Below are 72,089 nucleotides of genomic sequence, written 5' to 3'. Positions count from 1 at the left end.
TGGTATTTATCTATAATTCTAGTTTCAAATTATAAATACTAGTGTATCAATAAGCACTAACATGCTAACTACTTCATTCTTTTTATTATTAAATGTGTATAAAAATAAATAAAAGTAAAATTAGTTAGGATGACAAATTATTTATAATTTAATTTAGATGTTTTAAGTTCAAGTTTTAAAAATAAAAAATATTTTTTATAAATTATATATAATAAATAGTATTTTAAGAATGAAAGTATTCATTAACTTTTTTTAATTTTTATATTTTCATTATATTTTTAGTATAATTAACAATGCTTAATAATATTTATTTTAGTATGAATATTTTTGCCCCAATTTTTAAAATTTTCTGGGTTCGTCAACTGAGATCACCCAATACATCCATATATTTGAATTATTTTACTTTCATATTAAAATTAATTTTCATATCATAGTATCCGATAAAAGATCATTTACCCTTGAGTAATAATAACCAAGTAAAATTACATTGTTCTTTTTTATACGACTAAAGTGCTTTATGGCCCTGTCCCTTAAGGCACATATAAAGTTAGTTACAAAGTATTTTTTTATATGCCATTGTTGTTCCTTAAACCTGCCTAAGTTAACTTGAATTCTAATCATAACCATAAACATGGCAAGGCCTCTTCTTCTTGCCTCTTCTATGCCCAAAACAACACCCTTCCTTGTTCTGCTTTCAATCTTTTCTATATTCTCTGTTATAACTTTTCTATGTGGCACTAGAAAGATGAAGAAGTTCAAGGCAAGAGCATTGGAATCAGCCAGCTCAAAGAAGAACAAGCTTGTTACAAAGATAAATAGCAATCTCAGCAATAGAGCAGTTTCTTCCATGGCCAAGATGCTTTCATGGAGGAAAGTGCAAGCGACGGAAGAAGAAGAAGAAGAACAAGAAGAGATTTTTTACAGTAGTGATGATCATGATCAGCACCAAAAAGATGATGAAGCTATTTGGAAGAAGAACATCTTGATGGGAGAACGGTGTCGTCCCGTCGATTTTTCCGGCAAGATTATCTACGATGCACACGGAAACTTGGTCCGTGATTTGTCTCGCGACTAATATTATATTAGTCGTGAGACAAATCAAAATCGGTAACATCTTAAGAAAATTGTGATGACACTAGTTCAGAACTCTGACCAAATTTTGCTATGTAAGATAAATAATAATCTTAGCAACTTTTTTGATCTCATATTTGGAAATGGAATGAAGGACTTTTCTGTTGATTTTGCATTGGGTTGTGGACTTTAATTTACATATAATTTAGCACTTAAATTTTTTCATGTTTGGGTTAAGGAAGACTTATCATTAATTATTGCTGATAGATTTACTTAATTCCTATGTTTCCAAAATCTTGAACTTCTAAATTAAGAAGGGGATTGTATTGTGTGCGAGTAAACTATGAAGGTGAAAAACTTCTGTTTTTTTTTTCCCTTTGATTTTCATTGTCTCACTATGTTGATGGTTGGATAATTTCTTCAAATTATTGATTCTGTAGCCATTGTTGAGGGTCTTTTGTGATCCTTGGTGAGGTCGATAGGGTGGTTTGCTGTCTTCGAATTTGGTCTCTTAGTGTGCTCTTTCTGAAAGTTTTAGTAAATAAATACTTTTATAAAGATATTTACTGATGAAATTAATTTTCATATAGGTTGTGTATACATATCTAATTAGAATTTTATTTTGATGTTTTACATAGTTATTAGATTATAGTTAATTTTTAAATAGTGAATTTAAAAATTAATTATTTTTATTAAAAGATATTATATGCACATTAAAAATTAACTATCAAATCAGTTATCATATATTTATATATATATTTATTATCTAAGATATTTTTAATATGTATTTTTATGTTAATTTATACTCTATGTAAATGTAAATTTGCTAGCAATTTTTAAAATATATGTAGGATGGTTGTTTTTTTTCTTTCTAAAATTAGGAATAAGACTCAAATATGCAACCTCTAGATGAGTATGGAAGAGTATGCTATAATTAATTATTTTTTTAATATTAATAGTGTATCAAATTAAATTCATCTAATTAATTGAATATTTGCAGGCGGATATTCTAGAATAACTCGTGTAATATTCATTTAAACTTTTCATCCTTGTTACCTACATGGCTAAATGGGACTTGGAATTAAGTTAAAGTGAGGGATGAGTCCCTGTAACATTTTTTTTTTTGGTATTAAAACGGACCACTGAGTCCCTCTAACATTAATCCCATACTTTTCAACTAAATAAAACGGTAGCTCGTAGTCCGGGTTTTTTTTTTTTTACTAAATATAGAAGACTCGAACCCACAACTTCTTAATTGAGTATGGAGAGACTATGTCGTTTGAGTTATAACTCATGGGCGCTTGTAGTCCTGGTTAGCTATAATATAAAAGAAGAATGTTACTATCCCAAGACTTTTTATTAATATTTAGTTAATATTTTATTTTTATATTATTAGGATTTATATTTTAAAATTTTAAATTTAGAATTTATTTCTTAAGATTTAGAGTATTGGCCAAAATTTTGTCAGTAATGTAATATTGCTTTAATAAAAATAAAAATAAGAATAAAGTATTATTTTAGTTCTTAATATTTAGGTCAAATCTTAATTTAGTTCTTTAACATTTTAAATATTTTATTTTAGTCCTAAAAAATTTTAAATAGATTTAATATTGTCCTACCTTAAAATTGTTAGGTACCAGAGTTTAAAGATAAAATAACGCAACTAAAATTTGCAGACGAGAAATAAATGGAACTAAATAAGAATATAGACAATAGTAAAAATAATATGACAAAATGGTAAAATTACAATCTCTCAGAATACATGAAAAAAGTCTATAATACTCTCGTACATATTATGAAAATTTATGCAAAGGGATTACACATATGAAAAACTTTCCTACTTTTTTCTCTAAATTTCACATGTTAACATACTATGAAAATTTATGCAAAGGGATTACACATATGAAAAACTTTCCTACTTTTTTCTCTAAATTTCACTTGTTAATTCTATGCAAAACATGACATCCATTAGCAAGTTTCACCCGCTAATTCTAACCATCTACATATAGTATTTTGTGGAAGTGTATTTAGTTTAAAGTTGATCAAATTGTGCACAAATTGCACATTATGAACTACTTGCACAAATTGCACAAGTGTGTAGAGTCTTCTTCCATATTTATCTTTATCAAGTTGTATGATAAGTTGATAAATATCAACTTATGTAACAATTCATTTTTTGACTAAGTCAAAGATTGAAACTAAACTAGCTTATCTTCAAGTTGTAATTTTTAACTAGAACTTTAACTATGCAAGCTGAAAACTTGCAAAGCTTTATAAGTTTTTCAACTTGATAAGAACATACTTGATTTTAGACCAAATTTAAGTTCTGTAATGTTATTTAATTTTCTTGAAATTTCATCATGTTTCACTTGTATCACTTGTAACTTCTAGTCATTTTTGTTGACTTCAAACTAAAAAGAAGATTTTTGCTTATTCTTTTCACAATCTCCCACTCAAAATTATTCTTTTGGTGTATTCATTCTGCTCATATTTTTAATAAGCAAAGAGAAGATCTGCACCAATCAAATTTATCTATATTTATTCATGATATCTGCAAGATTGTCGTTGGTGTGGATTTTCTGCATATCTACTTTTCCTTCCTCCACTACTTCACGAACAAAATGATATTGAACGCATATTTTTTTCGTTCTTAAGTGAAAGGTTGGATTCCTTGCGATATGCAAGGCATTCTGACTGTCACAAACATATCTTGATTGTGCCCGAGTTTCGCTATTAACCTTTGCAACCAAATTGCTCCCTTACAAGATTGTGTAGCTGCTATATATTCAGCTTCTGTAGTTGATGATGCTACAATTACTTGTACTTTTGATAATCAGCTTATTGCACTTCCTGCAAGTGTAAATACATAGATTATAATGGACTTTCTTTTGTCAAGATCTCCTGCGAAATCAGAGTCAACATAACTTTTGATAGTAAATTCAAATCCTCCAAAACATAAAGCAACATTAGAGGTTCCTTTGATATATCTCAAGATTCTCTTCATAGTACTCTAGTGCTCTTTTTCTGGATTTGCCATGAACCTACTGACCATCCCAACAGATTGAGCAAAATCTGGTTTGCTGCAAATCATGACGTACATAAGGCTTCCCACTGCCGATGCATATGGTACTCGAGACATTTCTATCTTCTCTACTTCACAGCTATGACACATTTCAGAAGATAATTTAAAATTGATAGGAAGTAGGGTAGATATTGGCTTACACTTTTGCATGTTGAAGCACCGTAAGACATTCCTCAAGTAATTTTTTTTTGGGATAGCCAAATCTTTTTAATTTTTCTTTCTTCGCAAATTTGCATCCCTAAAATCTTGTTTGCTGGTCCCAAATCTTTCAATCAAACTTCCTAGTCAATTGAAACTTTAATTCTTGGACACGATCTTTGTTGGGGCCTATCACCAATATGTCATCTACGTACAACAAAAGAATGATGAGATCACCATTACTAGATCTATTGTAATAAGTACAATAGTTTAACTGAAGTCTGTTGTAATTAAGGTTAATAATGAAGGAATCAAATCTCTTGTACTAACATCTCGGCACATGCTTTAAGCCGCGCAAAAATTTGGTTACTCTATAAACCAAGTTTTCTTTTTCTGGTTCTTCAAAGCCTTCTGGTTAGAGCATATATATATCTTCTTCAAGTTCACCATGAAAAAAAGCAGTCTTTGTATCTAATTGCTCTAGATGTAAATCATATACAATACATATAGCAAGAACTATTCTTATTGTAGAAATTCTAACTACTAAAAAAATATTTATTGAAATCAATACCTTCTTTCTGAGCAAATCCCTTCACCACCAATCTCGCACGATAACATTTTATCTGGTTGTGATTGTCATGCTTGATTTTGTAGACCCATTTGTTATCAATGGCTTTTCTTCCATTCGGAAGTGGGACAAACTCCCACGTCTTGTTTCTGCGTAGTGCTTCTATTTCTTCTTGCACGGCTGTCATCCATAAAGAAGAATCTGGACTTTCAATGCAATCTCGAAAGGTTGATGGTTCTCCATCTTCAGTAACAAAACAATATGCATCATGGTAAGTCATGACGTAGTCATCATTCTATGATGGTCTTCTTAGTTCATGTGTTGTTCTGCGAACTTCAGCTGGTTCTTGTACAACTTGCTTAGGTTCTGCTTCAGAAGAATCTTTTTCTCTACTTATTATCCATGTATATTGTAGTAGTTTCTTCAGTGCTATTATTATTTTCTTGCTTTCTTTACAATTCATTTTCAGTAAATATAACATCTCTACTGATAATAACTTTGTGGACAGTGGAGTCCCACAAACGATATCCCTTTACATTGTCAGCATAGCCCAAGAAGATACACTTTCTTGATTTATGATCAAATTTTATTCTTTCTTGGGTATTGAACATCACATAAGTAGGACATCCAAATATATGTAGAGAAGAATAATCGGGTGGCTTACCTTGCCACATCTCCATTAGTGTTTTCAATCCAATTGCTGTTGATGGTGATCTGTTAATCACGTGGTAGGTTGTTTTGACTGCTTCTGTCCAGAAAGACTTGGCTAATCTTACAATCTGCAACATTGCTCGAGTTTTTCTAGAAGAGTTATGTTCATCCACTCTGTAATACCATTTTGCTGATATATATATATATATATATATATATATATATATATATATATATGCAACTGTGAATTATCTCTGAACACCCTCGTGCTGTAAAATGCAATGAAATCACCATCAGTGTATTCTCTTCCATTATCTGTCCTCAAGCACTTTATTTTTTTTCCAATTCCAAGCACTATTTGTGCTTTAAACTCCTTAAATACTGAAAACACAGCTGACTTCTTCTTGATGGTGAATACTCACACTCTTCGTGAGTAATAATCTATGAAAGAGACAAAATATTTTGCTCCTCCTAGTGATATTTCTGGTGATCTTCACACATCCTAATGAATTAAGTCTAGTATGTACTTGCTTCTAGCGGTTGATCTTTCAAAGTTCAATCTATACTGTTTGCTTGTTACGCAATGCTCACAGAAAGGTAGATTTACCGTTTTGAGCCCTGGAAGGAGATTACGTTATGCAAGAACCTGTAAACCACGTTCTAATATGTAGCCTAATTTGCGATGTCATAACATCGTTGTGTCTGCTTGGTCTGCAGATGCAACTGATGCTTCTGCGTCTCGAATTGTATCTCAGGAAAGCAAGTAGAGATTGGTTATTATGCTATTTTGCTTTCATGATCACACGAGCACCATTAGTCACCTTCAATAATCCACTTTCATATTAATCTTATACCCTTGAGAATCCAACAACCCAAGATTAACAAGTAAAGTTCTTCTTTCGAGACTCTGATCTACCACGACTTTGACTCCCATTAGAGCCACCTTCTGTTGATCTACCTCTCATCACTAACAAAGTTTTTACTTGCTTAGAACTTTTCATTTGATCATCTTTATTTTTGTGCCTGCTTTCTTCTTCAAGAATAGCAGCAGCAACATCATCACCATCAAATCGGAGTTGATTAGCAATATTGTTATTTGTGATGTTAATGATGAGTTGATCATACGAGTCTGGTAAACTTTGAAAAATAAGTTCAACACGTTCATTCTCTTCAATCTGACACTTCATAGCTATCAGTTATGAAAATACAGTATTAAGATTGTTGATATGATCCGTCACTGATGTGGATTCACTCATACGAAGAGTAAAGAGCCTCCTTTTTATGAATATCCTGTTGTGAAGTGACTTTGTCACATACAACTTATTGAGTGCCTCCCAAATCTCTTTTGCTATCTGTTTCTCCGAAATGCTTGATAATACGAAATCTACTGTAGTCAAGTGTAAATTGGCAATGGTATTTTCATCCATCTCTTTCCACTTGTCATCAGGAGTGTCGGTAGGCCTGTTTTCTATTTCTTCTAAGCAATTCTCCTTTTTCAAAATTGTCTTGATCTTCAGTTTCCAAAAGAAAAAGTTATTCTAATGAAATTTCTCGATTTTTTAAATTTTGTTGTCATGGTTTTGACACTAACTTGTCCCTTTGCAGCGAAAGATTAAGAATCTAGAGCTCTGATACCACTATTAGGTACCAAAGTTAATAGGGGCAAAATAACGCAACTAAAATTTGCGGACGAGAAATAGATGGAACTAAACAAAAATATAAACAATAGTAAAAATAATATGACAAAGTGGTGAAATTACAATCTGTCACAATACATAGAAAAGTCTATAATACTACCTTACATATTATAAAAGGAGAAAGTTTAGGGCCAGCACTTTTATTAAAATTTGGCCAGTACTTAACCAGCAAAAGAAAAGTGAGTAATCCCACACCATTGGATGAAATCTCACACCATTAAAAATACCAATGATGGCTAATTGATGGCTACAAATCACAAAACTTGCTGCCCCCTAGCGCTCCTCTATAATTCATGCAAAAATATTACACATATGAGAAACCTTATTACATTTCTCTCTAAGTTTCACTCACTAATTCTATGCAAAACATGACATCCATTAGTAAATACCCTAACCACCTATATGTAATATTTTGGGGAGGTGGATTTGGTTTACAAGTTGATCAAGTTGTGCACAAATTGCATATTATGAACCACTTGCACAAATTGCACAAGTGTGTACTAGAGTCCACTTCCACATTCATCTTTATCAAGTTGTATGACAAGTTGATAAATATTAACTTAAATAACAACTCATTATTTGACTAAGTCAAAGATTGCAACTAAGTTTAGCTTATCTTCAAGTTACAATTTTTTACTAGAACTTTGACTATGCAAGTTGGACAACTTGCAAAGCTTCATGTGTTTTCCAACTTGATAAAAACATACTTGATTCTAGACCAAGTTTAAGTTTTTTTTTTTTTTGAAAGGAAGAGCTCAACACATCACGTGGAGCACAAGACAACAGATGTCAAACAGTAAAAGCAAACTCAAATAACATTAATAGATATCCCCTGTCACCTCCGGCATTGCCATCAGCAGCAGAAGGGATTCACACCTAGCCACTCCTTATAATTCATGAAGACTTGCTGGATAACCTCTTCAACACCTTTCCCTACATTCTGAAAGATCCTTCTATTCCTCTCTAGCCAAATATTCCAGAAAATCGCACAGAAGCATACCATCCACCTCTTGCGCTCCTGCTTCCTAGATGACAGCTCAGTCCAACTTAGGAAATGTTCCTTTAGTGTCTCTGGACATGACCATTGGCTCCCCACAAAGGATAGCCAACTACACCAAACCTGCCATGAAAACTTACAACCAAGAAACAAGTGGTCACCATATTCAACACCTTGGTTACAAAGCACACATGTCACATCTTCCTGATTAACCAAGTTTAAGTTATATAATGTTCTTTAATTTTCTTGAAACCTCATCATGTTCCACTTGTACTATTGGTAACCTCTAGTCATTTTTGTTGACTTCAAACCAAAAAAAAAAGAATTTTACTTTTTTTTTTCACAAAAATTTGATATGAATATAATGGAGCGACCGAGCGAGTGACGTGAACGCTAATAGCATAATCAAAACTTTCTTCTAAGACTTTCTCTTTCGTATAAAAATTTAAACACTAGCACTCCAAAATATAAGGAAAATCATTTATATCCGTAATTGTTGGAGGGTTGATTTCTCTTATATTGAAATCGAACGTTATTACCTCTTCAATATGTTAATTATTCGTATCAAATTTAATAGTTGAACAACATTAAATCCGTTTAACATTTTCTAAAACTAAAATAAGACGTTTGAAACTAAATTAAATTTTAATCTAAATATTAAAGACTAAAATAATATTTTATCCGAAAAATAAAAATAATAAAAGATATAATTATCAATATGAGAAAATGAAATTTAAATACTTATCACTGGTAATATAAATTTTATTAGGTTGAAAATGTAACCAAACTATTGTTTTGGAGCTTTACAATCTTCTAAAATTTGAATCCCATATTTATTGATAATATTTACTTATGAGGATTTTTTGAATTTTTTATTTTTGGGTAAGGTTTGTGATTTTGTGGGGTCAAAAATAGCATCCCAATTATTATGTTTTTCTTTTTTTGTCACCAATCATCTACTAATAAAGATAAAGAAGAGGATACAGAAATGTATGTACCGAAAATGCGCGAGGAAGGGGACGATGGAATCGCTGCCTTGTGAGCTGTGTCCGGGTCGGTTGGGTTCGAGTCTGTCTGATTGAGTGTGGTCTAGATCTCCTTGCAAGCCCCAGATGTAGACCCAAAAAACCACCTTTGAACATTTTGATTAAGAAACGTATGAATCATCAAACCACGTTTACGTGGTTCTTATTTCATGAATTTTATTGCCTTTTTTGTCTACCATACCTTTTTGTCCTACTTTGAACTTTTTTGGCGACTCGTACAAAAACTTTATAATTGCGGGCTTATGGCCCAATAATAACATGATGGTGGTTAGCTTGCCACTTACAACTTTGGTCCAATTATTCATTGTCTTTACTTATCAAATACCACAAAAGTGTGGTCGAGGCCCTAGCACAATGGCAACTTATTTGCTAAGTAATCGCATCTGAGGAGGCCGTATCATAATTACTTTTGATTTAGAATTAAATGCGAATAAAATTAGAAATATTATTTTTATTTAGATTTTAGGGTTTAATGTGTGTGTTAAGCTCAAATATAAATAGTAATTTTAGAATTTCGGTCTTCAATACATCAAAACCGTCTCCATAACTCTTTTTCCATCAGAAAAGTTACAAAGCCATCTCCGTAACTCTTTTTTCCATCAGAAGAGTTACAATTCAACCCTATCAGATATATAGAAGGTTTTGATTGAAGAAGACTAAGATAATTCTTCAATTAGACAATCATTTTTATGAGTATAAGTACACTTTTGCATTATGATATAAATTTTTGGTAATTTAATATGGATGATATGAATTATTAAATTATTTGTTCTAACATAACTGTTCTCGTGCGGATGAGCTATAACGATCAACTCTGAGCTTTTCGTCCTCTCTCCGAACTTATTGTTTGGATGACCGAATTATTCGTCGAAAGAGAATGCCTTGTCGTAAGAAGAACAAAGGGAGAGAGTACCTGCAAAAGATACTCCGATACTTAACTCAGTTCAATGTGTATTTCATGAATTCTGAAGATAGAATGTCTTACCTTTTATATGTGAGATTAGGCACCAACAGTTATTTTTTTTGCAATTGTTTTCATTGAAGAGTAATAATATTATATAAAAACGCATGGTGTACGTTTTTTGTGCAAAACCAATTTATAGCATTTGAATGAATTGTAATGCCTCGGACCGAGTTATAATGCGCAAAGCCGATTTATAGCTGTTTTGATTAGGTTGTAAGGGACATGTCAATAACAATGTTTCAAAACCCACATTTAGAGCCAAACCCATTTATTTTCTATCCTCATTTGTTCTTTCTATTGAATCTAAATTCCCACCATTTGCAATAAAGCACCATAGTTTTACTCTGAATTTGGTGAGAGAGGGTGGAGATCCAGAGAATACAAAGAATTAGGTGATTAGGTTATTTAACCAATCAAGAGGAGATACGGAGAATACAAAGAGAGTGCACTATTTTCAAAATAATTATGTATATTTTGTAAATGTTTGATCCAAATATAATAATATGTAAATATGAATTGCTAACTAGAAAATCAAATGTATTGCTACCAAATTACCAGTAACATTGAGGTACAAATTCGAACAAGAGATTAACCTTCTAAACCACTATATACATACCCCTTTTTTTTTGGTTTTAAATTCATCCATATAAATGCTCTCACATAGTGATCCAAGTCACTACAGATCCTAGAACAAAATTAACATGCTTTTTCATAAGCATTGCCATGTATATATTTTAACTACAAGAGAAGGAAAAAATATTGCTATTCAAGCTATAAATACTATTGTAAAGTAGTTTCCTCTCCATTAATAATTTCTTCATTTTGGATTGGACTAAAACTCACTCGTTTCTGCAAAATACAAGATTCAAGGAAGAAAATTAGCATAATTACTATAAATAATTAACATTATTAAAATATTTGATAGTTAAATGTGAATGCAAGTATTTGATCAAAAAAGAAAAAAGAATTGTTAAGTGTGACTTATTAATTAGAAAATGAAATGTATCGCTACCAAACTACAAGTAGCATTGATTTTTTCTTTCCTTTGATATTTTCATCTCTTTGTTTTCGGGATATCTTGAATTTTGAATACATCCAAAGTCAAAGTCTCCAAAAACACATTATTTAATTTTATAGGTGTCTTGAGAAGTAAACGAGGAACAAGTGCACATGCAATGTTATACAAATTGGGAACTTGTTCTCCAAATTAAATCAAATGCATTCACATAAATTTATCAAATAAAATGGAATCATTGCCCTAATGTCATGTGGTACACATAAGCCAATATTTTGCTTTATACATATCCAAGTAGACACCATATATAACAAAAAGATATAATAATTGGACACCAAACATGTAAGATGTCATAATGGTTATTGATCAACCTTGGTTTATTAATTATATTTTTTGGGCAGAAAATAAGCAAGGATATGATATGGTTCAACCTAAAATTAATGAGATCTATCAATTGACTTCCATTTCGGTCATTCTTAAATTAATGTTTTAAACATCTTTTCCATTTTAGGGCGAGGCGTTAACAATTTAAGAAACCTCCTAATTCACCTAATTAAGAATTTAAAAAATGTGTACACCAAAGTACACAACCTACCAACCATTTCTCATAACTCACCGTTTTTTTAATGATATATCAATTTCAAGAGTTTGTTTTTCTTATCACAAAATTGTTTACATAAATGTCCTGTTTGTTATAGACTTATAGGTAAATCGTAATTGATACTTGCTTTTTACTAGATATAAAATAAATCGTATTGAAGAAATATTTTTTTTATCAAAAAGATAGAAATATTTTTTTTTTAATTGAATATGGGGAGATTATGTCATTTGAGCTATAATTTATTGACTCATATTACAGATACCTTATTTAACACATTTTTAAAAAATGAATAAAGCGCAAAAAATTTAAAAGAAGAAATAGAATCTATATATTTGCATGTAAATCACACACATTTGTTTTTATTCAAGTTTTCCTTTTAAATTTGATTTATTTACTTTTTAAAACGTATTAAATAAGGTATTTTCAATGCAATTTACCTTATATTTAATAAATAATATGTATCTATTGCAATTTATATATAAAAAACAGATGATAGGAGAAACACATTATTAATTTCTCTTTAGTTTAAATTGAAAAAAAAAAAAAAACCATTTGAAACCCTTCCAATCGAATGGAATCTCAACTAATTCACATTTGTTTGCGCTAGGAAATTTCATCCCTTCTTCACACTAAGCGATAAACATCTTTCATTATTTAAAAAGAAAAATGCACACAATAGTCAAAACAAAAAATCTAATAATCTAAAAATATTAGTAATAATTCTGTTTTCCTTTCACGTTACCATCAGCAAGGTTAATTAATCCCGCTTTACTTCAAAATATTGATGAATTATTTTATTCATTAATTTATTTATTATTATAATTAGATATAGATTATGTTAATAAACATAGAAACAGAGAGAAAATCAAAGCACATAAATTCAGCAGCAAGAAAAGGATGGTATCTAAGCAAGCACATGGCATTCCCAAATGTCACATCAGCATCAAGCAGCGCCTAAATTAACGCTCATGATTTTCAAAAGAAAAAGTGCCAAACAGATAACGCGCAAATTCAAATGATTTTCAAAGATTCCAGAATGTGTGATTATCAATATCAATATTATCCAATATTATTTTATTAAATTATGATTTATGAATATTCTTCCTTCTTTTTTTTTTTTTTTTTTTCATTTACGTGAGAATGAATTTAGTATGGATTCATGAATGAATATTTTGAAAAGTTTTTCATGGGGCGATGAATGGTACTTCAGATATTCATATTATAGTGTTTGACTTTGATTATTACTATATTAGAAAAATCTTATGTAGTAAGACATGACCTAATAATTAATGATAATATTAATTTTTCGATAAACTATATTTAGGCAGTATCATGGACAACATATTTTTATTTAACCTCTTATAAAATGAGTGTAATTAACCTAATTTTCTTATCATCTCTAGATCTGTTAAAAATAATCTCACAAATATATTCACCGTTTAAATGTATAATCTAAAATTATATGCGTATATTATATGATCTATAGTTTCATTTTCATCCAATTAGTGTCACCATCATTGTTAAAATTCATATTAACGTTACCCTAAAAATTAAATAAAGAAAAGAATACATACCCCGCGTGGCTTGTTATTATTATTATGTTGATGTTGTGCCACCTTCACACCACCGTCCTCTGCGGCGGCACCGGCCATATACATATTCATGATCTTCTCTGCCACCTCAGCACCGTCGTTGTTACTCTCCTCAATCAACTTCTCAAGTTGGGCCTTGGGCAACCGCATCCGGACCCTAGTGGGCCCACCATTGATCCCCGCTTCAGGTCTCACGAGCGTGAGATCCGAAGCGGAGCGTTTGGAGAGCGCAAGAAGCTCAAGCCTTTCTTTTGCGTTGATGCCACGCACGCCACTCGAGCGTACCCGTCTAGGAAGCCCGTCGGACTCTACTTCGGGCTTAACCTTGGGTAATTCAACCAAGAAGTAGATCTTCTTGGGCTTTAACGACTGGTCGGGGTCAAGAGGCTTGGCACGTAGGCCGAAGTGCTTAACGGCTTGGGAATCAAGAAGAACGTGACCTGGGTAGTCCTTTACGACGTCGTTTGCTACTGCCGGTGTTTTCAACTTAAAAGTCTCGCCATCTATCTTCATAACCTTCGCCTTCTTACTCCTTATTCCTATTGTGTTTCCCATCTTTAATTTAATTTAAATAAATTTGGTTTGGTTTTGCAAATTCTTGTATTTGGGGTTTTGGTGGGAGGGAAAAAGGGATTTGGTGTGTTTGTTTATATAGTGGGAATACGGTAACACGGTGGACGAAATCAAACTTGAATAATTACAGGGTTTGCACGTGTGAATTGGTGGAAATAGTTTGTTAATTGCTGTGGAGGTTCCGTTGTGAAAACAAATCATGAAGGGTATCTCTCTTTTTTTACATGAAAATTCACTCACATTTATTTTTACATAAAAAAATTTAAAAATTTAGAAAAGAATAATGAGAGTTATTTTTTTTAACAAACCTATTTTTTAATTAATTAATTAAAATTGATTTTATTTTTAATTAATTTTCTAGTAAAACTACATGTAAAATTAATTGTAAAAAATAATTAAATTATAATTTAATTAAATTTATTAAATTATTTAATAATTTTCAACTAGTTACGTTATATAAAGACATGTGTAGGGGAGTATTTACTTTTTGTATTTAGATATAGATATGAATATGTTAAACTGTTAAAAGACTAAAGAGTTGGTGTGGGAAAGTTTTGATTATTATGGCATGGGGACAATTTTACTTTAGTTGTGGGGTTAACTAAACTAAAGTTGTCGGGTAGTAATTAAGATAAACTAATTGGGGTCCTCTTAAATATATTGAGAAAAGAAGAGAAAGGTGTGGGCTAGCCTTATATTCTTTTCATATGTTTGTCTACGTGTACAAGAAAATGATGTTTGCGGATGAGATGATGATGATGATAAACATCTGTGAAAAGTAAATAATAAAAGCCTAGGAATGTTTTTATTCAATTTTTATGACTATCAGTGTGAAACTCATCTTTAATTAATTTAAAGATAAAGTGTGTTACAATCAAATAATGGATCTACTTCAATTTATATTTGTAATTTATAGCAACTTGCAATTATCCAAATTCCAAAGTATAATTCAACTATCATCAAGCTAAGCACCCTAGCCAGTCTTCGTAATATTTTCTACTTGTTCATGTAACTAATTATTAATGAATTACATTAATTTTTTTCGCAAAATTTTAATAAAATAAAGTACGACTATATCCATGTCATTTGTCAACAAGCTATAATTCAAATAACACAATCTCTTCGTACTTACCTAAAAATAAATTAAGCATTTAAGTCTCCCTCCTAATAAAAAAAAAAAGTACTATATCAATTTTGGGGGCTTCCCATAGACTTCTAGAGATTAAGCACGCCATGAACATTATATTGAACAAGATGGAGGACAACTCTATAAATTGGATAAATTAAAGCTACTTTAACTTTTTCAACTTTTATAACCTCTTTTTTTCTTTTTTTAAACGATAGGTCATTCATATTCATAGGTGCGTGCCACTGTCGGATATATCATATTAGCTTATGTCACTTAATTCTATCCCCCACACCCCTTTTTCTTTCAGAATTTGAGATAATGTTTTTTGTTTCCATAGTTTCTTTTCTTTAATTTTAAGGCTTATTATTATGTGTTTTAATTCTTAGGCGCAAAATTGAATGTGTGGAGTTAATATTTAAAATGGTCTATAATTATATATAAATCAATTTAGTTTTTAAATTTTTAAATTTATTTTTAAAAATATTAATATGAATGAACTTGATTCTTTCGTCAATTTTTTGTGCTGACATGTTAATTTGTCACGTACATAGTATTTAATTGTGGTATATTAGTAAAACGTAATAAATTAAAATAATTAATTTGAATCTTATTGATATTTTTTTACAGAATAAATTAAAATACTGAGTATTTCAGAAAGTAAATAATTGACTCGCATGTAACTTTTTAAGAATTAATTTAAGCATTAATATTATATATGCAATTTCGGTATTCTATTGAAAAATAATGAGTAATAGATAAGATATGTAGTTGCTGCACCCAATATTAGTTGTATTAACAATATATATATAACAAAATGGCATTGACCCTTGCTCAATTGGAAGCGAAGTCCTCTCTAGCTAGACATCTAACTACAGGGATATGTTTAAATTATGGTTAAATTACTCTAATGATTTTTATATTTCACTATTTTAAATTTTTATACGTTTTTTTTAATTAGATTCTTACTTTTAATTTTGTAATTATATTTTTTATCAAAAATAATAAAATTAATAGAATATTTTTTTCAAAAAATATATAATCAAATATTTAATTAAGTTTTTAATTGTGAATATATTTAATTTATAAAAAATATTTATTTAATTTTAATATTTTTTATATTAAAAAAATCTAATTACAAAATTAAAATTAATATAAAGACTCAATTAATAAAACAAAAAAAATAAAAAAATTAATTATAAATTTAATAAAATTATAAAGACCAACAACATAATTAAATTTTAAATTAATTAATGTCCCAAATATATAACTAGCAATTAACTAATTAAAAAAACCGTACTGTATATGAAAGTATGTATGTGGTTGTCAAAATGCTACTACTACTTTAGCTGCATGGTCAAAATGACTCTGCCGCATGAAACAAAATGTTTAAATACTAAGAATCTAAGATGTTTGAATAATAATTCATGGAAATGATGATATGAAAAGTCACAATATTTTATCGTACGTAACTTTTTAAGCCTAGTTAATTGGCAAATTAAAAAGATCGTATCTTTCAATTGTTTTAACTTTTAAGTCAAAAAGTAACTACTTATTATCATCAAACACAAAGATATAAAATTTGGTTAATTAATATAAGGGGCTGCTATAGCTAGAGAATAAAGCTTTAATTATTTCCTAAAGTTTTTGGAATTGAAAACTTTGTAGAAGTAGTTTTCATATCTAGAAGAGGCATTAATTATCGATTGCTTTAATTTGTTTGAACTTTGAAGATTTGAAAGATCTATGTATCTACCAACTAAGCTCACCTTATTAATAAAGAGGGTTTGTGATTCATAGATGTTTGTTATTATCAGTTGTATCATTAATGGAGCTATATATCCCAACCTAATTATAACTAATCTTTGGGTCATTCAATTCCATTTGCAAAACGTGGCAAAGAAGAACATTATTATTATTATTATTATTATTATTATTATTATTATAAAAGAATGATAATGATAGATGGCAATTATAATAAAGTGAACTACAAATTAAAGGAGACATGACTAAACTTTATAAAGAGCATAGCAAGAGAAAAATTAAGGAAGGACCGCAACAATAGAAGGGAGTGATCCTCTCATATAATCATATTGATTTGTTTCATATTAATCTATAATTAATATATATGTGTGTGTGTGTGATCATTGATCATTTATTTAAAAGACAAGGCTAATTAAACGAATAAATTAAACATGTGTTAATTAGAGATAAATAATAATAAAATCATATAAAAATGATGCATGTGAGAAACCTAGAGTTCCCAAATAAATGGAGTGATCATAGAGATGTTGAGTAGTTAGGAAAAAGCTAAAAGTATAACCATCATTAAATACTATAATCTGGTAAATAATCTTAAAGATCAGATTTGTGGGTCTTAAATATATACTTTATTTTATTTTTAAGTGTTAAAATTTTTGAAAGAAAGTATTATCAAGTTGTTGGCTTTTAAATTAAATAAATTAAAAAATAACAAATTATCATATTTTCTCATCTATTCAACATTATTAACATACATATATGTCCTATTTTTTAGTGCAAATTAGGTATTTAAAAAAAATCAATTCTTAATACGATTTCTGTGTATATTCATAAATTACTCTATATATATATATCACTGTAATTTATCTATAAATAATAATATATATCATAATAATATTGAATCAGGATAATAGAATAATGAGGCGATTTATTTTTTTTATTTAAGTAAAAAACCCTTAATTAGTTGTGACAAAATCATTTATCCTTTTTGTTATTGGATTGCAGCGTGGACTGTAGCAACTGCTATTATTATGTCAACAAGCTAAATAGTCCAAATATTCAGGAAACGAAAACGGTGCATAGAGATGAGATTAGTCAAAAATGAAGTGCAACTCCAAATTAAAGTGTGGGTCCACACTCCATAGATAATCTATAAAACCTACTGAATTATTCATAACATGTTACAAATAGGATTAATATTATATTTTAATATAAAATAATCACATCCTGTATGTCGTGTAAATTTTAATACATTGAATTATATTGATTTAATAGATGTGTAAAATTAATATATCCCAATGCATGTCAATAAAATTTGAAAATAGTTTATGACTGATGGATACAATTTTTGTGCTTGATACTAATTTAAAATGATGAAATTAAATTGAATTGAGTAGAAATTCAAAAAAGTGTCAATTTTCCAATTAAGAAGGTGATAAATTCATTTGATTTTCTTGCACCTTGTTTGAAGTTTGAAGTTTGATCTTTGAATAAATTAGGGAGTCAACAAATTTTCATGATAGAAAAATGAATGGCATATGAAGGCGGCAACATAGGCTAACCGTTTGTCTTGGTCCAACGTAATAACTGTAATTGTCACAAAGAACGTTCTTAATTGCTACTAATTGCTTGTTATATATTCAGTTGAATCCTTCTCATGCATACTAAAGTTGCGTAGTAATTCATCTCAAGTTGTCATTGATAGTGATTCTATCTTATCTTATTCCTATCAATTGGGTCCCAAAAAGGTTCTACTAACTTATTGCATGAATGTCTATTTTTGAATTCAATTTCACAGAGAGCATATGAACTATCCGAGACTCAGTTCTTGTGCCATTTATTATTATTATTATTATTATTATTATTATTATTATTATTATTATTATTATTATTATTATTATTATTATTCAAACACATATAACTCGAAAATCTAGCTTTCGCTGTCTCTGTCGTGAGGACCACAATATATACAAAATTTCATATCATACATACTTAAAAATTATAACATCCTCCTTTTATATATGAGTTCATTCGGTCCATCAATATTGGAGAGCAAAATTTATCCATTCTCTTCATAAACTCCTTGAAATGATTTAAAAGTGAACTTATAAAGTTTGGTTACGTTGGCTATGTTATATATATATATATTTGAAACGCTATATCAGAATGTTTTAATATTTATTTTAATTAAAATTTTATTAATTATTAATATTTTGTTTTTTTTTATTGTACATAAATTTATTTAATAATTAAAAAATGAAATATATACACAAAAGAAATTTTAGTATAAATTTTATTTTTGTACTTTTACTGCAAAAGCAAATCCTATTTTAGCCAAAAAATATAACTCTTTGAATGGTTGCATATTTAGTTTAGAAGTAATCACTACAACATTTTCAGGTTGAGGCAACACTTTTGAACCTAAGGCAACGTTTTTGGTCGGCGTTGCATATGCAGCCGTTGCCTTAGATCAAGGCAACACTTTTTTGTTTCAAAAGCAACGCTTTTAAGAGCAACACTTGGTAAGTGTTGCCTTTGGTTGAAAAACAACAACACTTTAAAGGTGTGTTTGAGACAATACTTTTGCAGTGTTGTTTCTTCTCTCATATTTTGGTCACCACTAAAAAATATTGCCTATTTGCAATAAAATGCAATTCTTTTACGTGTTGCTTATAAGTTGGAATTTGCAATCCTTTGAAGTGTTGTCTATTTGCAATAAAATACAACTCTTTTACGTGTTGCTTATAAGTTGGAATTTGCAATCCTTTGAAGTGTTGCCTATTAGTTTTGAATATGCAACCCTTTAAAGTATTGCTTTTTCTTTTGGATATGCAACCTATACAAGTGTTGTTTTTTCTTTTGGATATACAACCATACAAGTGTTGTCTAATATTCAAAATATGCAACTAATAAAAGGGTTGCCTTTTTTATAAAAATAAAAATTATTTTTGTTATAAAAATATAAAAAAATAAAATTTACAATAAAATTTTTTGTTCATACATGTGTAATTATTTTAATTAATAAATAAATTTGTGCATAATAGAAAATAATTATAAAAGAGACAAAATAACTAATAATAAAATTCTAATTAAAATAGTTATTAAAAAGTTCAATTAGTATTTCAAATACACATTCATCAATAATTCTCAATAAAATAATAAAATTCTTGTCTAACAATAATTGTCATAACAAAATAGTAATTAATATTGATCAAAAAGATGTCAATCTACTTGCATATTTTATATCTATGCTTGACTTTGTTGGAACAATCTGATAGTGTGTGGATCCAAAATCAGTGCCAAATGAAAGCTTTTCGGTAACATCAGAGTAATGGTATGATAAACTCAAAATCCTCTTGCCTCCACTGAGTCCAATAACTACTGCAATAGCCATTGTTATACTCCCCTAATAACTATGTGCGAGTAACATCAAACTTCCCTATTAAGGTAATAATTCTTAACCTGTGTCAGCTGAAAATACAGGTGTCAGAAAACTCCCAAATTGTTCTAAGTTCTAACCATATAATTATCCATAAAATAGCAAAACAACACTAATAGAATAAAATCAAAGGAACAAAATAATTCAGGATCCATATACTTCAATTTTTTAGTGTAGAATCCATTGAAACAACTTATAAAGTTACAGCATATAAAAGCGGAAGTTCCCAAATGAAAAATAAACACATAAATGAATTGGGGTTTAGTTAAAGTTGCATTTAAAAAAAATTGAAACATAAAAGGTGCAATAACGGAAAATGATGCATGGTATGTGTTTGATGAAGTACCTGAGGAAACTGAGAAAGAGAAATGCAATTCAGAGAATGATGATTGCTCCAAAAAAAAGTATTAGCTTTGTAGTTCTTATTTAGAATCATAGAATCAGAAGGAACAAGCTCACAAGAAGAGACTTCACTCACATAACTGTTTGGTGTGGAAGGAAATAACGTTGCTGCTATATTAGATTTTTCTCTTTTATTTTTTAATGATTATTCTTTTATTATCACTATCATATAAAATTAATTAATTTATGTTTGAGAGAAAGCAACAGAGAAATAAATGACTGAAACATAAATTTGAAGGGAAAAAATGAAAAGATAAAGATATGAAACAACTCCCTTGACAATTTCTGCTATTCCTGCGAATGAAACAGCAGTTACTAGAGTCTGTTGCAGTGACAACACGCATCACTCCCCAACATAGCCACATTATTTCAGCAATGAGAAAAAAATTTTCTTCCTTACAGTAGCACAACGCTACAAAAATAAGTAATTAAAAAGGAAAAAGAAAAAAAGATGATTAATTAAAAATAGCAAGAGTGTATTGTAGAAGCCACCATGAAGTAAGATGGCAGAAGACAGAGAAAGCAAAGGCCAAAAATGTTGATAGTCCATTTCCAATAAATGATAAATCACAAAAGTTACTGCAAATTTTTTTGTTATACCTGGTCATCATTTTGGATCACGAGTTGATGAGGAAGGACGATCGTTGCCATTCGGACATTGCTTACTATTTATATCATGTGTTGATTCCTTGGCTCGTAATAAAGACTGTGCTTCATCAATATTTGTGCCAAGAGAACTCTGTTGCAAGAGAAGCTTCACAAGATCCTCCAAACTTTGGACTCTGTCTTTTGTCTCATGAAGTTCAGTTTTCATTGAACTTATAGTCTCTGCATGTTGTTGCTTAATTTTAGCAATTTTCCGTTCTTTCTGCAGAGATGTTTTTGTGATTATCCTCCCATAACATCGAGCTCTTCCTGGTTGTTCTTTGCCAAATACTGCAGTAAATACTTTCTCGGGAGTATCTCCAGCTTCTTGGTGGCTCTTAAGTTTATCCTATTAAAAGAAAACATAACAATTTTAGCTTGTTCCACTCACTGATTCTCATGCTTCTTTCCAAACACAGCCTAAAAATAAAGGTGTTATGTCATGGCTATTTCCTCGGTTCAAGAAGAAGCATAGCAAGAATGTGATGATGAGTTCCCCAAACAGAACTGAATCTGAGGAAGTTTCTCAAGTTCTTAAGGACATGTCACTACAAGAAAAATACCCATTCAGCCACACTTTTTTTAAGCTACATTTGAAAAGCGTAGCCTATTCATAGAATAGGCTACGCTTTTCTCAGTGTTGCCTGTTTTTTAGAGAAAAGGAAACACAATTCTGGCATCATTTAAAAAGTGTAGCCTTAGATATTATAGAAATCACTTATAAAGCGTAGCCGTATGTTAATATCTATGGGTACACTTTTATATCAAAGAGAGCGCTTTTTAAGAGTAGCCTATTTATTAAGTTTTGGTTGCACTTCAAAAGTGTTGCCTAATATATCTAAGTGAAATGTCCAATAACACTTAGTAAATTTTTTGAATTCCCCAAATGATACATGCGTACAAACACTTAGCCAAATCAGAAAACATAACCCTTAGCCACTGAAAACATAACACCCCCAAATCAGAGAAAGGGATCGCCATCACCAGTCAACACTCACCACTCACCACTCACCATCTCCACCAGTCACTCATATTCGTCACTCACCACTCACCACGCCATCACTAGTCTTTATCGTCGCTTCTGTTCGCTGCGCTCTCACATTAGGTAAATTTTTCCCCCTTTTCGTATCCATTCAGCCTCACTCACGCACTCTCATCCTCCCTCAACTCACACACACGAAAGAGAAGAAATCAGAAAAGGGGAGCACAGGAAGAAGAAGAGAAGAAGAGAGGAGAGGGGAAGGAAGGAAAGAAACGACGACGCCGCATATGGCTCCACCGCTGTCGAGCGCCGGTGAAAGAGAGCTCGAGGGAGAGAGAAAACGCGATGGAGGAGAGAAGAAAGGGGTGCTTGGTCGCCGCTGAAACTCCACCGCCATTGCTAGGGCTTCTTCCACCGCTATCATCTCCTCAAGATTCAGATTCCCTTCTTCTCTTGCATCAATTTCTCGTTCCACGCTATCATCTCCTCTCTCCCCGCTTTTCAGATCCTCATTCAATTTCTCATCATCTCGTTCTTCTCGCCATCATATCGTGGTCAAAGCCACCGATGACTCTTCCAACCTATCCGGTGATGATCCTTTTCGATCTTTCCCGTGGTTCCAATCCGACTCTGGTAATCTTTCCTTCTTTTTCCTGAAATTTCATTCAAGTAGCTGGATTTTCCTTTCACTGATTGTTGTAATTGAAGTTCATTTCAATTGCGGAATTTGATTCTGCAGCGCTAGTTGTGATTGTGCAAGTTGTGAAACATATTTTTGTATATATAATATTCAAATGTGTGTGTTTTTTTAGAATATTTGAGCTGAAATCTTGAAAATTAAAATTAGTTTTTGTTGAAATGAAATGGTGGAGCTTTTGCTTCTTCTTTTCGATGTTTATGTGCTCTAAGTTATGGTTATTTTGTTTCTTCAAGGCCTAGTGATTTTGCTGCTTTAGTTGAGTTAGGTATTCTTCAAGTATAATTTATAAACTTTCAGAGGATTTTTAGGTTATTGAAGGGTGCAGTGCTTTTTGGATTCATGGCATTTGGTACTTTTTAAATTTTAATTGATCGATAACTGAGATTGCCTTCATCAGAGTCTGCATTTTGGAAAATGATATACTGCTCTTTTATGCTGATGAGATTTATTTGCTAAGTAAAATGATATGCTGATGATATACTGCTCTTTTGGACTGGTGCAGATTGGAGGCTCCATCACCCCTCGCCATGTTAGCTCTTCAGATGTATGATTTTATTATGCAATTTCATTAATTTTTTCTATAATAATTTATTTAGGTAAAAAAGGTGACCCTGTCAGTGCCGTTTCGGTTCTGTTAACCATGCTTGTTGGTGTTGGGGTTTTAACTTTTTAGGATTTATATTGGATTTATCTTGGCTTTAAAGAGAGAAGACCTAATACAAAATTTACGAAATCGCTTAGGAGTTATTTGATTTGGTTATGACTTATGAAAACACTTTGTTGTTGAATAGCTTAATATAAACTGGTTTTCTTTTGTGGTATAGGTAGTACCGAAGACTATTGGAAAAGATAGGATGCTGCTCAAGTAATGGATCAGGTTGAGGACTTGTGTTTTCTTCACTTTGCATCGATCTGTAGAATTTTTCTTCTACAAAATTCCTCAGCTGATTAAGAATATATAGTTATTTTGTTTACTGACATGATGGTGTTTGTGTTGTTGTAGTTAGTATGGGAAGGACTTGGACTCGGAGGAGGGACAGATGTCCGAAACTGGGGCAGGTAGAATGATAAAACCGATTGTGCTCTTTTGTGTCTAATGAATTTCCATATGAACTGCTTCTTTCCTTGTTTTGCAGCCTGGTTTATCAGGCTATTTCAATAGCAAATAATGCATGCTGGGCTATTGGAGAACTTGCAGTTAAGGTATGTTAATGTTATGTGCTACATTCTGATTAAATTTTGTAGAATTGTATTGTGGCTGGAATCTAATTGGCTTAGTCAGAGTTATGTGCATAATGTAGTTTTAAACTGTTAGTTTCAAAAGCCAATTAGGACAAATGGTTCTGCTCTTTGTGATTGCTATTTGACTGTTATCTTTTAATTTTCCACTTATATATTTTTGTCTTATGAAATTTTTTTGTCTAAAACAACACTTGTTGGCACAATTGACAATAAATGTATGAATTTAACTAAATTTAACTAAATGTACCCACCGTATATTCACCTGTTGGCACAATTGACAATAAATGTATAAATTTAACTAAATTTCATAAACAGAAAGTTTAACTTGTTTCTTAAAAATACTTATTTGTAAATGTTTTACTATTCTATTCTATTTGTGTTTTGAGGGAACTTTTTTAAGTTGGGATTGGGTTTTGGAGTGTGGACGGGAATTTCCAAAGGAGGAAAAGAAAAGGCTGAAAAAGCAAAACCTTAGCTTATGAGCATGTGAGGGAGAGGACGACTTTCTCACTTGATAACTCAAAACCGATCATATAATCTTAATCATGAGTCACACAACATGGCACTTGGCAAAGAGATGCTCATTCACCACATGTGACACCTTTTCTTGTTTATTGCTTCTGTCCCACGAATGGTTTCTGATTCATTCAAATATGTATTACATAAGGATAACCAAGAAAAAAAAAGGGAATTTCACTTACCATGAAAAAAAAAAGATAGAATTAAAGCTCAATCTATTAATTCTGGAAGAAAGCTCACTTGATTTAATGCTTGTTGCTTCTTTCCCTCAGATTATGTTATGCTAGTGTATAAGAGAGAATATTAATTTCTCAAAGTATGACAAATTAGTTGGCAATGCTTGACTTTTTTGCAGATGATCACGAGATTTCTGAGCACAAGGAATGTGTAGCAGCTGTAATTTTTGTGTGTAGAAGTAGAACCCACTACACTAGCCACTAATATCGGATTGCCAAGAAGCTCTAAAGAACAATCGTAATTAGGAATGTGCCTTAATAATACTATTATGAAAATCTCACTTCCTGTTATTAATTAGTCACAGGTACAGTATAGTACTTAATTACTTATTTCACATTTCCAATGGATATATATGTGTGTATATATATTAATGTAAAGTTGAGCGTACATATTAGGAGGTTAATAAAAAGAGTAGTAGGTTTGGTAAGCTTTCACTGCTATATCTTTATGCCTTTTAGGATGGCTGTGAATGCTATAAACAATGCTTGTAAGAGATATTGGCATTTGGGATTTGATGAGTTATAGGTTATTCTTTTATTGATGGGGTGATTCTTTTGTTGTTGCCTGTCAAAGTTGCTGCCTTTAGGCTTTATAAGTTAAAAAAGAATTCACTTGGTTGCTGGAATTGATTGCAGATTTGAGTTATCTTCTGTGGTCACCACATTTTAAAGCAACAGCTCAAAGAAAAAGCGACAACTTTAAAAGATGAACTTGGAGACATGAAGGCCAAACAGTAGCAACAAGAGGAAGAGATTCATGGATTGTGGAATATGGTTTAGTTATTAGAAAATACTTATGTAAGATATAATATTTTAGTTTTTCGTAGAGTATTAGTAGTAAATTTTAAGTGGTCTCTTGCTTATTTTGATATGACTATGCTTAATTTGGTGTGAGATGTATGAATATTCAAAATTAATTTCATTTTAATACTTTTGGTTCTTTATAAATATATTTTGTTTACAGATAATTTTTATTATTTAAATAAATTTAGTATAATTTTATATTTATTTTTATTTTATTTTATTTAATTCATTTAATTAAAAATACAAAATTATATATGTAATTATATTATTAAATATTATATTGTACAAAAAATTATTGAAATATTATATATATATATATATATATATATATATATTAAAAATTAAAAAAAATAATGAGGGACCTAAGGCTACACTTATATAAAGTAGCTATAAGTATGCTATTTGTTACGTTTATAAAGTGATGCAATAGCCTTGAAAAGTGTAGCCTATTCTTTTGAATTCTGGTAACCATTAGTGCTGAAAAGCGTAGCCTTTGGTCCTGGACAGCATCACTTGAAAAGCGTAGCCTATTCCCAAACGCCAAAAGCGTAGCCCTTGGTGCAGGAAAGCGTAGCCTTTGAGAATAGGCAACGGCTGAATAGGAATCACCCCAAAAAGCGTAGCCGTAGCCCAAAAAGCGTAGCCGTAGCCTAAGGCATCATTTTTTTTCACTTTTGGCTACACTTTTCAAGTGTACCTGAATGGGTATTTTTCTTGTAGTGTGTGAATAGTTTCAATTGAGACACTCAAGAGGGAGTTAATGGAAGCAAATGAGAGTAGGGATGCAGCATTAATGGAAGTTTCTTTTATGTTTCAATTTTTGACCCCATCATGTATAGCCCTTGACAAATTCAAAGCATATTAAATCACTATAAATAGACTCTCTTTGACCCCAAAGAAAGTTGCAACATTTTGCACAAGGACATAGAATTTCCTCTCCTTGAGGATTTCCAACGGAGTAAGCATAGTCCAAGAATCTATTGACGCCGTCTCTAAACTCTTGGCTATGTCTTGGTAAACTCATCCAGTTCTTGGATGAATCCTGGGAAAACCTAATTGTTCATAGTGATATTACTATTAAACTAAAATTGATTATGGTCTTAAACACCAGCTAAAAACAATTTTCTTTTATCAAAATGGAATCTGAAACTTACTATATATGAACGGTTGCTCAATATAAAATATATAAAAAGAAATATTAAAAAAATGCTTTTATATTTTAAAAGAAATATTAATAATTCTTTTATTATTCTAAAAAGCTAACTAAATACAAACTAATCATAATTCTTTTATTATTCTAAAAGAAATATTAATAATTACTTTTGAAAAGATATATTTTAAAATAAAAATGCTTTTATATTTTAATTTTTTTAATTAAACAATCAGTATTTTCTTACATAAAAAAGTGCAAAAAAATAACATAAACATATAAAAGCAAATAAGTATAAGATAGAAATATCTTACGAAGTCATGCCGCAACAATTTGCTATATATGCACAATTTGCACTTAGTGTTCATCAAAGATCCGTAAATATTTTTTTATCAATCTCCTTCAAGAAAAAAAAATCAGAGATTAGTGTAACAGAAATAAATAAAAAAACACACAATAAAATGACCACAACGACTTTTATATATATTCTCTCTTTGATGGTTGAGAAAATTATTAGAAGCATATATGTGTCAAACACTTTATGCTCGCCAGAGAGTTTAATTTCATGTCACATGGATGGGATTTGAAGATAGCATTCATTCATTCATATCTTTTCAAAATTATATTAAACCTTAGCTTGTTAATAAACATTAGAGTAATTTCAAAATTATATCTCATGTCTGTATCATGGATGAGAGAAAAAGAAGACAGCGACCACTATTTCTGGCTTGAAGAAGGTACCTACCTACCTAATTATCCCATCACTTACTCAATTTCAACCTACCTATTCCTATAATTCATTTTATTACTCCTCCTCTTCGCCTAAATCAAATCAGATATATATATACATGCATCACTGTTAATTGTTTTACCGAAATTGGAAACAAAGAGAACCAAACTGCACTAAAAATTTTAATCAATATAGCTGCTTGTTCATTTGGAAGCAAGATCATAAAATATACTTGATCCTGTTATCTTAAGCTCTCAGCATTGAACGATTCTAAATCTTTTACTATACTATACGAGATCTTAGTTGTTTTATATAATCATTGATTACTTTTCCTTTACCGATTACATTGTTTATTAGATGTATATATAGTTGATTAAAACTCACAAATTCAAATTAAGTGACATCATTAAAATTTAAAATTCCATATTCTGGATCTTCACAAGCATCAAAGCGGCGGGTCTTGCTATTTTCAAGAAAAGGTCAGTTGCAGAAATGTTTATTAACAAGCTAAGGTTTAATACCAACTTCTGCATTAGAAACAAAGCCAGCATTATACTGAGAAAAATGATTTAATAAGTTAAATTCTTCACTTTCTATTGAGAATCACATGAACATACTATATCAGCTCCAGAAAAAGAGGGGAGGAAGAAAAACAGACAGAAAAAATTACAGCACAGTGTATAGATTCACATAATTTAGAAAAACACGTTTCAAAAACTAGTCCAATAAGTACATGATGAAGATTGATCCATCCATTTCAAGATAACCTCCATTATGACCATTACCTTAATTAATTCAGAAGCTCATAATCTTAAGCCAAAGATATTCACTATTCTCACCTTGTAGTGATGTGTTTCTTGGGAATGATCGATGATTTTTAGTTGTTTTGTAAGCCTCCGAGAGAGTTGCCACTGTAGCTTGTGCAGCAGAATATGCAACCTCTGATCCAACCAAAGCTAACAAAAAAGCAGCCTGCAAATTTGAATAAGACATGTTACATAGTTAAATAGAGATTCTAAAGAAATTATTTTGTGAATCACATAGGCGATTCAATAGTGGCAGAAAAGTAGTAAATGTTATTTAAGTTAATCATCATCCCCCCCCTTCACAAGCTCCCTCCCCTGGCCATAACCCTCCATATACTCCAATAGTCCCACCAAAAACTCCATTACCACCGTATGTTACTCCCACACCACCACAAGCTCCTTCCCCTGGCTATACTCCAATTATTCCACCATATGTTACTCCAACTCCACCGCAAGCTGCTCCTTCCCTTGGCCATAACCCTCCATACACTCCAATAGTTCCACCAAAAACCGCTCCTTCCCCCGGCCATAACAATCATCATCCTAACCATCCATACACTCCAATTGTTCCATCAGGAACACCAAGATCATCACCTTCTCCATATGTACCAACACCAATTTCTCAACCACCTTATCATACTCCAACTCCACCACAGGCTCCTTCCCCTGCTCATAACAACCATCACCTAATCCTCCATATGTTCCATCACCAACTTCTCAAGCTCCTTCGCTTGCTACCCACAACAACCATCACCCAAACCTTCCAAAAATACCATCACCACCCAAACCCTCCAAAGTAACAACAGGAATGCTATTTGCGTGACCTAAACTTGTCAATAGGAAGGATATGTAAACAGGTGCTAAAATAGAGCAGAAAAAAAAACGGTAGAATCATCAATACCTGCAGAAGAATGCCAAAAACGAGAATCTCACCAAAACCACGAGCAGTGATAATCGAACAGCGACTGGCGGTGATGAACGCGAGCAGAGAGGATTGAAGCTCGACAAAAAGAGAAGTAGAGGATTGAAGCTCAACAAGCAGATGATCGAATCTCAACGAGTAGAGAATCGAAGCTCAACGAGGAGAGGAGCAGAGGATCGAAGCACATTGACGAGCAGAGAAGATCGAAGCACATTCACGAGAAGAAAAAATCGAAGCTCATTAGCGAGCAGAGATTGAGATCGAAGCTCAATAAAGAAATGCGCGTCATCATCGAATGGATTGAAGAACAACAGAGGAACGAAACATTTGGAATGGATTGAGGATTTTGTGATTTTATTAATTGAAATATTTTAGAAATTTTGTTAGGGTTGTGGTTTTAGGAACGAAACATTTTGGAATGGATTGGGGTTTTCTTCTCCCTCTTTTTCTCTTTCTCTGTACAATATAGTTTATTTTTGTTTTTTAAAAAATATTAAAAAATTTTAAACAACACTTTGAAACGTGAAGTTTAAAATAAATCTAAAGGCAACTTTTAAAAAAAATAATATATTATTTTTATAATATTTGTTTTTGTATGTTTAATATAGCAACATTTGATAAGTGTAATATATAAATATTATAAATGCTGTTTGTTTAATTTATTAAAGCAACGTTTTTTATATGTTTTTTAAATTGATAAAAAAAACACTTATTAACAAGGTGTTGTATTAGCTTTATTTTTTTGCAATAAATTTTAAGTGATGCTTTTAACCACTTTAGACAACACTTTTTAAGAGTTATTTATCGCACATGTTGCAATAGCTCAAAAATGTTGTAGTGAATACTTTAATAGATTGCATATTTTAAATAATAGGCAACACTTATATATAAGGATTGCATATTCAAAAGACTAGACAATGTTTTAAAGAGTTATATATTCAAACTATTAGGTAACACCTCAAAAAGTTGCACTTTTAAACAAATAGGCAATGCTTTAACGAGTTGTATTTTCATAAGAAAAGACAATACTTTCTAATAGTGGCTGAAACATGATAGCAAAAACAACAGGTTGAAAGCGTTGTCTTAAACATAGCTCTGAAACGTTATTCATTTTTAAGAAAAGACAACGCTTTTTAGAGATTGTCTTCAAAACCTTTGCTTTTGAAGCAAAAAAATATTGCCTCTAACTTAAGGCAACGACTGCATCTGCAAGACTTCAAAAATATTGTCTCGGGTTCAAATGTGTTACTATTAATAAAAAACAACTTTTTATTAATTTTTAGACAATACTTTTTAAATGTTGACTCAGATAAAATAATATCATAATAAAAATTGAAAATTACTGTAATTTAATTAAGTAGATTACTTAAATATACTTGTTGATTAGATTAATTAGTAGCGAAAGGAAACACTAAACATATTACAACAACTTATAAGTAGTAAAGACTAGCTTCGAATAAAAAAAATTAAGAATTCTGCTAGGGAACCAACTCATCAATATCTGCCAATTACCAGCCAATTCAATTGGGCTGACTCCAAAGCCCAAATGACCAAAAAATCATCTACCCAAATATCTAACGTTTACCCTAATTACCATGAAGAATTCAACCGCGGCTCTCTTCTCTCCAGCTCTATACTATCGTCGAGCTTCTTCCCTATGGCGGTGCATTCTGGGTCTCGCCCCCTAATTGTCTTCTCTTCCACCACTAACCCCAATTAGCGCTGTCCAGTACTCCAACAAAGAAGCCGCTGCCATCGCATGCAAGGAAGCCATCCCCGTCGACCGTGACTCTACTTACTGCCGCCTCTGCATCGAAGCTAGTCGAATACACCATCGCGGACTCGTCTTCTCCGGTAGGTGCATCAACAACGTCCACTGCCTTTGGCATTCATCACACAGTTGTGAGGGCCGGCGTTGTCGTCAGGACGCCCCTGGTTTCCGTCTCTGTCGCACGCTGCTTCACATGAACCACCTCATTTGAAGCTGACAGGTCAGTGCATGTTAGGGTTTCATTGGAAATTGGATGTTGCTAATCTATACTAGAGTTCAGGAACTGCGGTTGTTGTCAATTTATGTTTAATTTTGCTGAATTCACCAAGATGTTCTCCATTTGGGTAGTATATTGTTAGGGGTTTAAGTAATAGAAGATGCTTTTGTTCTGTTTCTGGTTTTAGAAGAATGTATATTGGTTCCTGTGTGAAGATATTCTGATTTTTTGTAGATTGATAAATGGATTTGTCTCTGATTTTAATTGTTGGATGTTTCTAATCATGCGAATTAGATATTTATTTTTGTTGAGTATGCATATGATTTAATTACAATGTATTGGATATTGCTTTTTGTTGTGAATGGATGGTTCTTACTGAATGATCATGGATGTTGTTTTTACCATAAGATTGTTGTTTTTTTTAAAAGATTAGTTCTGATTTAACTTAATTTTGATTTATTCGAAGTTCGGTGTGAATTTAATCATATGAAATTGATGCAAGAAATTTAACAACAAAAATGATATTTATGAACGAAAATGCAAGTGTTTTGTTAGTTTGTGATATGTTAGCTTCTTTAAATTTGCTATAGAACTGTTTTTTCTGTTCAATGGGTGGACGCTGCTAATATTTATACTATTAGTTTAATGATCCTTGTTTTGATTGATAATGCGTGCACATGTTGCACTAGGTTCTTTTTAATGTGGTTTGTGAGTTTGGGATAAAAATTAGACTAGAGTTAGTCTAATTTTGTTAGATTTAAAGTTCGGTTTGAGTTTGGACATTTAAAAATTATGCAAAGAGTGGAATCCATTATAATGTATACATGTGATGATGTTACCGTTTGAGACACTTTTGATATATTTTGAGACTTTTCTTTGTTACATTTGTGGATTTTTATAATACTTGAAGAATCAGATGTATTTTATTTTGGACCTATTTAGTATCTTTCTTCTTGTAGGCAACTTGAATGTTTATGCAAAAATTTTTGTCGCATATTTCTTATGTTAAACTAATAGAGGTATCTTTTTTATACTAAATAGATGATTCTTTTAAAAAAATAATCATTTAAGAAGGGAATTAAATTTGAAGTAAACTAACCTATATTGTACTTATTGATTCAATTGTTGTGACTTATGAACATTTTTATAGTTAATATATAATAGACATAGATGGCTATTCATTTGTTGCATACACCTTGATCATAATTGCTTTGTTTTGCTTTCACTTTTCAGGGCCATCCTGAAGAGCCGAGCGCAATATGCAAAAATCTACCTCAGATGTTTCTTTTGTTAAAGAAATGAATGTTTCTTTTTATACTAAATGGATGATTATCTGAAATGAATCATCAGTTAAGATGGAAATTAACTTTGAAGTAATTGAACGCATATTGTACTTATTGATTCAATTGTTGTGACTTATAAGCATTTTTATAGTTAATATATAATAGACATAGATGGCTATTCATTTGTTGCATACACCTTAACAACTTGATAATAAATTTAATTATGGAAGTAACACTAGATCATAAGTTCATCGTTAAGTAGTACTAAGTAGTATGTTGTGTATGTGGACTCAGTTTTAATTTGATAAAAATTGTAACTCCAAAATTCAAGTGTAATAACTGCAAAAAGCAAACAGTGGATAAAAAGAAAACTGTCAAAACACTTTGATTGCTTTTGAAAAAGTAAATAACTAGATATTGTTGTTCTTTTCCTTATCCTTTTTTTTTCTTCTTTAAATTTTGTTAAACAAGCAACAAAACAAATACAAAACTTTTTTCCTTCTTTTGTGATACTTGTATTCACTATCAATTGAATCATCTCTGCAGTAAAGAATAAATATAAGTAACTTCTGTTAGGTAACTAATTATTTTTACAAAGATGTAAGTGGATGTTACTTCTAGCAAGCATTAGGATGTTCCTTTTTCATATTAAATAGATGTTACTTTAACAGAAGTCATGTGAATGAAAAATAAAAAAAGCTTATCCTACATAAGTAAATATAAATTTGTCATCATGCTAAAATACAATGAAAAGAATCATGATATTCATTCAACTTATCCATACAATTTGCAATACTGTCGATACAGGAATTCATCACGACCAAAAGTAATACAGAAAGAATCATCCATTTAGTGTAAAAAAATATCTATTTATTTAACAAAAGAAACATCTGACATAAACTTTATATTTTGTTAGAGGGGGTGAAGCTACATCGTTTAGAAAACGGGTATATCATTACTATACAACTAGCTAAACAAAGAATAACTTTCTAGTTGCTACACTTGGATCACGTCTCTTTCACTTCATCTAATTTATCAACTGTTTCAAATTCCTCTTCGATCAGTTCAAATTTATCAATTATTTTAAAGTAGACTTTCTGCAATCATCCATCTGCAACCACAAGCAAAGACACATACGCAGTCATAAGCAAAGAAATATCTATCTAAAAAATAAAGAAACAGCCATCTAATGACAATTATAAAAACCAGTGCTGTAGAAGAGTTCAATAGGCTTGCCTACAAGGTTTGTTGCAATCAAAGAGGTCCAGTTTTGTCAAGAAAATCCATAAATTGGGCAGCCATCATTCTGAACCGCATGGGGAAGCCGAAGATAAGGCCATTAGCTCCATTGGGCATCTCAGGTTCAATGATTGGTACATCACTCTTTGGTGGTGCATTCAACTTATAAAGCACTCTATTTGGTAGTGTCTCAGGTACCTGCTCATATTAATATCATTTTTTTCAAATAAAAAAGTTTGACTCAAATGGATATTTTGGATATATATACTGGAAATGGAAATCCATATGGTTAGGAATGATATCATATATTTATATGGTAAGTCAAAAATATTAGTTAATTAATTAATACATGTTTGCCATAGTTTGGTCTCAACACCTTGTACAGATTCTACACCTCTCTTTATTTGTCTTGTTAGTTGCTCCACATACTTATACATCCAGTAGTAATGGTCAAAATAAAAGAAATAATGTTGTTCTTTTTTGTAAATAAAGCTGTAAAACTAAAAAAGAAAGGGAAAAACTGATTTTATCACTCATTGTAAATTAATCTTGTATTGAAAAAGAAAGTTTCATTTCATCAATCTTGTCTTACACAGTTATGGGTGAAAATATGTAAAGTATAAGATCAAAACTGACTTCACTTTCTTATAAACAGTGCAGAATCAAGTTTGGCAATATAAGATAGCTTAAAAGAAGATGAAAGTTACATGATCACAAATCACAAAATGACATCAACCCCTTTAATGGAAAATACTTAATTCTTGAAATTTTTATATATCAATTTCATATGTAAAAGCATATATTCTAATGGCAAAAGCAGTAATCTAACACAAGCAAGCACATAAAATCTTCATCTCTAAATATCTTGATTATGCTTCCAATTCAAATCAAAACATTCATTAGTCAAATTTAGAAGAATGAATTATACTAAATTGAATCCTGATTACTAAAACCTAATAAAGAAGGCACGGAGAACCTTAAGCAGAAAAGAAATAAACTGTATAAAGAAAGAGTAACACTAAAAAGAAACTACTAATTATCTCAAAAAGAAATATCCAACACTATAAGAGTTTAATTCTCATAACAATATTGAGTAAGAACATCCAAAAGAAACATTCATAATAAAAAAACACAAGTTAAACTAAAACTCAGATGGGAAGAAAAAAAAACCCAGATTGCTGGAGAGGAGACGCGGTTGTCAATCGAGGTACACGTCAAGGCGGAGGTTGCTGCGTCGTCGGTGGTTGCTGCGGCAGTGGAGGAAGCCGTGATGGCAACAGTGTACGGAGGTGGCTGCGACGCGAGAGGACGAGGCAACGGAGCTGTTTCTGATTTCCTTTGTAACGGAAGAGAGGCGGCTGTGGGGTGTCGCCTAACAGCGCGGCTCTGGGTGTCGCAGTGGCTGTGCGAATTGGAGAGGAGTGTGGACAACGTGATAGGAGTGGGAGAGAAAAAGAAGGGGCCGGGGAAGGGTTTCTCTGTACGCGGCTATAGAAATTAGAGAAAAGGAAGAGTTTTTACTTTTTACAGTTTTTAATTAAGATTTATTTAATCAGCTATTAATTATTTAAATTTAAATTTAAAAGTTTAAAATTAATTATTAAATAGAGTTGTTTAAAAAATTGGCTGATTATAGTTGGCTCCATATACTTTTCCAAAAATTAATTATAGTAACTTTTAATTTAGTAAAAAACGTTTTCAAACAAAAAACAAAAAATTTTGCACAAATTTTATCTTGCATGCGTGGGTGTGTCTAGTAGAAATGACGAAAAATGAAAAGAAAAGGCAGTTAGTGTGTAACTAGATTGATTATTAGGTTGTTATCATTATGGTTAAGGCATTGTTACTAGTTACTACTAGTTAGGTAGGTATTAGGTAGTATTAACTGTCCTAGTAAGAGATAAAGATGGTATATAATAGTGGATAATATCATGAAAATATTATCATTGTTTTCATGTAAAGATGTATCTTTTTTGTCATTGGATGATAAATTATAGGATTTGATTTGATATGCTATAAAAGTGTTACTTTTTTTTTAAAGTATGGCCAAACAAACAAAACATATTTTTAACACAAAACTCTTCATAAGAAGATTAACATCTTCATTTGAGTAAGTGCCTACTATATATATATATATGTACAGTTGTGCTAGTGAGAGATATAAATGGGAATATGGGATTATCACTCACAAATAGCTAAGAGAATATACAATACTATTCATCAACTTTACCTTTGAGTTTTTCATATGTTCATCTCTCTCTCTTCGTTTCTCAACCTCAAGTGCCGTATAGCAACTCATACCCACCATCACCAAGTGCATCCTTCGATCAACCAAAAACTTATGACTGACATTGCCTGCTGGTATCTAGACTCATATGCCAAACATCAGGAGCTAAACAAGTTTTTGTTGATGCTAACGGTCAAAGCACATCATGCATCATTCATCTATTCTTTCATAAATACCAAAATATATGCTTTCAATTCAATAATCTTTTGCATGTACCTTGATAGGAGTTATGGTGTGATCAGCATAAGCGTGCAAGACTTGATTGGTTCTATTATTCTGTTAAGATCTGATGATGAGTCAGCACAAGTCACTCTTCTCTTTTTTGTTATTCAGTTAGTTAGAAGCTAATAGTAAGTTTTAGAAAGTTCAATTCTCTTAGTCATTCTATATATAAGTAGCAAATCACTCCTTGTATTAGATGATTCTGGTCATTTTTTTTACTAGTTTAATAAAATTACTTTCCACTCTTCTCTTCTTCATCCTCTCTTCTATCCGTCTTCTTCTTCAATTTCACCCTCTGATATTTGATATCTTCATGATATCAGAACTTATGGTACCACAGCTTCCGAAGTTCTAAGTTACAAGAGTTCACAAGTAGATCAAAGCTAAGTCACAATGGCTCAAGAATTCGTAGCAACATCAATTTCAATGAAGCTAGATGAGGATAATTTTCTACAATAAAAAGACCAAGTAATCTCAACAATGGAAAGAAATGATATGCTGAGTCATGTTATAGGAAAAGAAATTCATCAACAGTATACAGTTATAGAAGGTGAAACAAATGCAGCATTGAATCCACAGTATCAACAATAAAAAAGACAAGATGCTCTCCTCAAGTCATGACTCTTGGCCTCGATGAGCAAGCCTTTCACCACAGCTGCGTTTACACGCATCAAGTCTGGAAGAGGTTGGAAGATTACTTCGCCTCTTAGATCAAAGCAAAGGTAATGCAACTGAAACACAAACTCAGTACTCTTTAGATTGGAACTTCTGTGACTGAGTATGTACTTTCAATCAAAGGCACAATTGATGCACTAGCTTATGTAGGAGAGTCAATAAATGAGAGTGATCATGTAAATGTAATTTTGCATGGCCTAATTGAAGAGTATTTCTCAGTTTATACTTTTGTGTTAGCAAGATCTCAAAGTATAACAGTTCCTGAGTTAGAAGCACTGCTGCTTGCACATGAGAGCATGCTTGCAAGATTCAAGAAACTAGAAGTGTCTGTGTAAGCAAACATAGATCAATTTGCTAGAGGAGGCTTCAGAGGTGGATTTCGAGGAAAAGGAGGAAGAATGTTTAGAGAAGACAAAGGGTTCTTCAATGGAGGCAGGTCAATACAATATCAGATGGTGCAAGATCAAACAAGTGATGGACAATTTGCAAACGGAAGGGGACAGTATGGTAGAGGAGGCAGGATGAACAACATGAGAGACTATATATATGAGAAACCACAGTGCCAGGTGTGCAATAAAATAGGACATACAACAAGAACTTGTTTGGTATAGGTACAGTGAAGACTCATATGAAGATGATTATGGAGGAGAAGGATACAACAGTGAAAGCAACCAGGTCTCTCAACAGATCTCTCAACAGGTCTCTCAGCCTAAAGCTAATTTCTGTAATATTTCAGCAACACAAGCAACATTTTAGGATCCGATTTGGTATCTTGATTCAGAAGTTACACATCATATGACTCACAATTAGCAAAATTTGTTAGAAAAAGAGGAGTACTATGGAGATGAGCAAGTCATAGTTGGTAATGGAACAGATTTGCAAATTTTCTTTGTTGGTTATTTGTGCATTAAATTTGATTTGGGCTTTAGATTATTGTTCCTTAAAAAATTACTATGTGTGCCTGAAATTACAAAGAACTTGACGAGTGTATATCAGTTCTGCTGTGACAATTATGTCTTCTTTGAATTCCATGATGATAGGTGCTGTATAAGATCTAAAGAAACAAAAGAGATTGTTGTTTAAGGCATTATTGACAAAAGTCTTTATAAATTTGCAACTCTTCAAAGCATATAAACACCAGAAGCTTACATCACTTCAGTAGAGAATAAGGATGATTTGCTGATTTGGCATGCTAGATTAGGCCATCCAAAGCATAGTATTGTATCAAAAGTTCTAAAAACTTGTCAAATTTTATTTCTTGTAACCAAAATTAACTGTTCAGCTTGCTGTGTTGGAAAATTCCACCATTTACCTTTTTCTACTTCACAAATTATATACAAACATTCTTTAGAGTTTGTATATTCAGACATTTGGGGACCAGCATCCATTTATGACAATAATAGAAATTGGTACTTTGTAAACTTCATTGATGCATTCTTAAAATTCACATAGCTATATGTAATCAAGAGCTCAATTAAAATTAGTATTTAATCACCTCCAACAAATGGTTGAGTTGCAGTTACATACAAAATTAAAGATGTTACAAAGTGATAATGCTGTTGAATATGTGAGTTTATCAAAACTGTTACATAATAGAAGAGTTATTACACTACAACATTTTAGGTCTATGGTCAGGATTTTTTTGGTCACAGTAAAAAATCGTGACCATAAAAGGGTCTATGGTCACGATTTACAGGGGTGACCTAAAGGGGTCTATGGTCACGGTTTTTTAGGGTGACTAAAAAGGGTTTATGGTCACAGTTTTTTTAAAAAATGGTGACCTAAAGAGGTCTATGGTCACGAGGTCTATGGTCATTTTTTTAGGGTGATCTAAAAGGGTCTATGGTCACTTTTGGGGGGGGGGAGGGAGGTGATCTTGAATGGTCTATGGTTACGGTTTTTCAAAAAAGGATGACCTAAAAGGATCTATGATCACGGTTTTGGAGAGTGACCTAAAGGGGTCTATGGTCACGGTTTTGGGGGTGACTTAAAATGGTCTATGGTCACAATTTTTCACCGTGACCAAAAGACATCTATGGTCACGGTTTTGAGGAGTGACCTAAAAGAGTCTATGGTCACGATTTTACAAAAGAGTGACTAAAGGGGTCTATGGTCACAGTTTTTTAGGGTGACCGAAAGGGGTCTATGGTCACAATTTTTAAAAAAAGGGTGACTTAAAAGGGTTTATGATCACGGTTTTGGGGCTTGACCTAAAGGGGTCTATGGTCATAGTTTTGGGGGTGACCTAAAATGATTTATGGTCACGGTTTTGAGGGGTGACCTAAAAGGGTCTATGGTCATGGTTTTGGAGAATGACCTAAAGGTATCTATAGTCACGATTTTAAGGGGTGACCTAACGAGGTCTATGGTCACGGTGTTTCGAAAAAAGGTGACCATAGAGTACCTATGGTCACGGTTTTGGGGGGTGACCATAAAGTACAATTTTTCAATTTTTTTTTTGAAATCCCTCACTCGTCGTTCTTCCCTTAGGAGAAAAGGGTGAAGATAACCCTTGGTGCGAAAATCCTCATTCCTTCTCTCCAACCACGCACCTTCCTCCCCGTCATGCACAGTGCCAGCTCTGGTCGTGTTCTAGCCCCTCTCATCATTCGTAAGTCACCAGCTTCTTCCTCGTGATCGTCAAAGCGTCGTCTGTCACCAGCCCCTCTCCTCTTCGCATCAGTCACTAGCATGGTTCTGAAAATCGGACTGGACCGGCCAGTCGGATCGGTCCAACCGTGAACCGATAAGTTTTATGGTTCGATTCTTTAAGTAAAACCGTTGATTCAAAAATTGGATGCAAACCGTTAAACTGGCTGGTCAGACCGAATTGGAACCCGGCCGGTTCAAATGAAACGACGCCATATCGCTTAGAGAACATTTAGAAAGCATGCCAGTGCCCCCCAGTCCTAGAGCCTCCTTTCTTCCTTCGATCTCCTTCCTTCTCCCCAGTCCCCAAAGAAAAAAATAGAAGCCCTAGCCTCTACCATCGCCGCGTCTGTCGTGTTCAACCCTAGCCGATTTTGTCAAAAACCAATGAACCGGCAGTTTTTAATAACCGGCGGTTTTGCTGGTTAAAAATTAAAAAAAAAAAGTGAAAAACCTTAATCTAACCCAGAGTCCCAAAGTTCCCCCTACCTTACTCTCTCTCAATCTCACTCAGCCTCCACTAGAGAGTCCAGACTCCAGAGACAATGAAGAACTCTCTCACATTCAGAAAGAAACCACCGACCACTGCCACTTCCACCGCATGGTTGTTGCCACGATTGCTGACTCATCCCCCTCCCCAACCCACACTCTCACTCTCTCTCATTGAAAGTCTGAAACGGGCAAAGGAGAGAACGCGGCGCCTCAACCTTCTCCCTCTCACCGCACGGTCGCCGTCTCGTCGCCGGCTTGTCTGCGTTGTCTGTAGCTCCATGCACGTCTGCTGCCTCCATTCGCGTTGCGTATTCTCTGCGCTGTCACTACGTCTGCCATCTCCCGTGCCTTCACTGCAACCGGATCCAGAATCGACTCCAACAAGAAGATGGCCAAGCAAGCAGAAACGAAGAGGAGCATGAAGGAGATGGTGATGAGGCTAAAAGTACAGAGCATGATGAAAACCTTGTTGGATCTGTAAGCGACAATAAGGATAAGTCTATTTCTGTGACTATCATTGACCCTGATGTCCTCAATTGCTGCATTTGCTATGAATCCTTGACTTTTCCTATTTTCCAGGTTAGTTTCCCCCTTCAATATTCAATTCGGGCTTAAGGAATGATCAAAATTGTTATGTTAGAAAGGAATCATCATAATCAAAACTATTTGAGACTGGAGAATAAATAATTTTAAGGTTTGAAAACTTAATTTGTTTCTTTGTTTATTATGAGGTTATTACTAACTGCAATGTTCTTTGACTGTTTTAATTTGTTGACTCATGATTTCGATTTTGTTTTTCTTTTTATGATTGTGGTTGTTTTTTCATGATTGTTATTGTTTAGGGTTGATTGATGCTGTTTAAAATTGATTTATTTTATGTAGTTGTTATTTTGTACCTTGTGAAAATATTGATTATTGATTGATTCTATTTTGATTATTGATTAAAATATGCATATAGATTTTTTTAGAAAAGTGAGTCCTTTTTTCTTTTTCCAAAATGAATATTGATATTTACGTTAATATGCTAATCCTATGAAGTTTGATTAAAATGCAGATGTGATACGGCTGTAGTGGCAAAAGTAATGAATGCCACACTTGTTCTTCCTTCCCTTGATTATAGATAATGTTATTTTTATTATGTCAAAATAAGATATTATTGTAGTAGTATTAACTAATTTTATATCTATCTTTGTATTAGTTATCTTTAGAATTTAAGATTTGGTTATTCTTGAAATGTTAGTGAAGATATATATTTTAAAATTTTTAAGTTTTTTATTATTTTTTATTTTTTATTTATATAAAACCGGCTTTATCGGTTCAACTGATGATTTATTGGTTGAACTAATAAACCAATAAACTAGTAATCTGACTGATTTAATCACTGGTTTGATTCTTACAACTATGGTCTAATATGATTTTGTTTTGCATGTTAATAAAGCGGGTGCTAAGCTTTCATATGATAAAGTGGCTGAAACAAAAGTTCTCGAGCATTGAGAAGGAAGAATAGCAATACCAAAAATAATCTATCCTGGCAGAGTCTAAATTGTATTACTCTCACACCTATGGAACAACTCTGTTAATAGTGTCTACTTAGTATTAGTGTATATATCACCGTATAAAACTGAGATTGAGACAAGTGTATTCACTCAACTATATTCATATGTTAGTTGGTTACTTTAATCACAACTTATCTTAATTGTTGAATAAAAAAAAATAAATTTTTAGTTTATTTATCAGTTTACAATAATAATAATCATAATGAGTTAGAATTTGACATAATTATATTCCAAATGTTATTAAAAAGATAGAAAGAATTATATTTTATTTTTTTCTAATTCTCATTAATATATATATATATATATATATATATATATATATATATATATATATATATATATATATATATATATATATAGAGTCGTTGAGAAGTATTAATAGATGACAATTTAAAATAAGATAAAGTAAAATTTAAAAATTTATAATTTGACATTGTATTAGTAAAAAAAAGACACATGATTATGTTCATTCTCACTCTATACACTACAAAAGACATGGAGCATGGCGACAAAATAAGTATACAGAAGAATTAGTCCTTTGTGTGCTACAACATCAGCGGCCACTGCATTAAGAAATGCCGCTAAATTGGACTTTTATCATAATTCAATTTTTTTATTCCCGCCCCTTTTTATTTTATAACCATTAATTAATTTCTCCCAATTTTGCAGAAATCCGAGAAGTGAGATTGGTAGCGCACGAAATATTGCCGTTGCTGCTCCACTGTGCATTACTGCTGTCGATCCATCCTCCTCTCTTCGGCGTCAAGCTTTCGCCTCTCCTCCACAGTTCCTGAAACTAACCCATACTCCATCATCCACGGTGCGCGAAATTCTTAACCTTCGCTCCACCCTGTGCTTCTATATGGTTGTCGAGTTGCGCGGCTGCCATTCGTACTTCTCTCACCATTCGTACTTCTCTCACCAGTGTCGAATGTGCTAAAAGCTCAATTCAAATCACAATTTCTTATATTGATAAAAGAGTTGATAAAAAAAATTAATTTTAAAATGAAGAATATATATCACGCATTCGTACTCTTGAAGGAAAAAAGTATTTTTAATAAATTAGGTATTTATATCAAATTTATATTATTTGTTATAGATATAATATATGTTTTTTCTATATCAGCTTAAATTTGTAGAAGAAGTAGTTTCATATAATATGATATTAGAATTTTTATAATTTAAAGTTTTAGAATTCTATTTTTATTGACTCTAAAAGAAATTAAAAAATTTTAATATAAAACAAACAAGAGATATAATATAATTATTTATTTATTTTCTCTTATCAATTTAAATTTTTAAAAAAAATAATTTTATGACATTATTATACAAAACAACGATGCTACATTTTCAGAAAACATTATTGTTTTGAGCTGACATTTAACTAATAATAATTTATATTTATATTTATAAAAATTTATACATATAAAATATATAATTTATATTTATCAAAATTTATATACAAATAAATTAATAATTTTTTATTAAAAATAATTTAATATTTATGTTAATTAAATATTTATTAAAATTACTAAAAATTATTGACCCTTTGTGTATACAAAATTTATAATACACACAAAAGGTACAATACAAAATAATCGTTATAAATTATTTTATTATTACTTTCATTGCTACGTGTGAAACACCTAGGAATCCTTCAATTATTCCAAATATATATCATGATATCACACGACTAATTATTAAGCGGTGGCAGTGGTGGCTAATAACTTAAGAAAAAGTGTATGAATCAATTCTAAATCAGGTAAAAATAGAACAACTTAATTAATTATAAATATAGTAATTAATTTTATTTATTTATGATTTAAAATATTAATTATTAAATATTTTATCACATTTAAATTAGGAGAAGATATGTTTAATATTATTGCAACGTAAATTACAAAAACTGATTTAATTAGCTTCTGTTTCTTCATCTTTTTTTTCTCTTTAAATATCTAAAATATGATAAATCAAAAAATAGATTTAAAATCATCTAATTTACAAAAAAAATTTTAATATCTAATATAAATAGCATCTACATAAAAATTTTAAATTCATTCATAGACATTTAATTAATTTTTTACTGAAACCACCATCTTAGTTTTCTAGCATTATTGATAACTTAAGTGGTCAAATTGAAGGTCCCTACGTAAAATTAAAGATATCATCTAGAAGGAACCATGCATGATCAAATTTGGAAAAAAAAATATATAAAAAAAAAAGTCAAAAGCCATTGGTCAAATGCTCAAGTGCCACGAAATTATTGCGTTTCAATTCGTGCATTACATTTTCACTAGTAATTCGTACATGTGTTACCACAAGCATGCAGGCAATCAAATTCAAGTATACTTATATAGTCCTTGATTTCAAAGTCAAAATTTATTTATCAGTTTCATGCATACGTGACATTGGCTCGGAGACTCCTATATTATATAATATACGTACAATCATACATGTCGAAACGGATTCCGTAGACTCGTAGCATGTCATATACGAATTGCGTCAAGGGGGTAAAATCAAAAGACTCTCGTTTCTTCCGGCTTTGAAGAGGCATCTTCAATTCCTTCGACCTTTTGAACCTTCGTTATAAGGATAAATGATAGAAGACTATGTTTAGTCCTGCCAACATCTATCTGTGAGTATTCAACCCGATTTAATTCGATCGGGTAAGATTGTCAATTCGATCTGTTGCGAGTAAGATTGGGCAGAGGCGGAGCTAGGTGATAGAAAAGAGGGGCGATGACTCCCATTAATTTTAATTTTTTACATATAAATTATATGTAAATTTCAGTTTAGCCTCTCCTTAAAATTTTATTTTAGTCTTAGTTTATTGTATAAATATTTTTGCTCTTCTTTAATATTTTATTTAGCTCCGCCCTTGGGGTTGGGTGCGGAGCAAGTTGGCCTGCGAAGCGGGTAGGGTGTGGGTTGAGTCTCAACCCTACCCGTATTCCCCATAATATGTGTTATATATGTTTAAAAATGTTATATATGGGAGTTGAACCAAGGACCTTAAGTATGTGCAAAAATTTTTTAGCCATTGAATTAAAATTATAAATTTGTAAAGTTTGCTCATTTATTTTTATAAAACGTATTTTTCAATTTGTATTGTTTGAATACTTGTGTTATTTGAATGCTAATGGGATAACTTGTGTTATTTGATGGTTATGTTGTGTATAAGATACTTGTGTTATTTATGAAATACTTATGTCATTATAATGTTTCTTTTTTGTCAACCCGCATGTAGAGTCGGATACTCGCGGATTGAGTGCGGGTAGGGTTAGGATTGGGTATTTATCAACTCACGGGTAGGATAGGGTTGAGTGTTGGTAAAAAAACTCAACCCGCGGGTAGGGTTAGGGTTGGGTTCAAACCTACCCTACCCTACTCATTGCCACCCCTAACTACATTAAGGAAAAGTCTAGGGGGCCAACAACTTTATTAAATTCTGGTCAGCATGTAACTAGTAAAAAAATAATAATTCTATACTATTTGATGAAATCTCACACCATTAAAAACTTTATTAATAACTATTTAATAACTACAAATCACAAAAATTACTGACCTCCTAACAATGCTTTTTTTTAATATTTGTGTAATCAATACCAAATAGTTATTACTTTAATTGATTTGTATGTAGTGTCATGTAAAAATTTACATGATTAAATTTTGCATTTCTACATCAATAAAGTTGGTTGAATTATTCTCTCTCAAAAGTTATATAAACCCATGTGTTTTATATATTGGTTGATAGTCTAAAGAATCATTCTATACTTTCAAATCCATACATAGAAAAAAAAATATTCACTTTTTTTAAAACAAAATTGGCCATTTGTTTTGGTCTGATTATTGTGATATAGATTAAAGCTTACCCAAACTGCTTAATTATGAGAAGCACTTGACGTAGAAAATCATTCATATTGTGCTTCTAGAAAATCATTCATAGGAGATTTATGCTTTATTCTTCTTGACGTTAAAGTCCCACCTAATTAATTTGGCTGACTGTGAAGAACACTTGGTAAATCTAAATTAGCAGAAAACGTTGTGGTATCATGTCTCATATTAATATCTATGTTAGAAAATCCAATGTTTTCAAACGAGTCATTCAAATTAATAAAATCTCTATCAAGTTGTTGAATTCTTTCACGTGAAGTAGCAGCCGCTTTACCAGTAGCTCTATGGTGTGGAATTTATAACCCACAAATTAACCGCCAAGTGCACCGGATAGTACCAAGTAGTACCTCAAGTGAATGAGGGTCGATCCCATGAGGATTGATGGACTAAGCAACAATGATTGAATGATTTACTTAGTTAGACAAGCAGAAAAGAATATTTGGGTCTCAATTGCATTAAACAGTAAATTCAAAAAATCAGAAAGCAAGCAGTAAACGGATTGTGAAATATATGGAAAAAACAGTTAAGGTTTCAGAGATATTTATTTTCCGGATTTACTTTTCTTACCAACTATTTTAATCATGCAAGATTCAATTCATGGCAAACTATATGTGACTAAACCCTAATTTCTTAGACCTTTTTAGTCTCCTCTAACCTTTATCAACCGCCAATTCCTTGGTCACTTGATTCCAATTAGAGGGTTAAGTTCAAACTAGTTTATTTGCCACAGAAACCCTAATTATCCATATATAAGAGGATTATATGTCACGTATCTCGTTAAGTCTAGATAATTAGAAGTTTAGGAGAATTTGTTTTCAATCTGTTATTCATGCAAAGAGCTTTTCCAAGGTTTACAAGAACTCAATTAGAATAAGGGTCATACTTCCATTCCACCCAAATTCATAAGATGAAGAACGAAAACAACTCTTGAATTTAAAATCAATACATGAATTAAAATAGAAAAGTAATAGTATTAACCCATAGAATAAACAGAGCTCCTAACCTTAACAGTGGGGGTTTAGTTGCTCATGGTTTAGAGAGAAAACAAGGATTCTGAAAAACTGTAAAGTGCGGAATGAGGTTAGACTGAAGAGAAGAGCCCGAAGGGCTGAATCTTTTTTCCTTTTATATCTAATCCTAATTAATGTAAAATATATTTTCTAAAACTAAATAATATATTTTCCTATTTATAAATACAATAAAAGTTTAATCAAAATCAACAAAGATCTCGTGCAGGCCTTGAGGAGCATGGGGACCATTGCCTTTCATAAAGCTGGCGCCTAACTTGGGATGCTGAAGTTGGACTTGAGCCTGGCCGAATGGAATTGGAGGCTGATGGTTGTATTTGGCGCTTAACTAGGTGAAACCTAAGTTAGGCGCCACCTTAGCAGTGAACTCTTGAAGGTTTCCTCTTGTCTTGGCGCCTAACTTGGATAATCCCAAGTTAGGCGCCACCAATACAGCCTACAACTCAACTTACATTCTTTTTCTGGTGCCTAACTTGAGAAACTTGAAGTTAGGCGCCAGTATGACCGAATTGCTGGAGAAGAAGTGTATACTATTATACATCGTTGGAAAGCTCTTGAAGTTAGATTTTTAATGCCACTAGAATAACATCAATTGGACTTCTGTAACTTGAGTTATTCTTGTTGGAGTGCAGGGAGGTCAGAGTTGACAACATCATTCACTTTCTTCTCTTTTTCTACAGAAACTCCATATAATCCATCCGACTGCTACCTGAAATAAACAGAATTGCACATAACTCAAAGTAGTATTCATGGTGGCAAAAAGATAACTAAATCTTGATTAAACTTAACAATTCAAATGTAAATTCACTAGGAAAAGATAGAAAAGATGCTCACGCATCACTTTATCAGCTCCGAACAACTCCTTCAAAGTATCATAATGCTTAATTTGCATTTTTTTCCATTTTTCTGCATATAGTTTCTCCTGCATAAAGAAATGTTAAAGAAATTTTGTGACTAACTTGATCATTCGTATAAGTAATAAAAAAAGTATAAGATACCTTAATAAAGTCTTGCAACACTTCTTCTTCAGCTTCAAACTTTCTAGTAACAAGATTCCGCGCAAATCCACTTAAGTGATGAAATAAGTCATATGCCTGAACAAAATGATCTTTCAATGTCTTCATTCTATTCTTGATGTGGTTCTTTGTTATGTTCGGGCCTATTGCTATGCTCAAAGTCTTCACAGCCTTGGCATATGCTTCAGTTGTCCACGAGCCATCGTGTCGATTACCTTTCAATGCTTCTTCTGCTAATGCATTCAGCAGAACTTCATCCATCTCATCAGACCATCTTAAGTTGTCTTTAGAAGGTTGATTTGCTTCTGTTATTTTATTTCCTTTATTTGGCATTATTTAACCTGTAAAAATGTCCCTTAAAAAAATCTAATTAAACAATTCTGACTGTAAAATACATATATATACATATTCATATATATGAAACATATAATCACTCATAAAGTTTGATACACATTCTACATTTCAGCTGCAATATTATCTCGTAGCAATGCTGCATGTCTATATTCCTCATCACGTTGATTTGATTGTGATCTATCTATGTTGCGTTCTTGTAGCAATTCTCGGTCAACCGCATCAATTATAGATTGATCAACATCGAAACCAATAAAAAAGTTATGCAGTATATAACATGCCAAAAAAATATCTCTCATACTTTCAAATGAATAATAAGGTTCAGTGTCGCCAGCTATAATTGGGAATCTTTTCTTTAGAACTCTGAAACATCTTTCGATGACATTTCGTAATGAAGGATGGCGGTGGTTGAATAGTTCTTTCGGATTTTAGGACTAACGTACTGAATACTCTTTTAGGTGATACCGAACACCTCTATATGGTGTAAGTATCCTAGACTTTAGCATAAATCCAGCATTGTTTAGATAAAATTTTCCTACAACAGTTGCATACACAAATTAAAGTATAACATATTGTGTCTATGAATTTGAATTTATGTAAACAATTTTATAAATTACACTATCACAGACCTTCAGAAATTCGAAGTGGATATTCCCTACTAAGAGCATCTTTTAAAATTCTCGACTTAGAGGTAGTTCCTTCCCAAGCAGACAACACATAAGTGAATTTCATATCAAACCCGCAGGCAACTAACACATTTTGTGTGGGGTGATTTTTTCTTCCGCAAAAACGAGGGGCTTTCACCCTTGGTACCTTCACACGACTATGAGTACCATCTATGGCTCCAATGCATCCCTTTTTTAGAAAGTATATTGACATATTAACATAACCATTTTATGATTATTTCGTTGACAGTTACATAAAATTCACCAAGTAAATTAAAAGATTTAGTACCTTGAAAAATGGATAGAATCGACTATTATGAAGTATTGCATAAGGAACATCCTCACCAGACAGTTACTTGAAGAAGTCTCCTCTAACGATAAAATAGCATGTAGGACGTTGTGAAAGTGACGACAAATTATCTCCCCTAAGCGGTGAAAGAAAAAAGACATGGTTCTAGTTTTCACATTGTGCCCTATAATAGGTAGGAATTTAGCTACTTGCTCTTCAACCGTAGATCGAGTTGAATTCTTTACTCTACCAGTTTTTCTTAACTTTTGACACAATAGTTGAAATGCTTCAGGGCTCATACGTATGACATCTCGGCATTTGTTAGACTTCATTAACTGTATCATTAACTGAGTAAGCCTGTTTTCTCTTTCCAAGTTTTCGTCATTAATTTGCCTAGGCCTATATTGTGATAATAATTCCAAACTATACAATGCATGCACCGTAACACATGAAAGAGATGTGACACAAATATATTGTCTCTTTTCTAACTCTTCCCTGACACAAGTTAAGATTTGTATTGGTTCAGGTTGATATACGTCAGTAAAAGTGACTTGATGTACTTGAATTTCTAAGTCATGTATGACGTTCGTTCTATCTTCTAAATTCGCATATTCAATATTTTCGTTATCCATCTATGAAAATATAATGTTTAGAATGGACATATCGATAGTAAAAGTAAACAGAAAGTAACATATGTTGTTACATTCTAACAATTCATTTGTTGAAGAAAAAAAAAAACAAAACTAAATGCCACATATAAAAATATGGTTTCACCTTACGCAATATAAACATACCTTATTATGAGACACTTATCTCTGACTCCTAAATGTCAAACTCAATTCCAAAGCTCACGGTCATAAATAATAAACATATACTGTAAGTCACATGGTATATTAATTAATGCATTAATTTTCACCAAAATTAAGTGGACTTAGCTACCAACAACACTTAATAATTTAGACGGTAAAAAATTAAGTTAACCAAAGCAGGATTTACTATAGTTTATAAAAAAAATGGTTCAAGATACGTTGAACAAATGCTTTGTAAGTGCACCAATGAAACGAGCACAATATTTTGCTTAGCTATTTAGACATTAGTAACAACTAAACCATGAAAAATTAATAACAGATTTTAGCCACAGACAAGTAAGAAAAGCCATTTAATTTGAAGGACTTTTGTATAATTTGAATTTCATTATAAAAAGATGGATGAACTAAAATACTCATGATGACATTCAAAAAGATATAAGGTTCCAGCATGTATGTGCTATGTTCTATGTCCATTAATTTTTTTTAAATTCTATCAAAGATAGTAAAGAGAAAGAATGCCCAAATATTTTCTACCTATAATAATGTTATTTTTTTGTCATATCTTATTTTAATACAAAAATTTGAAATAAAACAATCATAGCACCTGAAGATAAAATCTAACCAGATGAAAAAATGAACATACTTCTAGATGAAAGACAAATAACAAATAAATATTTTTAGTATTAAATTCTTAATTTTTAATTATTTACCTTATAATTTATTAAGTATTTCAATTGCCTCGTTTCAATTTTAAAAAATTTAACTTAAAACGAAACTAACAAATCAAATAATAAATAGCAATTTACAAACAATTTCTAAAGATCAAAGGTGATATCGTACTTCCATATAGGTAGTCACAGTTAGTACCTTCTCTTTGAAGTTCGAACACAAAGTTTGAGGCTTTAAACTTGAAATTGAAACTGAAAGTAATCTGATTCACAAAAAAAAAAAAAACAAAACAAAACAAAAACAAAACAAAATCCAAACAAAATCTAAGCATTCTGTAAACAAAGTTTTTCACTTCCGATTCAATCACTCTCACTCTCAAGTAATTCCTTTTTTTCCCACTATTTGGTTAAAAGAAGTGTCCTTTTTTCTTTTTTTATTATTGTTTTTCTGCGCATTCGTGATGGGGATTTGGAATTGTGTGTATTCGATTTTAATCATGTTTTATGCTTTTGGGTCATTGAAAAGTTTTATGATTTATAATTTTTTACCATTTAGAAAGCTTTGGACTTTTGAATAAACTATAGCCATGATATTGATTCAGTTAATCACTGCACTTGGTTGCAAATGAAGCATATAATGAAGAAATCAAATCAATTAAAAAGAGGAAAAGAAATAAAAAAGAAAATTAAGAAATCAAACATGTAGAAATCAATAAAGAAAATGGTTCATAATGCCATATATATTTATTCAGCTTTTGAATAGAGCAACAATACCCAAACGGGGATCACCAACACACACAAGCCAACACTAGGCAGCAGGCACCCTCTACTGTCGAACTCTATGGAGTATTCAAATTTCACAGGCCAAACCCTAGCAAGGAAGCAAGCACAAAACGGTGGATTTGAGGAACAAAAACAAGAAACCAAAGCAAGAGGATCTCAATTGAAAAACAAAAGAAGAGCACATACTATGTACAGTGATTATTTTCCTATTTTGTTTTTGGAAAAAGTACGAAATCGAACGAAAAAGGACTCACCTTTGGCTTGAATTTGCAAGGATGAAGAGGAGAAGGAGCTGTCTCGACGATGACGAAACTGCCGTGGCTTGTGGATGATGACGGTGAAGCCGCGGTAACGCTGTCGAGCACAACGATGAAGCTGCGGTGGAGAAGAGAAGTCTCTCCAAGTTTCAAAGATAGCTAGCTTACATTAAGAATTTTGCTTTCCATGTTAACACCATGGATAAATTGGTCATTTTACTTTCATTTTAGAATTGTCATTAGTTTCCTTCGCAAGTTTGGAAAGGAAAAGTTGGACGTGGGTCCCACACCACTGTTTTCCCTTTCCTTCCAATTTCCATTCTCATCCAATCAACGAAAAATAAAGTTTTCAATCCATTTTCCTTTATTGCATTTTCTTTCCTTTTAATTTTCATTGATCCAAACAATGTGTTAAGCTCCGTTTAAAAGCATTGATGGAGAACAAAAATATATACATTAAGGGTGAAAAGCATATAGAAAGTCGGCCGCCATTAGTGGCGTAGCCTAGGTACAGCGATTTGAAATTGGAAAGCAATATCCATCTTTAAGATAGAAACTAATTCGTCACGAATCGGAGTTTCAATTAAAAATTTATTGTTGTTCAATAGATTGTTATATATACAAAATAAAATTTGAACTTTCAGCCTTATTTTTCTTAAATGAATAAATAAACTAACTATTAGATCAACATAAGAAAAAAATAAATTGAAGAAACATTCCTAATTCTAAAGGAACCATAGCTATCAAAAGACAAGGTAAGAAATATATTGGGGGGAGAAATATCGAATAAATGAAGACTCAAGGGTAAGTCATGTCCATTCTTTGCATGTTGATCAGCGACCGAATTAGCTTCCCTCAAAGTGTGACGCCAAAGGATCTGCGGAATGCGATTAGCAAGAACTTTGATATCTTCTACAAGGGGGCTACAAGGGTGAAGAGGAGGGCATCCTTCAGAAATGAATTTAATAGCTATGGATGAGTCATATTCCATAATAAGATGGTTATATTTCTTTGCTGGTGCAATTTGCAAGCCTCTAATTATTGCCCAGAGCTCTGCATGCATGATGGAGCAGCTGCTTAGATTACAAGAAAAGCCATTGATGAATCTTCCCAAGTTGTCTCGGAAAATGCCACCACAAGCTGCACTTCTTTTTGCGCAAAAAAGGAGCCATCAACGTTTACTTTTATCCAATGGTTCGGAGGGGGTAACTAACTAATTAGACTATCATGAGAAGATTGGTGCGTATTCTTTGGAATAATCCTCAAGTCCATCAGTTTGATAATCTCCATGACCCGCATTTTGATTGACTCAACAATTGCCAGGGGAGAGGTTCCAGCTCCTTCAAAGACCAATTTGTTACGTTGGTACCATAAGGAGGATATAGTCACTCCAAACATAATGTTCCAATCAATTTGGTGAGATAGATTTTGCAAAAGCCAATCCCAGATATTTAGGTTAAAAAAGTCTTGAACCTACTGGTTGGCTTGTAAGATATTCCAAAAGGTGGTTACAAAGAAACAATTGCAGAGAACATGCAAATCATCTTTAGTAACAAAGTTACATCGAGAACATCTTGCATCAACAGTTTGTCTTCTTTTCCGTTTTGCATTCGTCAGAATAGCTTCATGAGCAACTATTCAGATAAAAGATCGAATTCTTTCGGGATCATTCCACTTCCAAGAAAGCTTGAAAAGACAATCTGCAGTTCCTATGTTATTTTGGAGAGAAGAATAGGTTGATTTCAGATTGAAAGTGCCACCCGATGAAGCTGCCCAAGCAATCTGGTCTTCACCTTTCCACGGGAATGGTGGAGAAATGGTTAGGATTCTGTTCACCACTGGATCCAAAAGCCATCTTCGTAGTTTATCAACATCCCACTCACCTGAAACCAAAAGAAAGTCCATTAGTGAATCATTGAATTATAGGGCTGACTTACCTGTGCAACATAATTGTTGAGAGGAACGAGACTTGGCACCCATTGGTGGTTCCAAAAGTTTATATTGTTTTCATTACCAATGTTTCAAATAGAATTCCTTTGAACATCAGACCAAGAAGCACACACTCATTTCCAGAGATTTGATTGCTTATTCATCCTTTCCACTCTTGAGAGAAGCTCGCTTCCATAATTATATTTTGATCAGAGGACTTTGACCCAAAAAGCATCTCTTTTTTCTATAAGGTCCCAGCCAATTTTCATCATGAAAGCATGTTTATACTCCTAGGCATGCCGGATACCAAGCCCACCATTAGTTTTAAGTTGACTAATAGTCTTCCAGTTAAGAAGATGAACTTTTCGCGATTGATCTCCCCAAAGGAAGCTCCTGCATTTATGGTCAATAAGGTTACAAGTAGATGCGGGAAGAATAGAAGTTTGTATAGTATAAGTAGGAATAGAGGAAATGATAGATTTCATCAGAGTTGTACTTTCTGCAAAAGATAGAGTGAAAGTTTTCCATCCATTCAGCCTAGAATTGAGTTTGCCAATAATCTCATTGTAGGTGTTGCAGTTGGTTCTTATGTGAAGAAGGGAGACTCTAAGATATTTTCCAAGATCATTCGTTCTTGTGAAATGGAGTGCTTCACTAATCTCCTCTCTGACATTGCTACTCACATTATTGGAAAAGAAAATCCAGGTCTTATCATTATTTACTTTCTGCTCGGAACTTCTGCAAAATTTCTCAAGGATCTTGTTGATAATCTCAGCTTGGTCGATGCTAGCTTCGGCAAAGAGAATGAGGTCATTTGCGAAGCAAAAGTGGGATAGATCAGGGCCATCCCGATTAAGCCGCATGGGCTTCGAAAAGTGGTTTTTCACAGCTACACTGATAAGATGGGTGAGACGTTCCATATAAAGAAAAAAAAGGTAAGGCGATAGGGTGTGTCCTTGCCGGATAGGTCTGGAAGGAAGAAATTCATCCAAAGTTTCACCATTCCATAAGACCCGCATCCTGGCTGTGGAAATGCACGTACAAATCAAATTAATAAAGTGAGCAGGGAGTCCGATGTCAACCAGAATGTCTTTTATAAAATTCCATTTGAGTCTGTTGTAAGCTTTTTCCAAGTCGATTTTTATAGTCATCCAAGCTTTGTTTCCTTTCTTTGTCCTGATGGAATGAATAACTTTCTGAGTAATGATAATGTTGTGAAAACTTTGACTTCCAAGAACGAAGCTACATTGGCTGGATTTAACAAGCTTTTCCATAATCATTCTCAATCGCTTAGCAAGAATCTTGGTGACCACTTTGTATGAAACGTTGCATAAGCTTATAGGTCTCATGTGTTTTAGGCTTCAGACTGGCTCCACCTTTGAAATTAAAGTGATAAACATTTCATTAACTTTGCTTATTTTCCAAGGTTCAAGAAAAATAGCTTTCACTAGATTACATAGGTCAGGACTCAGGACCGACTTTATCCCATTGATTATGAATAAACAAGCTGATGATTATAAAAAATAATGTCCACCTTTCAAATGCCAGGATCCCGAAGGTACCATATACCGCCGGAGTATCCTCTTGCGTCGTCAATTGGGAGTTATTAGATGTAAAGACATATACGAACATTTTAGTTAAGCCAAATTATGTTTGTTACTACTTTTTGGTACACTATTAGATATACAATTTTCTTTTATATTATAAAAGACAAACTTTTTATTGACACAAAGTTAACTCTTCTTTAGTTTGTTTAACTTTTGAAATGCAGCTGCAACAACACAATGAATAATATTCTTCTAGTTATTGTTAACACAGTACGTTTAAGCGATTAATGCCTTTGTTAACAGCCAAAATATCTGGGATCATGTAGAAATAAAAAAAATCCGTCTAATTTATCAGATTTAGCAATACCAAGAGACAATAATCTAATGTTACTTTATCTAATTTAATATTTATAATTTTATACATATAATATCTATAAATACAACATATCACATTTAATATTATACATTTATTTCAGAAATAACTAATGAATATAAAATAAAATAATTTTTAGTTAATTCAGAATTATTTTTATTGTCGTCCAAACATTTTTAAGTAATCCAAGTTTATTTTCATAATGTTGCACTAGGAATGGCGACGGATCCTAGAGCCCATTGTACAAAACTATTTCGTGTCCCATTATCACATTATGTTACGAATAACGGGGACCCATTTTCTACCGGGTATTTGATTCTCTGTGCGATGTGTATATCAAAAGATATTTGAATTAATAAAAATAATTGGAAAAAGTTGAGAAAAAATTGTAAAAAGAAGCTCATCAACTACCGTTAGAAATTACAAATTTACAATGCACAAATAAGTAGCAAAACACAAATGCAATCTGCGATTAATTTTTGGATGTGTGTTAGGTTTAACGTTTAAGGCTTTTTATTTCAAATATCTAACCTAATTTTAATTTTTAATTTAAGAAAAAAATTAGTTAGTAGCGTGTACGAGCCTTTCTTTACTTCGTTTATTAAATTTTTATCCTAACCCTGTAGGAGTCTTTCTTTACTTCGTTTATTAAGTATCGAACACCCTGTACCATACTACCATCACATTTTTAAGCATAATAATGTCCTTCATATCTTAATTTTGTGTTAATTAATTTATCTTCCTAACGTCTAAACAAAATTCACCATTATTTTCCTGAACAATATTTTAACATCTTATTATCATATTCGGTTATCAATAATTTTCACTTGGGATTCGTTTGTACCAATCTCTGAGACATAGATATGCGACTTGTGAGGTTTACAAGGGGGCAATATTTTTCAGTTCAAATAATTGAAGGGTTCTTGTTCTAAAAAGAACGAACTCAGTTGTTTAAAGTTATGCTATGTTCGCCAAATACATTTCCTAATGGGCAAATCCAAACCATGGAAAAAATAAGTACTTTTCTATGGCAAAGAAACATGAGGAAACAAACACCACAAATTACGGGTGGGTTTGATTTAGTTTGGGTGTGTTTTTTTTTTTATTTTTCAAATGTTTACGAACTGAAAAATGCAAATCAAATAAACCTAAGTTGAAAAAGAAAATTGAAAGGAAAGGAAAAAGATGTAGGGAAAATGATTGTTGTGACTATCAACGGAGAAGATGAAACACAACTGCCCACTTTCTCATAATAAATGTTGCAGGGAACTCTTTCGGAAGGGTGCATTAATCTTAGCACACAACCGATACACACAATCCCTGCTCTCTCCACTCCTTTCAATTTGAAATATAAATCAATTCAGCAAAATTCAAATATTAAAAACAAAATTACATAAATCTAACCTAATATAAAAAATGAAAATAATAATAATAATCGTAGAAGAAGAGAGATTGATCATGGGAGAAGAAAGCTCAACTGCTCAAAGTAAGCGATCAAATTCAAATTGGTGAGGCTGTGATGGTCATAGAGTGTATATATAGGGAGGTTGGAAAACCCTAGGCGGCTGACTAGTGACAAGTGACAACTACGAAGTGAGAGAAAAAAAAACGGGACTTATGACCTTTTCTTTCAGGACTTGGGCTTGGACTGAATCCAAAATAAATGGCTACCCTCAGATTTCGTAAACCTTAACCACACAGTCTTTTTGAACCACAAGAATAAAATCATACATATATCTTGACCCACCGCCACAAGCCCAAAAGTAATACTTGACCCACCGCCACAAGCCCACAAACAGGAATTCAGATTTACCCATATATCCTGATCCGGGAAAAGGATTCAACCATCAATCCCGTTCACAACCAAAACGAGGAGAAAAAAAAAAAAACCATCCATCTAATTCAAATTTCAACAGATGAAATATTTTAAAACAACTGTGAAAGGGAAATTTCACAATTTGTATTTTGTAGGGATGGCAAAGCAACATCAATTTCCCACAACCAGTCCTTCTTACCAACATCAACAGCAAAAATTCTAGGAAAAGAATCAAGGAACTTCTAAACAAGTATAATAATTTGCAACATTCAGGGAAATTTTCCCCCCATTACTCATGACTTATCACTCATCACAGCAGTGCATCACAAATAAGCAAGCAAACTCTATTCTCATTCGTATTCACTCAACAGAATAACATTAGCCACATAACCAAGACACACTTCTGATGAAAGAAATTATCAAATCTACTCTGTGAATAACCTGAGAATTATTTATGAACGTATTAACCCAATTGAAACGTGTATTACTATTTACTCACGAATAAGCTTCCCTGAAATGATTCATGTCAAAATGAGGAAGTCAAGATGTGGATGCAAATATGCAATGCTCATTAGTTAGAGACCCAAAAATAACGTACAAGATGATAGACCAGCAAACCAACATGTCACTAGTTAGTGCTTTAATGTAAACCAAAAGATCATAAATTTTCCACATTCACATATTATGATTACTCACCAGTTCACACTTAACTGGGAATTTTAAGTGTAAACTCTGATTTCTGCATTCTGATCTTTGTTTCATACGCTTATTCCTTTCAAAAATGTATTGAGCAGGCTTCACCATACAGGCTAGAGCCTCATCTACTCAACTCTAATGAAATAGAATTATATTAACCGAGTCATCTATGAAAAATAGAAGAACCAATGCACTTAGCATACAAAGCAGCCTCATGAAGTATTGAACTGCATAAAAAAATGCTACTTTCTACGTCTTTTCAGCAACCTTAGGTCTAATAATAGTATTTCTAAAAACTTACAAATATGTTAAGTGAGCTCATCATGAGACTTTCTCACTCAGCACTTGGTTGGGCAGCTGTCAACATCTTCCCGCATTTCCCCTCCCCAAAGTAGGAGTTTCCCTTCACAATCAAGAAAGCTTAAACACATGGTATGATAAACAATCATCAGAATCAAGAATTAGAGGATTTCCTCGAATAAAATTGCCTCCAGTTAAATGGTACCTATAATTTCAACAACACAAAAAGGACCTGGCGATACAATGAAATATTCATTTTCATCTTTTTCACGTTGACAACATCCATGAAGTATATTGAACAGAGTACTCTGCTTCAATCCTTTTTTACATAAATTCCGAAGGCGAATTAGCATCCGGTTTTACATTCCCCAACTCCCCAGTGTGTTGCAAATTCTGCAACACCTGAGAGGGCAACGCTGCCAAGCCGCTGCCAGTGGCGCTGCCGCTGCCACCACCCAATCCATCACTCCCAGAGCCAAAGAACTGGCATAGTATCCTGGCCATGATCCCAAGGATCTGCATCTGGTTCTGGCAAGCATCAACATGCATCTGCATCATCTGCTTCTCATGCTCAACCTGCATTGCCACCATCCTCTCCCTCCACTCCATCTCCTCCTCCTCCATTCTCTCCTCCGCCCTCTTCCGCCGCCTCCGCTCCTCCTCCAGCTCCCTCTCCAGCCTCGCCCTCCTTGCCACCTCCCTCCTCGCCCACCGCAACCGCCTCTCCTCCAATTCAGATTCCACCTCCACCTCAACTCCTCTATCATCCCCCTCCCTCCTCCGCTTCTCCCGCTCTCTCTCCGCCACCGCCTCCTCCTTCTCCCTCCGAAACTCTCTCTCCCTCCTCCTCTCCTCCCTCTTCGCCACCGCCTCCCTCAGCTCCAAAACCCTAACGCCAATACCCCCAATCCGCCTCACCTCTTCCCCGGAATCATCATCAAAATCATTACCACCGCACTCACACTCCTCCTCATCCTCATCACAATCATCATCTTCATCAATAATATCATCATCAGAACCCGAAAATCCAAGGCTACGCAACGAAACCGCAGAATTAGAACCGTTTCTCGCAATCGAAGAGGACGACGGAATATCGCCGAAGACTTCCTTGTAATAAAGAAAATTCTCCCAGTGATTGAGACCATCGGACCAGTTGAAAGAGTGAGGCGAGAGACCTTGGATCTTCTGCTTGACGCCGAGGTACTGGTGGCGCATGTTCTGGACCTTGATGGATACGTCGCGCCATGACCACGTGAAAGGGAAGGCGGAGGGATCGCGATGGTGGTGGAGGGAGTTGACGTGGTCGGCGACGGGTTTGAACTTCTTCTCGCGGGTCTTGAGCTTAGCGAGGGTGCCGGAGCGGAGTAGTTCAGAGTACTTGGATAGGAGGGTTTGTTCCTCCTGCTCCGACCACTTCTTGCGCTTCATTTGGATCGGAGGCGGATGTTTTTACGGCGGCGGGGATTTAGGTGGAGGGAGGTTCCACGGTGGAGAGAAGTCAGAGATCACGGAGTGTCTTCTGCTTTGGAGAAACAAAAGGCGAGGTATTTTCTTCTGCTTTTCATTTTTTTTTTATTCTATCGTAAATTTACATAATTGGAAATTTAAACAACCAACATTTATTTAAATTATGTAATAAATTAAATACTAGATTAATTTAAATTAATTTAAATTTGTAATTATTTTTAAATTTAATTTTTATTTTAATTTTAATTTTTATATTATAAATTACAACTTACCATTAGAGTTGGTAAAATGGAGTGAACTATTCTATCTTATTCTATCGTAAATTTGTAATTTTTTTTTCTGTGGTATTCCCAATTTCTCATAGCTGAAAGGTAAGGGACTAATTTCAGCCATAAGTTACTACTTCCATAATACAAAATTTAAATTATTAATATTTATTTAAATTAAATAATGAATTAATATTAGATTAATTTAAATTAATTTAAAATTTGTAATTATTTTTAAATTTAAATTTGATTTTAATTTTAATTTTTATGTTGTAAATTACAACTTACAACTAAAATTGGTAAAAATAGATTGATTTATCTTATTTTATCAGTAATACTAAAGAAGTAAAAAAATAGTAAAAATTTATTTTATTTAATATTTATTAATTATTATAAATAATTAATAAATATTAAATAAGATAAATTTTGACTATTTTTTATTTATTTATTTTTATTATTAAATATTTTCGATTATCGTCCTATTTATAACTAAACATGATCCTTCAAATTTTCACTTTACTTTCCTTAACTTTCAAATTTTCAATTGATCTAAAAGTGTTAGTCTAAAAAAAATCATATTAGAAGAATTACTTAAATCAATCTTTAAAATTTTAAAAGTGCACATTTTAAAATCTTAAAAAATTTAATACACAGATTAATTTTTCTTTTTTTTTATTAGACATAACAGTTTTCAGTTTATTTTCTGACATTATTCACTAACAAAAAATATTAAATATTAAATTGATATATTAGCTCACACATGTGACCATTAAGTGTCTACATGTGCGAATAGGACAAAGGAATCCTTGGTCTTGTAATAGAAAAAAAAAAAAAAAAAGCCATCGCAACTCATAACGACGATCGACTCGTAACTGGCTTTTCCACCTGAACCTTCTCAAACAACTACCACCACACGTCCACACCAGCAAAGAAAAACCCTGCAATACAATTCTTAGTTTCTAACCCAACCATGCACAAAATGACAAACAAAATCATCACTCACCTGATTCAACCAATACATTAGAATACTACGACCTAAAAACCTATGATGCAAAAAATAAAAAACAAAATCAGACATAATAAATCAATAAACAAGAACTGAGTTGCAAGCTTAACAGCATCGATGACGATGGCATTCTGGGACATGGCTTCCTGCTCCTAAGCGTCTCCAATATTCGAAGAATCGTCGTTGAATATGATGTCGAATGCGGTACAACCGTAGTTGGTCATAAGCTTCTTAACGCGGCTCTTACACTCAGGTCTAGTGATATCCTCCTGGATGGCAATGGCGCCACGGAGGAGGGCGATGGACACAAGGTCAACATTGATGACGAGGTGGTTGATGGGGACGTACTTGACGGCGACCTGCATCCATCCTCCGGGGCGGCACAGAAGTCGAGGACGACAGAGGCAGATTCAAGAAATTTGTACTTGGCTTCCCTTGGCTTTCACTTTTTCTATTGTTTCTGCTTCACTGAGCTTCCAAGGGTTTTAGGATCGCAAAAAAGAAAATGCCCAAGTGGTGCCGCTAGGTGCTAAATGCAGCGTTTCATACCATTATTAATACAACGCTGTTTTTTATTAAAAGGTCAAGAACTGTTTTGTCTTTCTGGCACACGTAGACATTTAACTGTCATGTGTGCAAATTAACATGTTAACTCAACATTAGTGAATCACGTTGAAAAATGGACTGGAGATTGTTATATCTGACAAAAAAAAAATGATATAGAGATTAATTTTTGTATTAATTTTTTTTAGAAGTATATTATCTGCTTTTTTTTTTTAAAGTTAAAAAGGACTTTTATTGCATCATAAAAGTGGTACAAGTGTCCAAATGCAGGACATGAGATAGAAAAAGTGGGAGTTTTCCAAATAAAAACTCATTAAAGGCAAAGTGAATAAAACTGAACCAAACTTAGAAGGGAGAATTGGGGAAAAAACGAAAACCTAAGACAGTGAGTTTAGGCTAGAGAGATGAATTGTTGCGCCAGGTTTACCGACATTTGAAACGTCTCTTCCGGTGTTTGGTTTGTGTGCTCAAAGACCCAAAGGTTTCTTGCCTTCCATATGTTCCAACAGATACTTGCCACAAGACCCATCAACCTCTTTCCATCATGTTGCCGCTCAAGCTTTGTCTTCAATTCCTACCACCATTCAAAGAACTGGTCACCGATAGGATGTGGAAGGTGCAGGTAAATCTGACTTCTAGTCCAAATGTCTTGGGCTTTGTTGTATGTAATTAGGCAGTGGGTGATTGACTCTGATTGCGTGTGACAATAAGGGTAAAGTGAACCTGTACTTGGAAATCTGCGATGGATGAGTTCTAGCACTGGAATTCGACCATGGAGGCATTTTCAGAGGAACATCTTCACGCTGGGAGGGACTTTCAGCTTCCCAAAGTGCTGCCAAATATGCTTTTGCTTCATGTGGTCAAGGCAGTGCTCTAATGGAGGGTGAAAAAATAGGTAAGCAATGTTATAACCTAAGACCGTGTCATACATTTTAGATTTGTTGAGACTCCATTGAAGCACATCTTCTCCATCTACAGGTTGAATTGAGTAGATTCTGCTTTGAATTTCAGGGAGAAAACTGTTGGCAATCAGGTTGTGGTTCCAATTTCTATCAGGCAGCATAAGATCTTTTACCCAGAAGACCGAATTCTGCGGGACAATAGGTTGTAACAGAGGGATACGGAACGGATATGGCAGAGGTAACCAAGGGTCGCTAAATACTTGGATGAAACTACCAGAGCCAACCCTCCAGTCCAGGCCTTTTTCAACAACCGTTCGGCCCTCTAAGATGCTGCGCCAACCCCAAGATGGTGAGCCTCCTAAGTCAGCACTCATCGCATTGCTGTACTTAAAGTATTTACCTTTCAGTGTTCTTGCTAGGATAGAATTAGGCTGAGTAGCAATCCTCCAGTACTGTTTTCCTAATAAGGCTAGGTTCTGAGCCCTCAAATCTTTCAAGCCTAGTCCCCCCTCCTTCTTAGGTCTGGACATTGTATCCCAGCCAATCCAAACCATTCTACGTTCTGTTCCTTTTTTACCCCACCAGTACTGAGTAAGAATTCTGTGAATTTCATTAATGAGTGTGTCTGGTAGTCTGAAATATCTTCAAATTGGTTATGCCGAACTTGATCATTAGTGCTCAGATGGACTCCCACCAAACTCCATAGCTCATTCAAAGCCAAGTCTTTAACTTTCGCAGCAATAAAATATTTGGAGTGACGAATGATGCTTACCTCACAACCCTCCTTCCATACCAAAATAAGTCCTCCCGCTGTACCTAATGGATCCACCAAAAACCAGTTTGAATATCCACATTGTCTCAATACCTTTTTCCACCATCCGAGGTTGATTTTTTTATTCACAGATGAAACCAACCTCGGGGGAGTGGGACTTATGAATCCCTTTTAGATTATGGACTGTCAGGGGTCTCCCCAAACCCCGACAGTTCCATGTTAAGATTCTCATGGTGCTATGGGTGCCATTTGTCGGCTGGCACCCTCCACCTCTGCTTGTTGTATGCGGCTTTCCTCTGTACAGAGCTTCTTCTGTCCTTGGATATTTTCCTTCCCATTAGTTCTTCTCTTGACACCACTAATTGGGCTCATATTCACTACACCTCTACGCGCCATCTGCTTCATTTTTATTTTTTTATCCAGACCCGCTTCCGAAGTATCATGTAGATTTGAGACCGGAATTTCATCTAGCACCATAATTGAATCACCCTCCCTTGAACCCATCTGATTGCTCTTTCCAGCATCAATAATTCCTTTGGTATTGTCATTTTGAGCAGCCCCAGTATTTATTAATGGTTCTCCCTTTTGGTCCTTCATACTGAGGCTGGAGAACCCATGAATCAGCCATGCCGGAGCTGGTTTCCTTCTTGATTTAGCCTCATTCGGGCCTATAAAGTTTGATTTTGCACTGGCCTTGTCCTCGTCCCTGTTTATTCTTCTACCAACTTGATTTGCACGAACCCAATCGCCTATTCGGTCTTGAGTCACTGTCCCCTCCTTAGAATCCCGAATCATGGCACTACAACCTTTAGATTCATGACCAAGGAGCGTAGAATAAGTACAAAACTTTCCAATTATTTTGTATCTCAGCCCGATTTTCACATAACTTTTATCTGGCCCCGCAATTTTCAGGCTGTCCTTAATTCGTTGTTCCCTGTTGATCTCTATCTTTGCTTTGATAATCCTCGACTCCTTACCTCTGACATCGAAGAAGTCTATATCAATTACCTTTCCCACCTTGCTGCAGATCTTCCTACCCGTCTCAATAGTTTTGAATTTTTCCGGTAGCCCCCACAATTGAGTCCATATCGAGAAGGAACTAACCTTGTTTGCTGCAGCAGTATCCTCTTCTGACCATCTTCGAATATGAAGTATATAATCATTGAAAAGTCAAGGAGAACCCTTTTCAATTCTGATTGCTTCCACTTCATTATCGAAGAAAAATTGAAATTGGTTATTTCCCATATCAGCAACTCTGAATCCTTGTGGTCTTTCCCAAATTGCATTAAAAGCATTGTCGAGCGTTCCTATTGAAAATGTCTTCTCTGTAAAGAGTCTTTCTACAAGACTTTTTGAGCAAGCATCAATGTCTTCTAGCACATCCCTCTCCTCCAAACGTACCACATCATCTTCCTCCTGATCGCTATCTGTGTTCGGTTGTTGGTGAGTTTCGCAAGCCTCTGACATTTGGCTTCTAGAGAGAGCGTTATGTCAACTCCAGCCGTCACAAGGAGATCTGTTCTGATCACAAAAAAAATCCTAACAAAGCACAGAAAAAACTCTACGGGTCACTTAGCCAACTTAAATCTACTATAAAATGATAAGAGTATAATAGGTATTGTATGCAATAATAATTAAAAAAAATTAAGAATGATATTATCTGCTTTTAAAATTTTTAGAAATTGGTTTGAATAATTACTCATCATTTTATTTATATGACTAAATAAATCTGTTTTACAAAAATAATAAATACTACATAGATACTAAAATTTAGTTATTAAATTAATTATTTTATATTTATATTTTAGAGTAAATTAATAAAAATATACATAAAAATTTTTGTAATGGATAAAAATACATAATAATGATTTGTAAATATCAAAGTATTAGTTTTTTATTTATATATTAGCTCTCTCTTGAATTTTTCGTTTTACTAGTTTCTTTTCTTATAATTTATTTTATATTATAAAATCCTGCTTTTGATGAAAAAGGTTGTTATAGTAAAATAATTAATTTTTATATATTTAGCATTTATTATTTTTCATGACAAAATCTTAAAAATAAAAATAGATATCCATATATTTTAACGACAACGTGACATAATTAAGAATCAATCTGTGTCACAATTTGTGGATCAGTTGATTAATTTTTAGATATTATATGAACTAAAAGGGCCAATTTTAAGAGGTTTATTTAGAGTTTTACTTATTATGCATGGTATAAAAGATAAAAATTATTTATAAATGTTTAAATTGCTAGCTCTAAAAAGTAAACACCGAAGATGCTTCTCAATTGTTCTTGTTCTCAAGTCTCAACTAAAGTTTGCACTTTTGCCACTCTCCTTCTTCTACCTCCAAAGTCCAAACCACAAACATACTGATTATTTTGTTGAAGCTGGTTAATTGCTGCGTCTCTGTTTTCAGTTATGGATCCTGGAACAGCTTTGGAGCTCGTTAAGCACGGCGTCACTCTTCTCTTCCTTGACGTCCCTCAGTACACTCTACTCGGCATCGATACTCAGGTTAACCTAAACCTAAACCAAAATCAACACTCCCTATTTTTTGGTTTGTTGATGTTGGGCAATTCGTATAATGTGGATATTCCTAGTTCACAAGAAGTAATTTTATGGTGTATTAGGCTATTAGCTAGGCTGAATTACTAGTGCTTCTTTGAGTTGGGAAATGGGGACGAGTAGAGAGATAGATGAAGTGAAATTACCAACTTTTGTGCCTTTTATTCTTTTGTCAAGATTTTTGGATTAAGCGAAGTAGGAAGTGTTGTGCAAATTGATTAGGAGGGTTTTGGAATGCAAAATTTTGCTCCGATTTTGTCACGTATAGTGCAGGAGTGTATTTAATGTTGTATTTTGTTATAGTATCTGAAAATTGAGTGAAACTCAGAAGCTTGTTTGGAAGTAAAATCTGCCTTTATTGGTGCTTTCAAGCATCAAGTCACTCATCGTTTTGTTTTATTATGCTCAGATGTTCTCTGTAGGGCCTTCTTTTAAGGGTATTAAGATGATTCCACCAGGAATTCATTTTGTCTACTATAGTTCTTCAACCAGGTTTGCTCATGCTTCTTGATTATCCTGGCCTAATTCTTCTCCAAACCCACCTCTTTTATTTTGTTGGTATATGTTGTAACAATAGGGTTTCTGACACCACTCAGTTCTCACCAAAATAGTAAAATACCATTATTAATTGAACCCTTTCCCATCATACTTTGCTGTTTCAAATTAGATAAATAAGAATGGCGGGTATGTCTTTGTTTGTTGATGCAATGCTTTTGTAAGAGTTCCCCCTTCTGTGTGTTTAGTATCTTATCTTTCCAATTACAATTGTAAATAATGTCCCTTGTTTAAGACTTCTCTATATTGTTAATTTGTTATGTTTTATGACCAATAAATATTATGCATGAGATATTACTTTTTTGTATAATTTTTAGAATAAATCAATAAACGATGCTTCTTTCCTCTGACATGCTTTTTCAATTGTTCGGTGCATTGTTATCTTCGATTTTTTTTCTTATATTTTGGCCTCTGGCAGAGAGGGAAAGGAGTTCTCACCAATCATTGGATTCTTCATTGACGTTGGCCCTTCAGAGGTCAGAAAATCAATAGTTCAATCTCAATATCTGTTAAATTATTCAGTTACATTTACATTATTTTTTTCCATCAGTTTTGTATCAATCCTTTTTCCTTTCTTGTTTGGTCATCATGACTGTCACTGTATCTTGATGCTATAATTTGTACTTTACGTATCATTTGACAACAGAATCACTTTTGAGATGGAGCATTGTAATGATGAATTATAACCTTTCAAAATGTGGAACATTGATTTTCTATATTGTGTCTCATGGCCATGCAGGTAATTGTTCGAAAATGGGACAAACAAGAGGAAAGGCTAGTCAAAGTGTCTGAGGAAGAGGTATAGGTTTGCTTGACTTTATAAAGACATCAATTCATGTCTGAATTCCGAAATGTGGCAAATAATTATGATTGATATGATTATTTTGAAAGATAGTTGCTTAGTATTTAATTTACACTTTGTTTCTCAACTAAGATCACTTTGAGAAAGTATCCGGAAAACCCATGGATCATTAGATTTACCTTCATAGAACTTGAGCATTCTTATAAAATGTTTTTATCAAATGAAAGTATGCAAACTTTGAGGCAGGTTAACAATGTTTTGAGCTGCCTCATTGATACTTCCAAATCAGTGTCTATTATCTCTCTCTTTTTGTCCCCCCCCCCCCCCCCCTCCCTCCCTTGTACTTGTTAAGTCCTACATTGCCATAATAGTCTTTATAAGTGCTTGGCCATCTTTTTTTTTATTGGGTGGAGCTGGGCTTATTATGTTAAGATTAATTTAAATTATTGATTTGTTCCTGTCTGTTGAAGTTTGTGGTTTTGTTGAAATGAAAAATGATGGATATCATGCTACAATTTTATGCTAAGGATACTGGTATCTGTGTAAATCAGTGCAATTTTACTTTGTATGTCTTGCGCCATTAAAAATTTTGTATGGTGTTAAACAAGAAAGTAAGAAATATCGCTCAAGTGTGTTAATTCTATTTGTTGAAATCCCTGCACTTCCATGTTTGGGATTTTTTTTCAAATAAACATTTTAAATATTTTATTTACTAGTATAGGTAATTTGGACACTATTTAAGTTCTTGTGTTCTATTATTTTTCTCGTTTACAGTATAAACAAATTAATTATGAATATATCTCATTTACACTGTAAACAAGATAAGACACAAATTTTTAAACTATATCACGGGTGCACATGTGATACGTGGAAGTTGACATACACCCAATTATTTAAAACCGTTTTAAAAAGTTTAGTACAAACAATGTGAGAAAGTTATTAATTTAAAATTTAAAATATAGATGAGATATAAATTAATTAAAGTCAATCTAAATAGTAACAAAATATATCGATTTTTTTAATCGGTCAAAATCAAATTATTAATACTATTTTATTATTTTGAAAAATTATATTTTTATACTTACAAATACTCATATCTCGTTTACATGGAGTACGTCAACTTTCACGTATCACGTGTGCTTCCGTGATATTTGTTTAAAAATTTGTGTCTTATCTCGTTTACACTGTAAACGAGATATATTCATAATTAATTCATTTACACTGAGATAAGTAATAGGATACAAATACATAAATTGTCTCCAAATTACCTATATCGGTAAATAAAATATTTAAAATATTTATTAAAAAAAAACCCTCTATGTTTGGTATTTATTTAACTATTTATTTTGTTTTCTCTACTTTTTCTTTAGGAAGAAAGATATATTCAAGCTGTTAAAAATTTGGAGTTTGACAGGCAACTCGGGCCTTACAATCTTAGCCATTATGAAGAGTGGAAGCAATTATCTAATTTTATTACAAAAAGTGTAATAGAACGACTTGGTATGCTATTTTCCTTACTGAGGTGTTCTTTCTATTGATAAATAGTTCTTTTATATGGTATGAATTTGTTCATTTATGAGTAGAGCCAATTGGAGGGGAAATTACTATTGAATGTGAAAATGATGTGGTAAGAAGCTCAAGTGCTCAAAAAACACCAATGGAGAATGCACTAGACAAGCAGCTTAAGGAAAGTAATTCTGCAACATCTGTTGGCGAGTCTCAGAGGAAGGGCTGTTACTATACATCTATTCCCCGTGTTGTAAAATGTAAGGGGATTAGTGGACAGGAACTTACTTCTTTGAATCTTGACAAGGTAGATATACGGAACTTCTGTTCTACGAAAGTAATTGTGAGAAAAGGGTTATCAGTAATTTAATTAACATTTTTATCCTGTCATTTGCTGACTTTTGCATGTTTTTCTCTTGGTTTGTGATCACAGACACAATTGTTAGAAACTTTACTGGCGAAAGAATATGGATGTTCTGAAGACTTGCTTCTTGGAGAACTGCAATTTGCATTCATTGCCTTTCTGGTATTTTTATGACTAAAGACAATTTCTTTGGAAGTCTAGTGATATTGTCGAAATCAAAATGACATTCTGTAATGCATGCAGATGGGTCAATCACTAGAAGCATTTTTCCAGTGGAAGTCTTTAGTTAGCCTTTTTCTTGGCTGCTCCGAAGCAGTAAGTATGATGTTCCAGTTCCACCTACTCTTAATAGCGCATGCATACACTCTTGTACTTTCTGCACAGGTCTGAGTTTCCGGTTCCTTTTTGTATTCCTGTGCTATTTTTCATGACACAATGAAATTGAACTGCTGATGCTGAAAACTGGATTCTATTTATTTAAATATAAATGTTCAAAAAACTACGAGATGTCTCTGAGACTTGCCATTATAGTTTACTTCAACAAACTAGTGATAACTGGTCTTCTGCTTTAATAATTACACCAATCCCATTCTTCTGTCCGGTTTAACAATATGAACATTAAGTCAAATTGTTCTGTGAAATGTTATATGCCTTCTGTGCCTTGTTTTTCATGTGAGCCGTGTTAGATGCCCCTTCAGTCTTTCAATTTGGGTTGAACCATTTCTTAAGGTCTTCCTTCTACCTCTGAGCCTGTGGGATTAACATCTGTTGCTGCCATGTTCCTCTCATATTTAGTGGTGTGTTTTGAGCTACACAGTAGATTTGTAAATGATGAGAGTAACCATTTTCTTTTGTACAAATATTACTACGCTAGTTTTTCCGCTATGAAGATTTTTTTCTGCTTTCTTGGGGAACCCCCCCCCCCCCTCCCTCCCTTTTCTCTCCTCTTTTCTTTTTTTGTGGCCATTGACCTTGTGTAACTTTTTGCAGCCTTTCAAGACACGAACTCAACTATTCACAAAGGTAAACTTTATAAATGCATTTATCTTTTTTTTTTTATTAATTCCGTTTTGGTTAAAACAAAGTCCCGGAATTCTGTTAAGTTCACTCTAGATAAAAAAATGTGAGATGCAATCTTAAATCCGATGTCATATTATTCGTCGAACTCTTGTCTAGGTTGAAATCAGGACTTTTGGCTTCACATAATTTTGGGTGTTGGAAGATGAGTGCTAGGGAAAATAAAATAAGATCTGTTGAATTGACATTGTTTATATGCAGTTTTGTACTGGATCTGAGAGAGAATTGTGCAGCAAATTGAACTGGTTGTGATGCTTGCATGTATGCAGACAGCTGTCATCGGAATAGATCTGCAAATCACATACTTAAAATAGGGGGGGGGGGGGAATAATGATTGGTAAAATTATTCAAGAGTGAAGTACTCCAAATAATCCCAAGTATATTATTGTCCTAATGTTCAATACATGAGCAACTTGGAACACCTAAATTGATATTGTTTTGGTAGATGGCATAATGTAGGTGGTACAAGTTATTGCTCAACTTTTATACAAAAATTAACTGTTTTTGTGTGCCTGTGTTTTTCAAGTTTTGATTTAATGATGGTGTTTAATCCTTATGCCTAACCTCATTTGTTTTTTTTTTCTTTTTCTCACTGTACTTTTAGTTCATAAGAGTCATCTATTATCAACTGAAGTACGGACTACAGAAAGATCGCATTGATGAATCAGGACCATCATTGTTGGATGATTCTTGGCTTTCTGCTGATAGCTTTTTGCACCGTCTCTGCAAGGTATTTTGCTGATGCCACGAACTCCGAAATCTCGTTAAAATTTTGATCCATTACCTATCTATTTTTATCATGTTATACACAAACCAATCTTTCAGTTTATGCTATTTGGTCATTGTCACTCTTATCACGATACAATTTTTATATTGTATGCTTTCCTGAATTCAGTGTAACAAATGGTTTTTGTCTATATTTGGAACTGCAGGATTTCTTTTCATTGTTGGAAGATGGGTCAGTCGTAGACGGGGATCTTTTATCTTGGGTATGAACATTGAAACTAGGCCTTCAACGTTTTAGTTAAGCTTAACCGTTGTCTTTGATTCCAAGTCAACCACATGTTTTGTCGGTCTTAAACTTCGTTCCAGCCTTACAGCATTTGCTGCTAACTGCAATACTTTTGGTGAGACATACTGAATTATAATCTCTCTCTCTTGTGTAGGCAAGAAAATTTAAGGAGCTGTTAGAGAACAATCTAGGGTGGGAGTTTCAGCATGGTAGTGCTATTGACGGAATGTATTTTGAAGAGGACGATGAGGTTAGTTTATGTATCCTGGTTTTTTGTACTCTGCATAATATGTGTAGAAAATTTCTTGAATGGACACAAGTCTAAAATCTCGTAAAAAAGTTGGTAGGATCCACATATAAGGAAATTTGTGGGGCCCTTTTTACGTCCGCAATCGCGCCGACAAGATTTGTGATCATGCAAGAATGTCTTTGTCTACTGTTTTTAATCTTGAATGGTTGTTATTTTGCAGTTTGCTCCTCAAGTTGAGATCATGGATGATGAGGCTTGAGCTGTTTATTAAAGTGGATCATTAACTCTCAGTTTAGAATACAATGCATTTGGAAATTAAAGCATGAAGTATCATGCTTTTTGTGCCCTATGGCCAAGTTATTGTCATGGTTGATCCCATTCTCACATTGTACAGTTGAACATATGTAAATGCACTTCACCAAACAATAGAAACTCAGCTTAGAGCCTACAAGATTTCACGTGCACTTCCAGCTTCCATTGTGCCTAAAGTCAACGGCACCTAAGGTACAAAGAGAAGAACACAAGAAAATTAAGGTGCGTTTTTATTTTTTGTGTTTTCTGGATTTTGTAATGGAAAAAGTGAAAACAATGAAATTCTGTTTTCACCTCTTGTTTTCATTTTTTTCTTCACAAAATTCAGAAAATAGAAAACATTGAAAATGAAAACAGAAAATGAAAACGCAAACCAAACGTACTGATAATT

At 32.9% G+C, this 72,089-nt stretch overlaps 6 protein-coding genes and 1 non-coding gene across 8 annotated transcripts; 3 read left to right on the top strand and 4 right to left on the bottom strand.

Annotated features, from left to right (window-relative positions):
- The first annotated feature begins 566 nt into the window (after positions 1-566).
- LOC107608365 (uncharacterized) lies at positions 567-1,237 on the top strand. The gene has a single exon (XM_016310172.3). The coding sequence runs from the start codon at positions 632-634 to the stop codon at positions 1,073-1,075; it is 444 nt and encodes a 147-aa protein (XP_016165658.1). The 5' UTR covers positions 567-631; the 3' UTR covers positions 1,076-1,237.
- Positions 1,238-10,717: 9,480 nt separating this feature from the next.
- LOC107609779 (plastid movement impaired 2) lies at positions 10,718-14,068 on the bottom strand. Its single transcript, XM_016311805.3, has 2 exons — positions 13,405-14,068; positions 10,718-11,063 (listed from the first exon to the last, which is right to left on the bottom strand). The coding sequence occupies exons 1-2, from the start codon at positions 13,975-13,977 to the stop codon at positions 10,995-10,997; spliced, it is 642 nt and encodes a 213-aa protein (XP_016167291.2). The 5' UTR covers positions 13,978-14,068; the 3' UTR covers positions 10,718-10,994.
- Positions 14,069-22,501: 8,433 nt separating this feature from the next.
- On the top strand, positions 22,502-24,059 carry LOC107608034 (uncharacterized). The gene is made up of 3 exons (XM_088493976.1): positions 22,502-22,983; positions 23,553-23,594; positions 23,875-24,059. The coding sequence occupies exons 1-3, from the start codon at positions 22,696-22,698 to the stop codon at positions 23,917-23,919; spliced, it is 375 nt and encodes a 124-aa protein (XP_088350102.1). The 5' UTR covers positions 22,502-22,695; the 3' UTR covers positions 23,920-24,059.
- A 23,187-nt stretch (positions 24,060-47,246) lies between these two features.
- LOC110264863 (uncharacterized) lies at positions 47,247-48,121 on the bottom strand. The gene is made up of 3 exons (XM_021107339.2): positions 47,771-48,121; positions 47,607-47,694; positions 47,247-47,481 (listed from the first exon to the last, which is right to left on the bottom strand). Exons 1-3 carry the CDS (start codon positions 48,119-48,121, stop codon positions 47,447-47,449), a joined length of 474 nt encoding a protein of 157 aa, XP_020962998.1. The 3' UTR covers positions 47,247-47,446.
- An 8,521-nt stretch (positions 48,122-56,642) lies between these two features.
- LOC148550388 (small nucleolar RNA snoR135) lies at positions 56,643-56,786 on the bottom strand. The gene has a single exon (XR_015895232.1). It is a non-coding gene; the product is annotated as a small nucleolar RNA snoR135 (small nucleolar RNA).
- A 1,319-nt stretch (positions 56,787-58,105) lies between these two features.
- Positions 58,106-59,850, bottom strand: LOC107609599 (uncharacterized). 2 transcript variants are annotated; one of them, XM_016311599.2, is made up of 2 exons: positions 58,477-59,850; positions 58,106-58,374 (listed from the first exon to the last, which is right to left on the bottom strand). In XM_016311599.2, the coding sequence occupies exon 1, from the start codon at positions 59,697-59,699 to the stop codon at positions 58,596-58,598; it is 1,104 nt and encodes a 367-aa protein (XP_016167085.1). In that variant the 5' UTR covers positions 59,700-59,850; the 3' UTR covers positions 58,106-58,374; positions 58,477-58,595. The 2 variants fall into 2 exon arrangements, with proteins under 2 accessions (XP_016167085.1, XP_016167086.1); XM_016311600.2 differs by having other exon boundaries at positions 58,106-58,391; positions 58,477-59,844.
- Positions 59,851-65,515: 5,665 nt separating this feature from the next.
- On the top strand, positions 65,516-71,837 carry LOC107609454 (AAR2 protein family). Its single transcript, XM_088493796.1, has 13 exons — positions 65,516-65,769; positions 66,230-66,312; positions 66,794-66,851; positions 67,115-67,174; positions 68,548-68,677; positions 68,761-68,990; positions 69,117-69,209; positions 69,291-69,362; positions 70,038-70,070; positions 70,729-70,854; positions 71,057-71,113; positions 71,291-71,386; positions 71,607-71,837. Exons 1-13 carry the CDS (start codon positions 65,674-65,676, stop codon positions 71,643-71,645), a joined length of 1,173 nt encoding a protein of 390 aa, XP_088349922.1. The 5' UTR covers positions 65,516-65,673; the 3' UTR covers positions 71,646-71,837.
- Positions 71,838-72,089: the final 252 nt, after the last annotated feature.

Source organism: Arachis ipaensis, chromosome B7, assembly GCF_059453495.1.
Source record: "Arachis ipaensis isolate K30076 ecotype BB chromosome B7, ASM5945349v1, whole genome shotgun sequence".
Lineage (NCBI taxonomy): Eukaryota > Viridiplantae > Streptophyta > Magnoliopsida > Fabales > Fabaceae > Arachis > Arachis ipaensis.
Note: the sequence above shows the minus strand (reverse complement) of the source record. Positions and strands in the feature narration are given on the sequence as shown.

What these genes read in the sequence shown, in the direction of transcription:
- LOC107608365 (XM_016310172.3), top strand. Translation starts at nt 632, where the DNA reads ATGGCAAGGCCTCTTCTTCTTGCCTCTTCTATGCCCAAAACAACACCC.
- LOC107609779 (XM_016311805.3), bottom strand. Translation starts at nt 13,977, where the DNA reads ATGGGAAACACAATAGGAATAAGGAGTAAGAAGGCGAAGGTTATGAAG. An exon ending in ATAATAACAAGCCACGCGGG is followed by an intron (nt 11,064 to 13,404) that starts GTATGTATTCTT and finishes TGTATTTTGCAG; the next exon opens with AAACGAGTGAGTTTTAGTCC.
- LOC107608034 (XM_088493976.1), top strand. Translation starts at nt 22,696, where the DNA reads ATGGAGGAGAGAAGAAAGGGGTGCTTGGTCGCCGCTGAAACTCCACCG. An exon ending in GTGGTTCCAATCCGACTCTG is followed by an intron (nt 22,984 to 23,552) that starts GTAATCTTTCCT and finishes GGACTGGTGCAG; the next exon opens with ATTGGAGGCTCCATCACCCC. An exon ending in GCCATGTTAGCTCTTCAGAT is followed by an intron (nt 23,595 to 23,874) that starts GTATGATTTTAT and finishes TTTGTGGTATAG; the next exon opens with GTAGTACCGAAGACTATTGG.
- LOC110264863 (XM_021107339.2), bottom strand. Translation starts at nt 48,121, where the DNA reads ATGCCAAATAAAGGAAATAAAATAACAGAAGCAAATCAACCTTCTAAA. An exon ending in TGTTGCAAGACTTTATTAAG is followed by an intron (nt 47,695 to 47,770) that starts GTATCTTATACT and finishes TTCTTTATGCAG; the next exon opens with GAGAAACTATATGCAGAAAA. An exon ending in CGGAGCTGATAAAGTGATGC is followed by an intron (nt 47,482 to 47,606) that starts GTGAGCATCTTT and finishes TGTTTATTTCAG; the next exon opens with GTAGCAGTCGGATGGATTAT.
- LOC107609599 (XM_016311599.2), bottom strand. Translation starts at nt 59,699, where the DNA reads ATGAAGCGCAAGAAGTGGTCGGAGCAGGAGGAACAAACCCTCCTATCC.
- LOC107609454 (XM_088493796.1), top strand. Translation starts at nt 65,674, where the DNA reads ATGGATCCTGGAACAGCTTTGGAGCTCGTTAAGCACGGCGTCACTCTT. An exon ending in TTGACGTTGGCCCTTCAGAG is followed by an intron (nt 66,852 to 67,114) that starts GTCAGAAAATCA and finishes ATGGCCATGCAG; the next exon opens with GTAATTGTTCGAAAATGGGA. An exon ending in CTTCTTTGAATCTTGACAAG is followed by an intron (nt 68,991 to 69,116) that starts GTAGATATACGG and finishes TTGTGATCACAG; the next exon opens with ACACAATTGTTAGAAACTTT.